Below are 72,089 nucleotides of genomic sequence, written 5' to 3'. Positions count from 1 at the left end.
GCTAGAAAATCTGTAAAAGGAACCTCAAAGGCTAAATCTAGATACATTGAGGTCAGCGAAGCAAACTGGAAAGAAGATAAAAATTCTGGGCAGACGTTTAACATAAGAAGCAGTGGAAAATAGTGTAACAGTTATAGGATTCGTTATGAATAGAAAGGTAGAGCAGGGAGAAAGCTAATGTGAAGAGTTCAGTGATATGGTTGCTTCATCAGAATTGACAGGAAACTAACGTCAACAACAAAGCTCAGTTATACATGTCGACGTTACAGTTAGAATATGAAGAGGTAGGAAAAGTGTGTGAGGATGCTGAACGAGTAATTCAGTATGTAAAGGGAGATAACGATATAGAACTACACTCCTGAAAATTGAAATAAGAACACCGTGAATTCATTGTCCCAGGAAGGGGAAACTTTATTGACACATTCCTGGGGTCAGATACATCACATGATCACACTGACAGAACCACAGGCACATAGACACAGGCAACAGAGCATGCACAATGTCGGCACTAGTACAGTGTATATCCACCTTTCGCAGCAATGCAGGCTGCTATTCTCCCATGGAGACGATCGTAGAGATGCTGGATGTAGTCCTGTGGAACGGCTTGCCATGCCATTTCCACCTGGCGCCTCAGTTGGACCAGCGTTCGTGCTGGACGTGCAGACCGCGTGAGACGACGCTTCATCCAGTCCCAAACATGCTCAATGGGGGACAGATCCGGAGATCTTGCTGGCCAGGATAGTTGACTTACACCTTCTAGAGCACGTTGGGTGGCACGGGATACATGCGGACGTGCATTGTCCTGTTGGAACAGCAAGTTCCCTTGCCGGTCTAGGAATGGTAGAACGATGGGTTCGATGACGGTTTGGATGTACCGTGCACTATTCAGTGTCCCCTCGACGATCACCAGTGGTGTACGGCCAGTGTAGGAGATCGCTCCCCACACCATGATGCCGGGTGTTGGCCCTGTGTGCCTCGGTCGTATGCAGTCCTGATTGTGGCGCTCACCTGCACGGCGTCAAACACGCATACGACCATCATTGGCACCAAGGCAGAAGCGACTCTCATCGCTGAAGACGACACGTCTCCATTCGTCCCTCCATCCCAGCCTGTCGCGACAGCACTGGAGGCGGGCTGCACGATGTTGGGGCGTGAGCGGAAGACGGCCTAACGGTGTGCGGGACCGTAGCCCAGCTTCATGGAGACGGTTGCGAATGGTCCTCGCCGATACCCCAGGAGCAACAGTGTCCCTAATTTGCTGGGAAGTGGCGGTGCGGTCCCCTACGGCACTGCGTAGGATCCTACGGTCTTGGCGTGCATCCGTGCGTCGCTGCTGTCCGGTCCCAGGTCGACGGGCACGTGCACCTTCCGCCGACCACTGGCGACAACATCGATGTACTGTGGAGACCTCACGCCCCACGTGTTGACCAATTCGGCGGTACGTCCACCCGGCCTCCCGCATGCCCACTATACGCCCTCGCTCAAAGTCCGTCAACTGCACATACGGTTCACGTCCACGCTGTCGCGGCATGCTACCAGTGTTAAAGACTGCGATGGAGCTCCGTATGCCACGGCAAACTGGCTGACACTGACGGCGGCGGTGCACAAATGCTGCGCAGCTAGCGCCATTCGACGGCCAACACCGCGGTTCCTGGTGTGTCCGCTGTGCCGTGCGTGTGATCATTGCTTGTACAGCCCTCTCGCAGTGTCCGGAGCAAGTATGGTGGGTCTGACACATTTCCAGGAGTGTAATAAGCATGAGGAATGGGAACGTGGTGATAGAGAAAGGAACAGGATTGGTAGAGCGGGACGGGGAAAAAATAACACCATTGGGACATGTCTTGAAGGCCCAACAGTACTGACTGGCCGCCGTGTCATCCTCAGCTCTTAGGCGTCACCGGATGAGGATAGGTAAGGGCATGTGGCAAGCACACTGTTCTCCCGGCCATTGTCAGTTTTCGTGACCTGTGTCGCTACTTCTCAGTCAAGTAGCTCCTGAACTGGCCTGACAAACAGCACTTGACAGACGCGGGCAGTGACCTATCCAGTCCTAACCAAGCCTGACAGAAATGCAGCAAGGCCGTTGACTGGATTACATGATGGTCTCACAGACATATTGAAGTCAGATATGTGATTGGATGCCGTACCTAGGTGCAGTTATACACTCAGATCACTATCTGGTAACGATGAAGAGCAACTGACATTTAAGAGAATTGTTCAGAAGAATCGATGTGGAAAGAGGAAAGATACTGAAGACTGGGAATAATGAGATACATTCGAAATTCTTCAAGTCTGTAAATACTGGGATAATGTATGCGACAGTGAGCTGTTTGCTTGAAGAGAAATGTACATCTCTAGAAAGGACAATCACAGAAGCTTCGCAGACAAACATGGTTATAAGAAAGATAACGTAAAAAAATCTTGCTTGGCAGACGTAATACTTCTGCTGATCGACGAAAGAAGGCAGTACAAAAATGTTCCGGGAAAGATAGACTTTCACTTATGAATAGTAAAAATAAGAAGGATATTGAAGCCAAGACAAAATAGCTGTAAGAACTGATCATCGGAAAGACTGATTCCGCATGTAGACAAGCCAAATTAACCTTCGGTGAAAGTAAAATCAAATGAAACAACTTTCAGTGAGCACGAGCAATTTCTCTGTTAAACGCAGAGGAGAGAGCGGGTAAATATAAAAAGTATATTTGAGAATCTGTTATATGACGATCAGTTTGGTGTTAGGAAAGGTAAAGGCAAAATGGAGACGTTTCTGATGTTGTGGTTGATAAAGAAACGAAACTTAAGAAAAATCAAGACGCGTCAACATAGGAAAAGCTTTGGATATTGTACAACTCTTCGACATGTTAGAAATTCTGAGAAAACTTGGAGTAATCTATTGTGAAAGATGAGTAATATAGTCTACAATATGTATAAGATCCAGGAACGAAGAACAAAAATGGAAAACCAAGAACGAAGTGCTGAATTAAACAGAATGTGAGACAAGGTTGCAGTCATTCGCAACTACTGTTCAAACTGCACATAAAAGAAGCAAAGATGGAAATACAAGCAAAGTTCAAGAGTGGGATTAAAATCCTGGCTGAAAGAATGTCAACGATGTGATCCGCTGACGAGACTGCTATCGTCAGTGGAAACTTGACAAAATGAGCACAGAATATGGACTGAAAATAAACTGGAGACATACAAAAGTGATGAGGAGTAGGAAAAAGGAAAGCAGTGAAAAAATTAACATTGAAATTGGGAACCACGAAGTAGACGAAGTGAAGGAATTCTGCTTCCTTGGAAACACCGTAACATATGATAGACGATGCAAGAGCAGACTTGAACTGGAAAAGATGGCATTCCTGACCAAAAGAAGTCTACCAGTGTGAAACACTGGCCTTAATTTGAGTAAGAAGTTTTTGAATTTCTGGTAACGCACGTCTGGAGCACAGCATTGTATGGAAGTGAATCATGAACTATTTGGAAGACTGAGAAGAAGATACTCGAATCGATTGAGAAGTGGTGATATAGAGGGTTGCTGAAAATTTGATCGACTGATCAAATAAGAAATAAGGGGGTTATCCGTAGAATCGGCGAGGACAAGAAGAAGGATATGTGTTAAGGTCTTTAACGTCCACTGTATTACAGGGAGCTGTAGGGGGTAAAAATTATAGCGGACGACCGTGACTGGAATATATCCAACAAATAGAAGGGGGCATAGGGTGCAAGTGCTACTGTGAGATGAAGAGCTGGAGACAGGAGGGGAAGTCGTGGTGGGCCGCATCAAACCAGTTAGATGGCTGATGACGTGATAGAACTATGGACGCTTTGTCTTGTGGTAATGAATTGAGCAAATTCAACCAACTTAAATCTGCATAAGGGTGAGTTGTTTGCTGCCTCATACGATTGCGCTGATTTTGCATGGTTCCATGTTACGAGATTTTCAGATTGTACAGCAACTGATTACTTCCAGCCGTATTTTTTTTCCGCAATGGTGACGTGGTAAATGTAAGGTCTTCGTTAGTCCACTCATCTATTCAGAGCACATGGATTTAATATCCAATTTTTTACAGTCATCCAATGTTTCAAGGTACTTAGCTTATTGCTCGTTCACTCATCAAATAATATCTCCGCCATTAATGGTAATATATGCTGATTTTCTTTCGTCAGTTTATGTTGATGGTTGTGTAAAGACTCATTGCCAGTTGAGTTGCTTTTGTATAAGAAATATGTAACCATGTATTCAGTTACTGAACATTATATGAAGAGTGCACACAATTTGGGGTTCTTAGGAGCTTAATTTTATTCCCTTTGGTCTGTGTCTAAGTTAATCTTACACGTGTTCCGTACCTTCACGCGTGACCACGTAATAACTGTTTATCAAATTTACTACATTCAGCGTAACTGCATTTAATGCCCAGAGAGAAAGAGCTGCCTTATGAAGAGATGAAAGTTTTATCAAACGGACACGTGGAGATGATTTTTGCTATCACACTAGCTCAATTTACTGGATGTTCTAGGATACAGAGACCAATATCATTTGCTACGCCCAACTGATATACGTGTATAGTCAGTAGGTCTGTTGTAAGGATTATAGCTTTAGGTTTGTCTTTTTTAGTTCTTGATAAACATATTTTTCATTATTTCGTTGTGCTTTACGAAAGTTGTTGCCACTAAGAAGCTCATCATATCGCGTTTCTGCACAAATTGGTTTGATATTATATAATGTGGTAAAGTTTCAGGGCATAAAAACCGGGCTGACAGTCTCTTTTGAACTCATAACTGAAAGTAAAATGTGTTAGAAGCCTCTCAGCGTGAGTAACTCTTACTCGTCTAAATTAAGAGTTGGTTTTGCTTGATTTAGCAGTAAAAGGCATTACTCAAAATCGGGTAAACTATAAGCAAGACACAAAAATTTTCAGAATCTGAGAAGGTATTCAGCTGGATCAATGGTTAAATAACATCTGTCCATCCATCTCATTAAGGGCATTATACCAAAATAGAGGTTAAAAGGATTTAGTAATGTAGTTAGGATTGAACGATGCCCATATCGTCTGACTACATAAAGAAACGAGCACTGTACAAATGTAGAAAGATTATATATATATATATATATATATATATATATATATATATGTGTGTGTGTGTGTGTGTGTGTGTGTGTGTGTGTGTGTGAATGGGGACTTTGTGCTTTGTGATAGAGACTTCCTTGAAATGTATCCTGCAGCAAAATTATAATGTGGGCTCATCAACTTTACCAGGGTCAGTAGGCTTTTCACAGTCGGGACCTGCAGAGGAGCTACGTATAATCAACGTTATAAGTTGCATGTTTTAGAAAAGCAGCTGCTCTGGAGTTGTTTAATAGTATGTGACACTGGTAATGACCTACCAGTAATGTGGAAAATTATTTTTGCCTTATTAAGGTTTATAAGTATCCATGCAGAAAGATTGAAAAAATGAAGGCTTTTCAATTCAATAGAGATAATGCTCAGTTTTCGTTTTGGAACGGGATGCTAGGAAAAAAAGCTGTCCATCACTGTTAAGCAAAGTGAGCTCTTCTTTTGATTAAATTTCTGTTGCAGTTCTGATTGTTGCAAGTTGCGATGTATCTGTATTTTTAATATGAGCTAAAAGTCTCAACTGGAAATCCATGAAAACCGATAATAATGCGGAACTTGTCAAACGTTGGCGTATCTTGGAACCATCTCAAAATCAATACGTCCCCCCATTACTTATTACCCACTCTTTGTTGAAGTCTTCACATAACCACTAAGCATTGCTTCAAGTTTAATAATTTAGCTTAACTGTCCCATTCACTATTGCTAACAGTACAACTGGTGCTGTGGGATTAAGACTGTATACTTTGGATAGGAATTGAAAAGGGAGTTTTCATTTTGAACCGATGTTGTTAGAAAGGGTACATTTCAGTAAGTAAGTGAAATGCGTTAAGTAAATGAATTTGGCACCAGAAAAAGTAGTTAATATTAACGATAGAAGTACATATAAATGTGAACCACCTTGGTAACATCACTGCAGTAGACAGAAAAGAATAGGTGATTTGAAATGTGGTAAAAACAGCAACGACAACCCTTGCAAGTAGTGTGAAGTTTTCAACTTTAGGACATAATGATGAAAATTCTCACAGAGACAAAAAAGTTTGGTATGTACCTATTCTGCGGCAAGGATGTGCAAACATTTCGTTATGTTTTAGTTCCAGTGTATAAATTATGGTTAATTTTGGGACTAGTGCCAATGGAAGACGACGCCGCGGCATTGAAATGCTGCAACAATGAACAAGGTAGTTTATGGAAGATGGCAATATCACCTTCTGCGTTCTGGTTTTTTCTAACAATTCTGAAATGCGGGATGTACTGGTACTTTGACGTAAAACGGTTGATCAGTTGTCCGGCTCTGATATCAGCCATATATTTCACACTGAAGGCCATAGGAGACGTAAAGTTGTTGTTAACATTTGGGATATGCGCTGTAACTGGGCTTGGGCATGTACGTGCATTCATGAAGGAGCTCAAGTTCGTCGACAATCATATTCCAGCAACGCAGGGAGAAAAGAGCAAATTACTGGATGGTTTTATTATTATCTTTTACGTTGCTGTGTTATTCGGAGCCAGTTTCAATCTGAGTTCTGGAAGAATAACGGACTTTTTTGATTTCGTATTCGGCTGTTTTATAAATGCAATGCTGCATCTTCATTTCGTTATGCTGGTTCTGGAACTGTGGACGAGGTTACGTAGTATCAACGCGTACCTTCTGGACGACATGTACCATGCTCCACTTCCATTTCAACAAGTGGCTCCACTATATGGTTCACCAGTCGGAAGACTGGATCACCTTCAGGAGGCCTTCGTAGCCTTGCGACGAGCGGTTGAGGAAATGGAGGAACACTTTGGGCTACCCATCGCTGTCGACATCGCCCAGTGTGTGCTCGGTGCCACCTGTAGTGCTTACGAGCTGCTTGTCATCTTCGTGAAGCCACAACTTAAGGATTACCTGCCGTACAGTAAGTCATGGAGCACGGCGATGCTGTGGCTCGCTTTCCACAGCCTCAAGCTGGTGGCGATGGCGCTGTCGTGTGCGGCAGCTGAGAACGCGGCCAGACGCACCACAGTGCTTCTCAGGAGGTCGCCGGTGCTGCCATCTGGACACTGGGCAGCAGCGGACGCTTTCCTGCAGTGTCCGCCACTGCGCTTTACCGCCGCTGGATTCGTAAATATTGACCGCCGTTTGCTGGTGTCTGTCCTCGGGATTGTCATTACATACCTTGTAATTATTGGTCAGTTCACTGTTAACAACTGACGGTGTACGGTTTAAGTATTTGGAACCGAAATATTCAACAAAGAAAGCTTCTTCTTTACTCAAGCCTGTTGGATCTATAGTTTAAGAAGTATTCGTGCATAGATATGCCAAAACTTCACCGTGGCACCTACCCTTCCTTCCAACTATAACCTTGCCTTGTTGCCCCCCTCTCCAGGGCCCCCTTTTTCCTCTCCCCTCCTTCTCCCAGAGCGGATTTTCCTCCTTCCCCCCCCCACCCCCTCCATGAGACCGTGCACCCCATACTTGCCTCTTTCCTTCACACATCCCTCCCTACCTGGCCCACTTCAGCACGCCCCCCGGCCATCTCCCCCCTCTCTTCCCCTCCCTCCCTTCTTCTGGTCTCCCTCATCTCCTTGCGCCTGGCAGATCCCCCGTTTTGATCATCGTCAGTGTGCCACGTCAGTGTTGTGTTTAGTGCTGTTTCTCCTGCGCGTCAAGAGGTATGATTTTAATTGTGTACTGCCTTGAGGCTCGCCGTCAGTGTTTCTTATGTGCTACGCCATCCGTTGATACTTTTTATGCTCTGGTCATACTGTGCCTTGTGTTCTTTTAATTGTCAAAGTGTATGGCTTTTTGTGTGCGCTACTTTTTTACAGTTTTTTATCTCCATTTTACAGTCGCCCCTTTTTTTGTCTATTGCCTTCCATGATGTTCCCTCTTTTTTATATCTATGTTCACCATATTCTCTCCTTTGTATATTTTTCACTGTCTTCTATTGTTTGTTCTATGTCTTTCGGCTGAAGAGCAGCGCATATGCTGCTGCCAGCCAGCCCCGATGGGGAATTGAAATACAATAAAGAAAAAAAAGGTATGGCAATATGTCCTTGAGTATGGACATATAGACTTACCCAAATCTATTGTTTTAGTTTGTTCTTCGGAAGTTCTATCATTGTTGATTTATTTTGGATAAATTAGTGTGGAGAGGACATCAAAGCAGTCTTTATATTCAAGACCAGAGCAACAAAAACTACGGAGATGGCGTGCAATTACTCACATCCAGTTCATAGTAAAACTGCCCCCACGATGAATCAGAAATTAAAAAAAAAATCGAGATCTCAGCAGTACTGAATACAAACCCAAGATTGGGATATTACTTTTGCCAACAGCGAGTACCGAAAGTGAATGGAACAGTTTTGTTTTAAAACGTAACGGCGAACTTGTGCCGTCAACATATGTACTGTTTTGCAGATATTTTCAGTGCAATACTATTCAAAGACAAATGTGTCTGTAACGAGCCACCGAAAACCATGTGTTCCTTACGCCAGAATGCTCAGCAAAGATTCCTGACGAACCTTCATAATTTGGAAATCAGGTTCATCCAGTAGAAAGTAGTCTTATGAAAGCCAGTTTTATGGAGGAAATGGATCGATATATCGACAATAAAAGATCGATGTGTGAATGTTAATATTACTTCCACAAAATACCATCATTTGTCATATATCGATGCTGTATTTGGTAGCTTATTCTGCATACTTGTACATGCCGATGTGATGCTGATGTAGTAACGAGTCATTTGATTTCTTACATACGTGGCAATTTCCTTGGCTTCTTTAGAAGTTACTCTGTAGCTTTTAATGTAATAATAGAATGATGTTTTGCTGACATGACCTCTTCAAAAGTCCACAGAAGTATAAATTAAACGTCACCAAAACTCGTCTAGATATTGCAAAGAAAATACATTCTATGAGCCACGCATTTCCCCTTTACGCTTATGGGATATGTTGATGAAAAGACGACTTTGTCTTCACAGTTTTTCTATGATGGATCTTAACAATGCCACTATAGGAAGAAAATTAATCATTTAGGTTTTTTTGTTCTGTCTTTATACTGAAATGTGAAGTATTACTGACGTACTAACGTAAAACTTCGGGTATTTGTGTAACGTCCAAATACAATGTTCGAAAGTGCAGTCTAAGTGTAAGTTAAGTATTTGACTGTTTATCCTCGCCACTCTTCGACAAAACTCGGATTACACTAATAAGAAACCCACAGCAAATTTTGTGGTAAGTACTCGTAGTTCTTTGTGCTTCGGCACATGTGCTCTGCAATTATCCTTGAAATGATTCCTGTCAATTTTCACTTCAGGTAAATCATTTTATTCTGTGGTCCATCAAGGTGAAAGACTAGGACTGGCAGAAGCGTATTTGATGTTTAAATTACATGACTGTTACACATGATCTGCTATGTTAAGAACGTAGTTTATTAAGAGCTTCATCGGATATTACAGATGCGCAGTTTGCAGCTGAATATCTTTTGTGACCCGTGGAGGGTCTGATTCATGACCGAAACCGATCGCCTCTAACAATAATTAACAAATGTACCTGTGTATTAGGCGACGCAGTTTTTAACCTTTATCGAAGCTGTCCAACACCGCTACACAAAAATTTAAAAAAAATGAATATACAACGGTACTACTTCTATACTGAAGCTACTGAAGAAAAGAAATTGCACAGTGATGCCTCTTCGCTGCGGTGCAATCGCGAATGTAAATTGCCAGGAGAGACCATCCACTTACGCCGATAGTGTCAAATAACACCCAAGCACACAGGTTTGTTAGGATGCTCAAATACGTAGCTTAGCACTAATCGACGACGTATGCGGGAGACGAACAGCAGACGCGCCACGTATCCCATCTTCAGATAAACAAGAATCCAGATTCAAATGTTTCCATCGATGAGGTAGAATTTCTTTTCACTTGAGAGAATTCCCAACCATAAAACTGTGAAATTAATAAATGGTTCTGAGTTGTTCATAAAATATACATACTTCACACTCAAAGATCAGTTTTACATCAAAGGAAGTGAACAAACCTCCGGTACACGTGTAAATATTATTATTATTCTTGCTGAAGAAAGACATTAAAGCTTTCACAGCCCACAATGATTAGAATTTTAAGCGTTTATTGCATGGTGTTGGCATCTGCCAGTAAACTATATATTTACGTATAATGTTAAAGAAGTCATTCGTGTGTGCTTGATATTGCCGTCTGGCTGCATCGACATAGACTATGTTTAGCGTTATTACGTTGGCAGAAACAGTTCATTATCGATAATCTTTGTTGAAAGTCGAGTATACGTGAGCACATGCGAAAGCAGATGAAAGCGGTAATTATTTCTGCAACTTAGATTACATCTAGGTAGATTTTTTTAAGCTATGTATAATGATGTTTAATGATAACGCAGATTATATCTCCATGTCTCTGAGGCTGATCGATTATCAATTAATCAATGTTTTGGCAACAAATCTAACAGGTTGAATAAATCAAAATTTCTATGTTCTACCTGTAACATAGTATTTTGTGTGTCAGACTTACCCCAGACAGTATTTTAACTGAAATTAGTTTCCTAAAGAAAATCACGCAACATTTTAAATGGGATCTACGATCATATTAGAAAATGGAAATGAATGCTATGCAAACAATTTAGTACATAGATCCAATGATTTACATTATAAAACGGAACACGAGGACATTGACAGCATCTAAATCCTTGACCTCAGTCTTGAAAGGCTTGATGGAACATATACTTTTACGTACAGAGGAAACAAGTTACCAGGATCAATATATAATGAGTCACGCTATCCAAAAGCACAGAATGAAAACCACTTTTTATTGTTTGCTTGACAATGTGAACGATGTTCATATCAATGAAGAGGACAGGTATCAATTAAGTATGGCCTTGGATAGTAGCCAAAACGAGTGGTATCCTTTCAGAACGTGTTCTATATCTTTAAGATTAATACGATTACCGCTATCCCGTACTATTGTGGAGACCCAGGAAGCGGTAGTCTCTAGGAGTACAGGATGCTGAGCCCAGAGTGCAGGAGTGTGATCCAGTAAAACGCCGAAAGAGTGTCAGTGATACAGAGTTGGGTGTAAATACACTTATTTTCAGTATTAATACAATACAAATAGCTTCTATGTGGTGTTGATCAACGGTGCCAGGGTGGCACACACAGCCAAGAATTGCTGGCTCGTCCGACTAAGCAGTGTCTTTGTCGCATGACAGAGGTCGAAAACCGCACCTTCAGCAGAGGCTGCGTCGTGCAAGACCCAGAGGTCTGCAGACGTTGTCAGCCCAGCCGAGATGCTGGCAGTGAGATGCGCTGCTTTAGGGGTCACTCTTAAAGAAATCGTAGTTCGTTCCTAGGTCAACAGCGAACAGCTCTGCAGGGGATGACGGCAGTCATGCAGAAGTATGCCTGCCCTCCCAAGAAACGCCCAAGACTCTGGTAGCCATTTGCGCAGCGTGAATACACCTCTCCTGTAAAGCATGTGTCGCCGGCAGCTAGTGTATCACCCTCGTTTGACCCCGAGTGGGACGCTGGTCGAAGACGCTCGGGTCCTCTGACGGCCACATCTTCACGACAGTGGCAGCAGCAATCCACGTCAAAGGAGCGAATCAGGTGGTCTGGTGTCTCGTAGTTGAAGTCACCAGGTGAATATTAGGCAGTACATCACAGAACAGCCTCAAAGTGGGTTTGCTGTAAGTCACAAGACTGTCACATTCACTGACTGCTTGCAGTGAAACACTGTAAAGCAGAATAGTCCATGTGCTTCAGAAGTCCCAGTATTTACCCTGGAAGGCTCGTACTGATTATGAGCAAATTTGGCCCCATTTTCTAAGGTTGTCAACTCTTTACACTGTACTACAGCATAACAAATGTGGATTCCAGTTCTTCAGCTTGGCGCTTTGTGCCATATCAATGGGCTGATAGCTTGCACATGATTTTTTGCGTTATTATGGCACCTTGAGTGTTGTCAGAATGACGTTACGACGCGATAATTTTTAGCACTCTGCCCGAGAGTGTTGTGGCAGTCACCTAGTTGTATGCCTTACTAACTGCAACACTTGTGTTTCTTCTTGATTAAGTTGTGATTGCCACACTGCGCTTGGGCCTGTCTTGGACCGGCTTTGCGCCTGCTAGGGATAAGACCAAAAGTTTCGTGTCCGCCCAGAGTTCCTTTCTGCGCTGCAACACGCCGCTTCCCTTTAGGAAATTCTCCGTCGATTTTTGTCTACTTGCTTGTGAAACAATCTCGTTACATATATTTCACGTTGACAATTTATACACTGTACAGATTATATTATTTAGATGTTCGTGAAAGCTGATTCACAAGGTCCAGGTTTTGCTTCTTAGTTCTGTACTGCCTGTATAGACCCCTTCGAATGCGCCAACATAAATCAAAAATTTTTTTATATTACGGTACACTTTCTGTTCCTTTTTCATACAAGTAGGCCACTGGACAGGTTTCCGATGTACCGGTAACTCAAGGCGGCGTGTAGTTTACATTTAAAGCAAAAATAGAATACACAAACTACTAGTAGAACCATGGCAACGCTGGTAGTTGCAATGTTTGTAGTCGTCATGTTCCGCGAAAATTCGTCCTCTCTGCTATGCTTTAAATTCTTCCAATGTGCAATAAATCGGGACTTAAATTTGTTTAGGAAATTCAGGATTTTCACTGGCAACACTTGTTACACTTTTTCCGCCCAATGTAAACCAGAAGCATGGTGTGATAATTGATTGTGGCCGTACTGATTTTAGCTGAAACATAAAACTGCGCTCTTGATATCACAAGATACAACGTTTATCAATATACCATTGTTTCATAATTCTAGTTTTGTGATGCCAACGTATTTGCCGTTCTCCTAACATTTCATGATCACGATTTCCAGTGAGAAAACTGAATAAATTCAATATGCTATCACTCTCTGGAAATGAGGTTCTCTCCATCACTGTGTCGCTTCCGTTTTCTCAAACAACAAGTATGCTTCATCTGTCTGTTGGTTAGTTTGTACTATAATGGCTGAACGAATTGTAATGCTTTCTCTCAGTCAGTAATGCTTTCTCTCAGTCTTACAGTGCCATGAGAACGTAAGTTTCCCTCTCCTCCGAGTTTATAAATACTTTCTGAGTTCGTATTTGTATTCACTTGCCTATAGTTCCCCACTGTATTGGATTTGAGTGAACAGCAAAACACTGGTATTGTGCGTCCTTACCTACTATTGGAAATCGTTTTGAAACATGTAGGTTGGCTCTATGAATATTGGCTTTGTTAGTTGCCGTGTCACAAAAGTTGTGTTAAATGCTCCTCAGTTACTTCTATCACCTCGCAGTCCTATGGGAAATACTTTTGTGCCTACTATAGTCCTGCTAAGTACTGTTGCTGAAGCGTTCCAAGAACAATTTGTTTTTAATATCAAATCGTTTTTGTGGGGACCCGTTAGTAAGGAAGCAAATTTTTGAAGAGACTCATTCTGCACGTTACAATACAAATTGTCAAGAAATGGAAATCGATAATCGGCGCTAAATTGCAGTGGGCTCTTTAGGAGATTAAAGTATTGTTCTTGATAAATTAAAAGCGATTAGCCTTGGCTTCTTGAAGACACGCCTTCTCCGTGCCTAATGAACATAATAAGACAACAAGAACGCAGAAACGTTGCTAAAACTTTGTTGAAGATACTGTCTCCTGATAACAGGAAAGACAGACTAGCTATGTGACAGGAAAGGAACTGCAAGCCGTTGATTTAAAATTCCCTCTTTAAAACAAGGAACACAGTGCTATTAGGAAAATAAGCTCCCTAAATTAATGGAGATGCTTCTGGAAGGGTGATATTAATGACGCACCACCAACGAATGCCAGTCAACACCGACACTCTTCAAGCGCTCATGTAGCTGGATTTTAAATAATGTACTAAAAGAGTAACGGCTGTTAACAGGTCTAGGCATCAGAATTTGTCGCTTTTGGTACTGTTCGTAAGAAGACTCAACGGAACTGTAATAGATACAAACGTAACCGCCATGCAGACATCATACCACAAGCCTACGGTAAATTTCCGTTTCGTATTGTTGCCACTATACAAATTGTGGCTAGTATTAGGATTAGCTCCTGTGGAAGAAGACACCATTTCTCCCATCCACTGCAAGAAAATTAATGGTGTCTTACGCAGGAGTGTACGGCACCTTTCTGGTTCCTGGCTGTGTGTTGCTGTGTTGATGTCAGTAATGTGTTGGTTTCAAAATTTCAGAATATACGTTAGTTTGCCTTTCATATCATCAATAATTTACTTCATCATATTAATTTTAACACACGCGAAACTGACATTGATTTTTCTGATGTGCACTATAACTAGGCTTGAACACATACGCTCCTTCATTGAAAAACTCAAGTTTGCAGACGACCACATTTCTGTAAAGGAGGCAACTTGTAGTAAATTGATATCCTACTTCCTGATCATCGTTAAAGTTGCGCTGTTGAGTGGCGCTGTACTAAGTCTACATCCAAGCTCCATGAGAGTGTCCCTGCACATTATGTTGTCGTCGTTTATAGACTCAGTTGTGGCTTTGCAATTCGTATTGCTGGTCCTGGAGCTGTGGGAAAGACTGAGGAGTCTTAACGAGTGCCTCTTGGAGGAGCTGTATCATCCCATGTCTGGAATTTTGCAAGTAGCGCCACAGTCGGCTACGTCGGCAGGAAGGCTGGGCCATCTGCGAGAGGCGTTCGTCGCCTTGATACGAGCGGCCGAGAACCTGGAGAGGCACTTTGGGCTGCCGGCGGCTGCCGACATCGCATATACCGTTACTGGTGCAATTTGCAGCTCATATGAAATATTTAGCATCATAAAGAGCGCACACGCTTCAGATTTCTTGCCGTACGGCGAGTTATTGAGTACACCGATATTGTGGCTCGGTTACCACTGCTTCAAGATAGTATGTCTGGCACTGTCCTGCGGGGCAGCTAAGGACGCGGCGAGACGTACCGGTGTGATCCTGCGGAGGTTGCCGGTGCTGCCATCTTCACTCTCTGGCGAAGTGGACGCGTTTCTCCGTGTGACGTCGCAGGAACCAGTACTGAATTTCGCAGCTGCAGGATTCGTCGAAATCGACCGCCGTCTTCTGGTTTCAGCACTCGCTGTAGTCACCACGTACCTCGTTATTGTTGCTCAATCCCTGCCTAACTAATGAAAACGCATACCTTTGCGTGGTTTTTTGCTCTCAGCAGGTTTCATGAGTTTTAGATCGCCAAAAATAAATGGAGATTTGTTGCAGGGAGGGCAGAATAGCAGGCTACATCGTTAGTCCCAATCTTCATGCACTTCACCAAATAATAATAGTAATAATAATAAAAACTGGCTGTGGTTTAACGATGTCTGATTCTTCACGCTGGGCTGCTTGTTAGGTATTTACTATGTAACAGTTCTGCGAATTTTTCTTTTTCTTTTTTCTTTTTGCAAATTTATAAAGACGATTCGTATACAGAGACAGTTTATTTCCTGTCCCATCTTCGTCTCGTCTAAAACTGAGTTGCAGCTCTAGTGACAATAGCATATTTAACACTAATAAATAAAATTTATACTCAAAGGAGCAGATGGAATGGATATAAAATCTAACAAGGAATCCCTTGAGTACAAGGCCTCAACTTCATTCTTTTGAAAGTATTGCGTTAACAATTACGACAGGAACAATGTTAGCTGCTAATGACTCACCATGTGCGACAGAAAATGTGTGTCCGGGAGGTGGAGAGCTCAACCTCCTATGGGATTAGTGTATTACACCTCACAAAACTGACATCGTCAACAGTAGCGAAATGTTCAAAACAAACCATTAATTTACACCATGAAGAGAATGAAAAGTAGCGCACCACAGTGATGACAAAGGTCCGCACCAACAAGATCTAAGGCGAACCCTTTCTGAGTTACAAACTGTGCAGGACATTCAGCTAGGTATCACTTTAAAAGAATGCATTTAGAATCGCATTGCTGTAACGGGGTGACGAGAACTGATGGAATGTGATGACATGCAACCGAATGTGAAACAGCCTGTCGTGGAACTTATCATGAAACTGGCTACCCTTTAAGGCGTAAATACAGATAGTGCGACAATATGTTTTATAGGTACGTGGCTGAAATCACTCATTTAGAGGCTGAATTTGTCCAGTGGTTCCAGGTGCTGTGAATTCCAGGTACAGTCTGTTCTAGACGACTGTGATTTTTATACACAGACAAGGAGTCAAGCAAAAGCAAGTTTTTTGACACTCTATGGGTCAAAAGCAGTGCTCTTACTCCCATTTTTCCTCTCTTGCTTTGACTCAAATATTCCCTATGCCCTAACATGATCACACACAAGAGAAAGAATCATAGGAGGCAGAGCACCTCCAACTTCTTGCAGCACAAGAAATAAATTTCCAGCCAATTTACCGTCTAGATTAACAGCTATTCGAATGCGTTAAGGGGACATTGTACTTGAAATTCGTTGAAATTTGACATTTTCTGTTTTCTACTCCATAATGTACTTTGGACATTCATGAACATTTTGGTGTATAATACATTAAAATAAATTGTGGGATCTTCACATAATATTCTGAATATTGACGTGTGACTGTCAAATTTCGTAGCTACGCAATTACTGCCACAGTCATATCTTGAACTACACAGTCTAGAAGGCTGTGAATTGCTTTGTTTTGTGTTGAGTGTAAAGGAAATGTCAAGAAAAGGATGGAAACTCGTCTGTGTAACCTAAAACCCAAGCTCAGTACCACAAAAATGTCTGACGGCAAGACAATAAAATGTGCTGGAAGACTAACAGACGAAGTAATTGATGAATTACAAGAATATTATGGGCAGGCCATTAGAGATAACTGTGACAATTTAGAGAAGATGAAAAGAGCTGTGTGGAGCACTTTCTTTCATTGAACATCAACCAATGAAAAACCATATCATGCTTTGTGTCCGCCTCCATCAAACACTTGGTGTAAATATAGGCAAGCTGAATTTTCTGGCACCCTGCATGAATTTACACATAAACATTGTCTTCCTTTGGCAGTAATGGAGGCAATAAACCTGTTTAGAGAGATTTGGCAAATCCTGAGTACTGAAGAAGGGTTTACATGGGAAGACCCAGAATGTGAATGAGTCCTTCAATAACGTTGTGTGGTGCCGTGTACCTAAAAATGTATTTGTTGGCCTTATGACTCTAAAGTTAGCAGTGTCTGATGCTGTAATAACTTTTAATGGTGGGAAATTTCTGGAGAAATTAGGGGTCATATTTCGATAGAACACAGGAAAAGGACTACGTGAACTGGATGAGCTTAGTGTATGTGAAGTAGAGTTAGCTGCTCAGCAAGTGACAAAAAAAGCAAGAAAGAAAAGTAGGAGACATCCACTGGGCTGTTGTGACACTGAAGAAGACACAGACTATGAGCCAGGGCAATTCTAGTGCATAAAAGACGCAGAAATGTAAGTCTGTAAAAGAATTTGTAATAAAAAAGTTTTAAACCTCAATATCTCTTAACTACATTTTTTGCAATAAATGACCTGTTTTCTAAAAAGGTACTGATGGTACAGACACGAAATTTTCACAGCATGCCAAGAGTGATATTCAACACATATGGAACTAGAATAACTAAAATATCCTGAGTTATTTTGTTTTTATGTTCATTTATTTACAAAATTTTGTCAAAAAAATGAGTGTTTAAAAAAAAGATAACATGTCCCACAATACAATTTTAGTAATAATTCTAAAATCAGTGTATCTAGAAATATGCATTCAATAATTATGGAAAATTTTAAGTTGGTGTCTTAAAACATTTCCAAAATAATGGGTCACAAAATTCGATAATTTATTATTAGCGGCATAGGACATGCAATGTCCGCTAAGGCAATGCTGTTAATTCATATTGATACAGCTCTTTCGGTATCTATAAATTCCGAACTTCTTTCATATATATTTCCTTTTCGAATCCCTATTGATCGGAGTTGAAAACAAATTCCTTACTGAATCATGGGATAAGTTTATCTTATGTACAATTTTTCAGGCCGATTCCACAGTTTTCTCTGCGCTGTCAAATTGACGCTTTGCCTGAAATTTCGTTATCTTACATAAGCTTCAAGTTATGCAACCTTGAAATCAGTGCAATCTATGGCCCGCGCAGCCTGATGTGCATAACGTAGTAGATCACTATAATGCACATCTTGTAAATTGTATCGAGCATCCTTGAAACGCGCAAACACCAGTTTTTGTAACAAGTGTGCCTTGCCCTCCCTTGATTATCGGTTGTTTTTATTTTGCACTGCGTGGTTCTACTGCTGTGAAATCGTTCGAAATCTGTTCATAATTTCTAACTATGCTGTACATAATTATGTTTATTACCCGCTCCTTGTCGTGTATTACATGTTACTGGAGACGAGATTTGTGGCTCGTTGTCCGACAATGATGATGAATTAAATGACTCGACACCTGTTTCAGCGTAACTTTCATTTGTTAGACACGTGCCATCGTCATTGTGCTCGTCTTGTACATTGTCGATACATTCGAGCGTACACGATACCATACATTCCACTGACTCATTTGGCACTGCGAAATTCCTTGGGTTTCTTCCTGACGAAATATCAACTTCAGTTACTATTGTTGTACTGCTATGTTTGCTTTGTTTATCGTTTCCATTGTTCCGCTTTGTCTCAACACCAATAGCACTGTAGCACTGTTGTGAGCTACTCATCCACTAAGCTCTGTAGCCTCATCCTGCGCTCACCAATCCCACCCCCCGTGCCATTAACAGCCAATGTTGTGGTTGTACGGTAGAAAATATGTGGGGCTTCGAATGCTGTGCGACCTCACACTCATGGCGTACCTTGTTAGGAGCTCACCTCATTAATTTCTTTTGTAACACAAAAATGAATGGCAAATTGTGCTTAAACTGTCAGCGTGTATGGGCTACCAGTTAAGCAGTCACTGCTTGTTCAACAGGACAGCGTCAGAACACGATAAATGCTCACATTTACGAGGAAGTGTACTCGAACAGGAGAGAGGTGTTGTCAAATGGAGCAGTGGCAGCCGAAGAACATTTAGCAGCGTGGATGAGTCTGACGTCAGATATTGGTCGTACTAACGAGCTGTCTTCTTAGTAATTATTAATAGACTTATCATGAGCAACAAAATTCTTAAACCGTTTTCTCGTCATACACTGATGGCTGTCCTTTATGAGCTTTAGGATTCAGGTATAGTGCAACAACATGGTGTCTAATCTGTTGGTCCTTGTTGCCTAGAGATTGCCTGTATTAATCTGGAAAACGCATGTTGACTTCCTCACCGATATCCAAACAGTGGGAAACTTAACACAAGAGCTTACTTTGGGCGCTGTTTAAAACCTGGACTCCCAAAGAATACAATAAACGCACGAAAGACACAGTAGTTTATTCGACCAATGTGTGTCCTTTGTGGCAGTTCTGAAAAGGCCTTCCTGGGACATTAATTTCTTCATGTCTGGCAGCTACTAATGGCTAACTTCACCGAAGTGGTATATCCCTGCATGGTGAATCCTACAAAGACTTCGTTAATTGAAATCGTCGTCTTAGCGATAAATAGTAAATTGTAATGCACATGAGTAAAGATTCGAAAAAAGAAGGGAAAAACACCTCTATGCTTATATATTATCATTATGAGTTTATTATCGACCACGATGGAATCACCCATGAAACTGCTATGTGTATTTTCACACTAATTAATTATCGCAGTTTATAAACAAATGTTTGACCCCTTGTGCTTTTCTTTGTTAGTCTGACTAACTATGTAGTTTTATCGCCATCCCATGAAAGTCTAACTTCGCAATGGCACTAAAGACATTCCTCCAGAACAGAAAATTTCCCAACAGCTATCTTTATCCAGCCAAATTTTCACTGACGTTGATCAACAGAAATACCACACGTGCTCTTCACACAATATATTGTTCAAATCATTCAAAGTAACGAAGAAAGGCGGTTATGTAGTCCCTGACATATGAAGTGCTCTACGTTTTACTCGGTGAGTAGAAAATTTGTATCACCTTTTGGGAGTAGTTAAGCAAATTAACTCCGGAAGTGAGGGTTCCATGGCAGTCAGATTAACACAGGGTTCTGGAGCAAGAGATATTTATGGGTGTCATCAGTGGCACGAACAGGTGTATTTATTTATGGTTTGTGCAGCACACTGCATGAATGTTTGACGTTATTGGGAACTGCTGGCCCTCATTCTTACAAAATCTCCTGAACTTACGTTTTGGCTTTCTTGCTGATGCCTTCTGGGAAAATGTTGCACAGTGTACAATTAAATTAGCGAAAGCAGAAAATGCAACTTGAGCTGCAATTTATTTACTGGCCTATTATTAGTAACGTCATCTTGATGATACCCATTCTCTTAATCTTCTGTTTTATTAGTGTACATAATTTACAATCTTAAAGCAATTTTAGCGCTACCATTACACTGTGGAACGTAATGGGTGTTCCAGAGTGCTCTTTTCAAGGCTAATATTCATTATGTCAGATGATAAATGTTTAAAATGTTTTTGATAATGGCATTATTTGATGTACCATAAATGTCTGAGCACAACTATAGCCTCTTGTTACCAATGATACCACTTACATTGATTTTTTCGTCATAAAGATGTTTAACTAGACATTAATGCAAACTGAAATTGAAGAGTATTATCTTAAAATCAAAATTTATGATTTTGAGAATTGTAAATGGTATTGAAATACTGGATTAATGTGTGACTTTTTTGCAGTTCTCAATTTATCATCTTTACATTATTGCTTTACAATATTTGCTGTCTACGTTATTCATGGTTAAAATGTTTCTGTTCATCATAATGTAATGATACAGATATGGTTCAGGCAGTTTAACAAATCTTTGTCTTCACTGAGGCAGTTTAAAATGAAAATACTTGTAAATATGATATCTACAAATAACTATTTTTAAATTTTCAAACATCGACATTTGTGTCCTCAGTTCCAATGTCAATTATTTTTATGGTGTGAGAATATTGAAATAAGCTTTCTTACTATAGGCATCAGAAAAACAGAGGGAAAAATTTTTTGTTTCATCTGAGTTTTCGGATGAGGTTATCTCGAAAACTATACATCGGGTAAAAATAGTGGGTAAGACAAGTTCGTAAGTTCAAAGGGGGACATCAAATGATACTACACATGACCCCCAGCCTCCGCTCCCTTGGGTGGGGCGGGAGGCAACTTTTAAATCTTTAAATGGAAACACCCATTTTTATTGCAGATTCAGATTCTCCATAAAGAAGTAATGAAGTTTTGCCTGAAAATTTTTAAAACCATTGACAGATGGCGCTGAAATCAGAAAATTAAAACTGGGGAAGAACTCCGATTTATTTAGAATTATCGGAGAAAGACGCATAAAATCGATAAAAAATGTGCGCCAATTCTTTCGTTACGCCAAATTAAGCTATTTTTGTACAAAATATACTGTATCCTACTTTTAGCGTTACCCAGGAACAACGACATGGACGTAGTAGAATGATGTTCCCATGGGGTGCTTCATTAGTGTGAGTCTTCTTGCTCCTCACAATTTGGGGTGCTTAATTAATGAAATTAGCCACGAAAAAATTGTTCAAAATTATCCTCATTTGCTTCAATGCGTAAGCGCCTAGAACCGCTCGGGCACTACGGCCGGCGGTTAGTTAGGTTTAAGTAGTTCTAAGTTCTAGGGGATTGATGACCTCAGATGTTGAGTCCCATAGTGCTCTGAGCCATTTGAACCATTTTTGAACCTGCATGTTTAAGGGTGCCTCGTTCAAATGAAGTGTCATTGATTGTTACTTCGAAGGCTTTCCCGGCGTAATAAATCTTGAAACCTTTTCGGGTTGCTGCCGAATCTTAAAATCAAATCGACTCGATATTTCGGCGATCCAGCTGTTCGCCATCTTCAGGAGAACGCTGCTTCTGCTGCTGAGTCCCGTTGAGAACTGATGCCAAGGGTCCAGATCGACGTCCTGTATAGGCCTCCGTACCGTAAACAGCGCATGCGCCGCCTATCACAGTTCCTGCCTCCAAGACTGGGCAGGTGGCACCGCCCTTAGTGGAACACCGGCGGCAACGATATATCGCACTCAGGGGCGATTTTCGAACACTCGGAATGGCTGCACCGAAGAACGTTCTGTTTTGATGCGGGATACTACAGGGTTCCACGTCCTATTACGAGGAAACCCATTATCTCTGTTAATCAAACCATTCGCCAACCTAATTTCAATTGCCTCTTTATAAAGACTGTTCCAAAAACCAGTAGATTTGACAACTGTGAGAGTTATGTCAAATTTCACCCGAGGTGCATGAAAAGGAGCATAGATCGGTGGCCTTTATTCCTTATGCTAGGGGCATATCGTTTAAGATCGGAAGAATTTTAAGGAGTTTTAACATTAAGAGTGTGTTCCGCCCACCTTGCAAGATTAGGGCACTACTCGGCTCAGCGAAAGATGATTTGGGGCTTAATAAGCCTGGTATATACGAAATTCTGTGTCAATGTTGGAAGGCTTACATCTGCCTCTCGATTCGTACTGTTCATGACGGGTGTGTCGAACATCGCCGTCATACGAGGCTGCAACAGCCGGAAAAATCGGGTGTAGCAGAACATTTCTTAAACGAGGGCACCGTGTGAAATTTGATTAAACTGTGAGAGATGTCAACACAACCGGTTTTTGGAACAGTGTTTATAAAGGGGCAATTGAAATTAGGTTGGCGGATACTTTGATTAATAGAGACAATGTGTTTTCTCTTAGCAGGACGTGGATCCTGTACTAAACAGCATCAAAACAGAACGTTCTTCGGTGCTGCCAGTCAGCCGTGCGGTTTAGGAACCGATGACCTCAGCAGTTTGCTCCAATAAGACCTTAGCAAAAATTTTCAATTTTTCGATTTGTAGCCTTGGCCTCAGCGAGACTCAGCAGCAGAATCAGCGTTCTCCTGAAGATGGCGAACAGCTGGATCGCCGAAATATTGAATCGAGTTGATTTTAGGATCCCTTAGCCGAGGATACCTCACTGGAATCTTCTGATTTTTTTTCTTATAGTTTGAGTAATTAGTGTAGTTATCGTTTTTTGCCAGGGCGTAATTGTAGAGAGAAATTTCTTTGTAGTTGTAGTTTTTCATTGTTGTAGTGTAAAACAGTTGTGGCAAGCATGTAGATTTCCACCAAGTATTTTGCAGCCGCGCTTCCAATTAATTGGATACTATTTTCAGTGCTATTTTAATGTGTTTTCTCTTTTTGCTCTTCAAATTGTGCTTTTCTGTGTTATCGTGTGAAATATTGTGACAATTATGGCGTGTGAAAAACGTAACACTAGGCTGCAAAGTAAGTTGAGAAATGACAGTGTAGACGAGAGTAGTGTGTTAGCGCCACCGTGTAATGAATTAACAAATATTCAGAATAATAATTTGGTAATTGTGCATAGGGAAATGGACCAGGTAATAAATAATGGTGTAGACAGTGAAACAATTAGTGAACAGGGAAGCATTGTCGATCGATCGGTCGGCAACAGCTCACCTCAGGAATCCGAAATGACAGGACAAAATTTTGCAAATACCGTAGATTCAGGTTTTGCGTCCTCACCTTTTTCTCAATTAAATCAAGACACATTTTCTGCTTTTCAAAATACGAATGCTGCCGGTGCAAATGCACTGCCGATAGGCACAAAGGAACATGTTCCAGACACTAACACATTATTATTGCAATTATTGCAACAAATGGAACAAAATAAAAAACAATCACAGCAACAAATGGAACAAAACCAGAAACAAATTAAAGAAACACTTCAACAAACACGTGAAGGTTTAACTGCTGAGTTACTTAAAATCGAATCGAAATGTCAAAAAATCTGTAATGACGCAAAAACACAAATTCGTGAGCATTTTCAACCTATTTCTTCGCGGCATGAAAATGCATTACAGAATAACGAAGAAGCCATAAAAGAACTGCAAACTATTGTTCGTGAAAATCACGAGATCGTGTGGGCCAAAAATTGACTCAGTTGCATCTACCAATTCGGTTGCGCAACTTGCAAAAACTCAGGAAAACTTAAAGGACACAGTAGATACTCTGAAAATTGGTTCAGAAAGACACCTGGAGGAAATTAGTTCATTATCAGAGAATGTAGTCGAACTTTCGGATCAGCTAAATAAATTATCTACGAAGATAGATGATAATCTGAATGACACAAGACTGGTAGTCTAAATGACACAGAAGAGTACGAACAAATTAGGAAATTCAAACAAAACCAGAATCAAATTAATACACAGTACAAGAGAGAACTTACGGGAAGTTCAAGATCGGTTGGCACAAGTAATACAAGAATTACATATTTCAGAGGAGACTCGCGCTCCAACACGGGAAGTCGGATTCAGAAATAAGGAAAAGTCACAAAGTAACAGCACAGGGTATTTTGGAAATTATGAAATAAATTGGCAAGGTGCACCGAATTTTGAGATGGAACCGTCGACACGACGCAACAATGACTGATATGCGACTCGCCGTCACGATGACTTTGACTATAAGCTGTTCATTACTACACGTAAATTCAAGACATTTAAGAACTCTGGCAACGACATTCATCCACAAGCGTGGCTTCATCAATTCTCTCATTGTCTCCCTCCCAAATGGTCATTGGAGATTAGAATTTATGTGTGGCTACTTAGAGAATGAACCATCTGTAAGATTGCGGTCGGTCATTAACGATTGTCACAGTCAAGGAGAATTTTATCATGTCTTCCTCTCAGCATATTAGTCTCTAGCTACTCAAGATCGCGTAAAACATAGCATCATGATGATGAAACACTTTGAACAATCTGAATTTTCCAGTCTTGTCAAGTATTGTGAAGACATGTTGCACAAGAATCAGTACTTGTCAAACCCATACAGCCCCTCAGAACTCATCCGCATCTGATTAATCAAATTGGCTGAACATTTACGACATACAGGGCGTTTCAAAAAGAAAGAGCAGATTTCAAACATTTATTTCTCAAAAACTACAAATGATAGAAACACAATTCAAACGTTTCTTGTCAGAGAAAGGTTCAAAGTTTTTCAATGGTCCGCGCAGAAGTTCCATGCAAATCCGCAGTGGCGCTGGCGTTTGTTTGTAGGAAAATGGCGACGACACCACAGGAACGATCATTTTGTGTGCTGCAATTTGCAAAGTTAGAGTCCATTGTTGGTGTGCAACGTGCATTCCGCCGTCAATTCAACAAACAGCCGCCTCGTCATAAGCAAATTTATGAGTGGCATCACAGATTCGTAGAAGATGGTTGCATCTGCAAGCGAAAAAGCACGGGTCGTCCACGCACATCGGATGAAAATGTCGAGCGTGTCCGTGCAGCTTACGAAAGGAGCCCTAGAAAATCCACGACACGGGCAAGTCACGAACTAAACATGTCTAAAACAACGGTATGGCGCGTTCTGAGTAACCGTCTGCACATGAAGCCGTACAAACTGCAGTTATTGCAAGCATTGCGTCCTGACGACCACAACAAAAGGTTCGAATTTTCAACTGCAATTCTACAGGACATGGAAGAGGACAATTTTGCCGAACGATTAATTTTTTCAGATGAATCAACGTTTCACATTTCTGGTAAAGTTAATCGGCATAACGTACGAATTTGGGCGAGTGAAACTCCGAGGGACGTTATTCAACATGAAAGAGACTCACCAAAGGTTAACGTCTTTTGTGCAATTTCGGTAAACAAAGTTTATGGACCTTTCTTTTTCATGGAGAAAACTATCACAGGAACCATTTACCTGGACATGTTAGAAAACTGGCTATTTCCTCAACTTCAGGAAGATTCAAATCACTTCATCTTCATGCAAGATGGCGCCCCACCACACTTCTCTGAACCTGTACGACGGTACCTAAATAACACCATTCCAGGACGGTGGATTGGAAGAGCAGGAGCACAAGATCAATGTCATCGTCTGTGGCCTCCCCGGTCACCAGACCTTACTCCCTGCGATTTTTATTTGTGGGGGTACATAAAGGACTGTGTTTATGTCCCACCTATGCCCGCTACTCTTCAAGAGGTACGACATCGAATTGTTGCGGCCGTGAATTCGGTAACTAAAGACCAGTTGCGTCGTGTGTGGCAAGAAATGAGATACCGGTTTGATATTTGTCGTGTAACAAATGGTGCTCATATTGAGGTACAGTTTTGATATTTGTTGTGTAACATTTGGTACTCATATTGAGTGAAGGACCGTTGGAATTGTGTTTCTATCATTTGTAGTTTTTGAGAAATAAATGTTTGAAATCTGCTCTTTCTTTTTGAAACGCCCTGTATTATTTTGGCAGGGCGTCGCAAAGACGACACTGAAGCTTTTCAGGGACTGTTACCATAATTGGAAATTGACACTGACAATCGCGGGACGCGAAAACAGGAAAACAATCATTACAGGTCACATCTGTCACAATTCCGTGACGACAGAAACAATACCTGGACACGCCAAGGCTATTCTTACAACGCAAATCGTGACCAAAACAGACACCACCCATATGACAACCACTGGCAGAGTAATAATAATCACAGGGAAAGATCACCTCTCCGTGGTAATGACTATGACAGAGGCATTCAGAGAAATAGACAATATGGGAACCAAAATAATTCTTATCAAGGGAGACAGAACAATTTCAGACGCAACGGTCCACCACGCAGTTACGATTCCGGGAGAAATTCTCCACCACATGACCGCCAAAAAAGAAACCATGGAAACTACCGACATAAATACAGACCTGAATTTCATCAGAACTGTCGGGATTCAAACAGGGCAGGGCCCTCTCGGCAAGGTGAATTTATAGAAGTTAGGTCTCCTAATCCCAATAACGTCGCGCGCAAACAAAGAGACAGTAGGCAATGACTCACACCGCTGGCATCCACAGTACGTACTTATGAAGCTGACAACGTAGCTGCCGTGGCTAGTAATTACGTAAAAATGGAAGACATTAGGGACATCATACTCCAGGAACACGACGTAAAACAGAACAACATTGCATATCCTGTAATTCACATTACAGTAAATAACATAAAATTTACGGCAGTACTTGACTCTGGCAGTCCCATTTCAGTAATTAGTGGAACAGCCTTTAGCAAACGCAACAAATCAAACGATTGCCCCGCACTTCCGTTACGTAAGATTAAATTACAAGATGCAATCGTTGGAAAAAGTGTAGATGTACACTAACAAACCAAGTTATAATTCTTTTTTCAAAGCCACAGTTTCTCTATGAACTTCCTTATCGTTCCATTATTGTCAACAGAAATTATATTTGGAGTAGACTTTTTGAATGAATACAAAGCAATCTTAAACTTTCACGATGTTGAAATAAGTTTAGAGAAAGAAGGTAAGTCAATAGCTTTGAAATTTGAAGATTGGCTCTCAAAACCAGGATGAGGAAATTAATCGGCTTTACCTTCTGTTTGACAACAGTTCGGAATTTTCGACGGAACTTGACACTAACAATCACTCTGCAAGTACTGACAGGGATGATATCGACGGCGTATTTGATACTAACGAGTTAATTCAGAATAAAATTCAAACAATTGAGAATTGTAATGACACTGATAGGCAGGACCTTATTGAGATTTTACAAGCACATTCCACAGTTTTTACTCACAAAACAGGAACAATCAAGGGATTTCAATAGCAATTTCGTGTTCGTGAGCATACTATATTTTGTGTTAGACCATACGTAATTCCGGCACATTATAGGGACCGTTTTAGAACAGAAATACAATCTATGCCTAACGAGGGCATTATTGAGCCTGCAGTAACCTCATACAACAATCCATTACATGTTGTTGAGAAGAAAAATGGATCTATCAGGCTTGTCTTAGATTCGAGACAAATCAATACTATCATAAATCCTGAAGCAGACTGGCTGCAAACGTTGGAAGAACGTCTTCAAAATTTTAATGGTGTGAAAGTGTTGTCTTCTGTTGATCTCAGATCCAGCTTTTATCAGATCGAACTTCATCCAGAATGTAGAAAATACACAGCTTTTCTTTGTTTCGGCGTTTGCTATCAATTTCGGAAACTTCCTTTTGGTTTTTTCGGCAGCATTCATTCGCGGGCTAAATGCCATATTATTTGAGTTCTTAGAACGTCACATCACCTTAAATGTGGACGATATTCTGATAGCAGAAGCCTCATGGGAACAACGTAATCGCATCCTTAACAGTTTGTTACGTATTTTTGCAGAATCTGGAATTACAGTTAACTTGAAAAAGTCTGAATTCGGTAGGACAAAGGTGAAGTTTTTGGGACACATTATTTCTACTGAAGGCATTCAGCCGGATCCTGAAAAGTTAGAAGCAATCAGAGCCATTCCAGTTCCACTCACAAAAAAACAAGTCCACAGTTTTCTAGGTCTCGTAAATTTTTACCGTCGTTTTCTGAACATGCAAATTCTAGTTACACCAAAACTTTGTTCTCTTACTGGAAAAAATACTATTTGGAACTGGGATTAACAGCCACAGTTGGAATTCAATTCTTTGAGAGAAGCGCTGCTTAACGCGCCGATACCAGCTCACCCAGATCTACACAAGATTTCTGCCTTAGCACGGAATCTTCTAAAGTCGGTCTTGATGCTCATTTATTTCAAGAAGCCATAGAAAATGACACTACTGTTCAGAAAATCATTGCTTTTGCTAGCCGAGTGCTAACAAAACCTGAAAAAAAATTCCGTTACTGAATTAGAAGCTTTAGCTATCGTTTGGGCATTTAACAAGTTCCGTTTCTTTCTTACTGGTAACCACGTAAAAGCATACAGTGTTCATCGTGCATTACAATTTCTAATGTCTTCAAAATTAAATCATGACGGGTTAAAACGTTGGGCATTGTTTCTGCAAGAATTCCACTTCACAATAGTCTACATTCTCGGCAAGGGGAACATTGTTGCGGACGCACTGTCACGCGCACTGGCTGGGCGTGAGAGAAGTAACATAGAAGGCAACCTCGAGCAAAATTTCAGTATTCTTTACATTCAGAAAGTCACCTTTGAAAACTTCATCACCACATCTTTAAAGGATATTGCTCATGAACAAGATAAAGATCCGATTTGGAAAGACATTAAAAATAAATGGCACACACACACATTTAATAGCCAGATCAATTATGTCTTTGTGTCGAAGTATACGTGTATTCAGAAAGGTACAAGCTCTCTGATTCTGTTTGGTGGTTCTTCATTCTTCAGTACAAGAATAGGTGGTAGAGCAGTGGAGTCATGAGGCATTTCATTCAGCACATTTTGAAATTAGTGTAAATATCTGCCTAATGCTGATGCTTTCTGTGACAATGCACACACACATATTCGGCGTTATTATCTGGTTAGAAACGACATACTCTTCAAACGCTGCACTGTTGATGACAAGCTATGGGTACTTTGCATTCCAGATGATTTTGTTAATAAGGTCAATTGGTACATTCATTTCAGCTACGCAAATTTTCGTCTACGAAAATGTTATTGTATTCTTCAGACGACTTGTTATTTTAACAATATGAAAAAGAGAATTCGAAGAGTCTTGTCAATTTGTAAACTTTGTCAAAAAGCTAAACCATCCACCATCTCACATCGTGCTCCTTTGTTTCCTATCACTCCTTCTAAATTAAGAGAATTAATCTCTTGGGACCCCTTGTTAGAACATCGAATGGATTTTGGTACGTTCTAGTAGCCGTTGAACTTAGTTCAAAATTTGTTTCATTGTTTACGTAAAGCCACTGGACGGTCTGTATCCAACGCCTTTGTTAAAAATTTCTGCCGTGAAGTTGGACACGTTAGTAAAGTCATTTCAGATAACGGACCGCAATTCAGATCTGCTGTTTGGTCACGCATGCTTCAGAATCATAAAATCAAACCTGTTTTTATTTCATTATTCTCACCACATTGTAACCCGTCTGAACGGATTACGAAAGAAATCAATAAGCTTTGCAGACTTTATTGTCACAGAAAGCATCAGCATTGGGCAGATATTTACACTAATTTCAAAATGTGCTGAATGAAATGCCTCATGACTCCACTGCTCTACCACCTATTCTTGTACTGAAGAATGAAGAACCACCAAACAGAATCAGAGAGCTTGTACCTTTCCGAATACACGTATACTTCGACACAAAGACATAATTGATCTGGCTATTAAAAATATAAATTTTGCTGCAGACAAAAGGAGAAAACTACACGGTAGAGAAAATGCAAAGAAAATATATATTGATCAGAAAGTTCTCATTAAAGCTCATTCATTGTCACATAAGAAGAAACACCTAAGTCACAAATTCTTTCTGGTTTACAATGGACCTTACAGAATCCGACGTATACGACATGATAATTGCTTTGAAGTTGAAACTCTGCGTACTAGGAAGAGTAAAGGTTCACTCCACATTTCACATGTAAAACCGTTTATTGAAAGATAATCGGCTTTTTAACTTAGTCTTTGCCATAAAACTTTTCACTTCACGTTACTAGTATGCTTTATCAGACTTAGGAACTGTTAACATGCAACAATCTTTGAAGTTAAATATGCAGTCAAGAACCAAGAGAACTTATTTAAACAGTAATTACGAATGCATTGTTATAGTGAACAGACGAGACAGTGTTGTTATTTCTACATTCTTGCTTTATGTTGCACGATTACGTAACGAATATACGGCTTACATACTTAGAACATTAGTGCTAATGAGATTTTAATACAACATTTTGGTTTACTTGAAAAGACACTTCATTTGTAGTGCATTCTGTGAGATTAACGATGACTTAGAATTTGGTTTCTTTGACACCTTCAAGATTATATCACGACGCTACTAATGTGTGACAATTTACAATGTTGCTTTTCCGGTGTATCTGTTTTATATCTGCACAGATTTTCTGTATTATTCTGGAAAATAAAACATGTTTTAGTAGTAACTTTGTGGTATAGCTACAATGAGACAGCCTTTTCCGTAGCACAACAATCACTTACAGTACAGTACTTACTTCATCACGGCAATAAGCGTAATAACTACTATATCTATACGCAAAGCATTTCACTTTTGTTTCTTACGAGGTAAGTACATTGACTTCTACATAACTTTACTTACGGACGATGATAATTACGACACTTGGCACATTTTTTACCCTTAACTAATGACAGAGATTATCTTACAACAAGACGCTCAGTTTAGCGCTACAGTACACGTATTTGAGTGATTAATTTTGTACTTAAAACATTTATTTTTGAAGATTTTTGAATTACAATGATACAAAGGTTTTCCGTGATAAATTTCATTCCATTGCTGTAATCTGTAATACCTGAGGGTATAATTACATTAATCCTCAGGGGGGTACGCGCCTACTTGTGTACCATGTGTGTGGCGAGCGCTAGGAGCCCTAGCTAATATGTTATTTGCTTATACAACTTTACACATCGGTACCACATTTCTCTAACACAGAATTGCAAAGCTATCTGATTATTTAACTGAGAGAGACAAACATTTTTTTTACTACGTCAGTGACACATGTTTACGCAATTACACAGTTGGAGGTGGGCCGCCAGCAGTGGTGGATGTGGGGAGTGAGATGGCGGAGTTTTGAGAGCGGATGATCGGATGTGTGTGCATCAGAGAGAGTAAATTTGTAAGTCTGGATGTCATGAACTGATATATATATAATGACTTTTGAACACTATTAAGGTAAATACATTGTTTGTTCTCTATCAAAATCTTTCATTTGTTAACTATGCCTATCAGTAGTTAGTGCCTTCAGTAGTTAGAATCTTTTATTCAGCTGGCAGTATTGGTGCACGCTGTATTGCAGTAGTTCGGGTAACGAAGATTTTTGTGAGGCAAGTGATTCATGAATGGTATAGGTTATTGTTAGTCAGGGCCATTCTTTTGTAGGGATTATTGAAAGTCAGATTGCGTTGCGCCAAAAATATTGTATGTCAGTTTAGTGTTGATCAAAATAAGTAAAGAGAGAAATGTCTGAGTACGTTCAGTTCTGCACAGCTGTTAAATCAAATAACGTAAGAGGTTTATCAGCACAGTAATTCAATAAATTTTTCTAAGGGGACGTTTCAACTCTTACAATGGAGATCTTAAACATACCTGCAATCTAAGGTTCATCATCATCATGTCAGATACTATAATCGTAACATTCTGTTAAGGATGTCATTAAATGGAGAAGAAATGTCGCAACTCGGATGTAATGTTTCTTTTAACAATGCTGCCATGTGAATTACACACCTGATCCAGTTTTATAAATTTTCCTACGTTATTGATAATCGTTCTCTTATACAGTTGCACTCCCTCGGCCATCACAAAAACATCATTTTTAGTGCGACGTCGTTATCATTAAAATGTAATAACTATTACTCTATATTGTATTAAATTATGGCATTGAATTTGTGATGACTTTTGTAGTTTTCAGTTTGCTGTTTTTATAGCATTACCATCCACAGCGCCACTAGATCCAACCTTATGAATGCGATATTGCATTGCCTGTGCTATTCCGAATTCCGATGTAAAGTTCCACTCTGGCGGCTATAGCCGTCATGAACTACATGAAATGTATTCGCAGTTGCGAATATGGACTACCATCAACTGTGTAATGGAATGAGAACGATGAAAATTTGTGCCAGACTGGGACTCAAATTTTCATTTTCGTCATTCCATTATACAGGCGATGGTAGTCCATATTCGCAACTGTGAATACATTTCATGTACAACGTAATTAATGTCTACTCCCTGTGTCATTTCTTCTTATAAAGCCCATGTGTGTCTTTATGTTGTGATGAAGTTAAATTATAATATTCTAACAACATATTTGTAATCATTCTTGCAGCTTAAGTTAAAAGCAAAACTAACGAATTTTATCAAAATTTGAAAGAAACCATCATCTACCATTTTCAGTATCTATATAGTAAATTTTTTATTTCGTTTTTAATTTCGTTATTTTTATATATCCTAGACACATAAATATTTTTTGAGTTGTTGCCTTATGCCTCAGTATCTACAAACTAAATTATTTATTTCATTTTTAATTTCACTACTTTTACTTACCTTAGACACACAACAGAAACCAGATGGCAGTTATAAGAGTCGAGGGGCACGGAAGGGAAGCAGTGGTTGGGAAAGGAGTGAGACAGAGTTGTAGCCTCTCCCCGATGTTATTCAATCTGTATATTGAGCAAGTAGTAAAGAAAACAAAAGAAAAATTCGGAATGGGTATTAAAATCCATGGAGAAGAAATAAAAACTTTGAGGTTCGCCGATGACATTGTAATTCTGTCAGAGACAGCAAAGGACTTGGAAGAGCAGTTGAACAGAATGGACAGTGTCTTGAAGGGAGGATTTAAGATGAGCATCAACAAAAGCAAAACGAGTATCATGGAATGTAGTCGAATTAAATCTTGTGATGCTGAGGGAATTAGATTAGGAAATGAGACACATAAAGTAGTAAAGGAGTTTTGCTATTTGGGGAGCAAAATAACTGATGACGATCGAAGTAGAGAGGATATAAAATGTAGACTGGCAATGGCAAGGAAAGCGTTTCTGAAGAAGAGAAATTTGTTAACATCGAGTATACATTTAAGTGTCAGTAAGTCGTTTCCGAAAGTATTTGTATGGAGTGTAGACACGTATGGAAGTGAAACATGGATGATAAATAGTTTGGACAAGAAGAGAATAGAAGCTTTCGAAATATGGTGCTACAGAAGAATGCTAAAGATTAGATGCTTAGATCGCATAGCTAATGAGGAAGTATTGAATAGAATTGGGAAGAAGAGGAGTTTGTGGCACAACTTGACAAGAAGAAGGGACTGGTTGGTAGGACACGTCCGAATTTTAGCATTGGAGGGCAACGTGGAGGGTAAAAATCGTAGAGGGAGACCAAGAGATGAATACACTAAGCAGATTTAGAAGGATGTAGGCTGCAGTAAGTACTGGGAGATGAAGAAGCTTGCACAGGATAGAGTAGCATGGAGAGTTGCATCAAACCAGTCTCAGGACTGAAGACCACAACAACAACAACAGACAGACAAATATCACACAAATAGTTCCTATACTGTTTAAAGTATGAATTATTTCATATCTTAATGTGCGACAATTCCCCTATTTATATTCCCTAGCTACATTCGTGGTTTTGTGTATGATATTTTCGTAAATGTCTGACTGTAATAGTTGTTTTGTAAATAAAACTGCCTTTTTCTGCTGCTAGTTACTTTATTTATCCCATATGCGTATCGCCTTCTCCTATTCTAAGGCGCCGTCAGTGGGACCTATAACGATACAGTTTTGTTAGTTATAGATTATCAAACAGTTCACTTCGCGATTTTTTGTAAAAAAAATTAATTACTTACGATTTGCTGATCTGCGTTTCCTCACATCTGGTCTGGAGGTCGCACTACCATTTTTATCACTACCACACAATCATATATTTGTGTTCTAGCCTTCCCCACACTATTCACCATGTTTCTCACTCTTTTTTGTGGTGGAATATTTTTCTTTTGTCACTCGATACAACTATTTCGTCGTACACTACTTTTCTCGGCGACTCCATTACGTGTTTCATTACGCTGTGAAAAGTAGTGCACGACGAAATAGTTGTACCGAGTGACAAAAGAAAAATAGTCCACCACAAAAAAGAGTGATAAACATGGTGAACAGTGTGGTAGTGATAAAAATGGTAATGCGACCTCCAGACAAGATGTGAGGAAACGCAGATCAGCAAATCGTAAATAATTAATTTTTTTACATAAAATCGCGAAGTGAACTGTTTGATGATCTGTAACTAACAAAACTGTATCGTTATTGATCCCACTGATGATGCCTTAGAACAGGAGAAGGTGAAACGCGTATGGGATAAATAAAGTAACTAGCAGCAGGAAAAAGCAGTTTTATTTGAAAAATAAGTATTTATATGCCTGCTGCGGAGGATGGCGACACAAACAAATTTGTGTGACTGTAATCTTATAGACACAACGCAACACTTTGAATACTCGTCTTACTGCGTTTCCTCAATGTTTTTTAGTAATTCGGAGGGAATGTTATTTAACCCTTTTGCCTAATGTTATTACAAGTATTTCAAAGCTCTTTTAAATTCTGATTCTATTACTGGATCCTCTAAGTCTTCCATATCGACTCCCATTTCTTATCCTACCATGTATCAAACAACTGCTCCCTATTGTAGTGGTCTTCAGTGCAGGTGAGATTGTTGTATCTAAAGGGTAGTGCACCTAGGAGCACACGATATTTTTACTCGGTACTTTAGTTTAGTGACTGATTTAAGAATCACGTGAAGGAACGGCCACTACAGACTGCCACATGCGGTTTCCCCATTTTTTACTGTTTTTACTGTCGTTAGATATGAGGTTACGTTTTGTGCAGTATTTGTAAATACTTAGCATTCTACGCATTTAAGCCCTGTATAATATATTAAAGCAATTAGGAATAAATTGTTAACTCTTCAGGTATGGAATTATATGGTGAATTAAATAATTTGCAGTTTTAGAACTATTTATGTAACTTGTGGACAATTGAGCCACATTTTATCAGTCGTGCCTCGTCTTGTGGCTTGAAATGGAAGGTGTTTTACCACAGATTGTATAATACTTGCAAATTAAATGAATTTCTTTAATTCCTTAATAATTCTATGTATTTGAAAATGGAAATTTGTGTTAATTTCATTAGTTTGCATTCGAAAACGTTTTTAACTTGTAACCGACTTTTGATAATACTTCTGCTTGATTTAATTTCACTTCCTGATTATTGATGTGTTGTAGAGTAACATGTACAGAATTAAAAACAGTACTGACAGGCGTTTCTCGATAACACGCTTTTAAATTTTGACTGAATATGTGCTCGTAGGTACAGGGCCATGATCTATCTTCGAACATGCTCTCATATTTTGGAAAACGTTAATCTTCTGTAGCAAATTCAAAAAAATTCTGCAACATAAAAAAAGTGAATGCTATCATTTAAAAATGGATAATAAAATCTAGACCTATCCAACTTTATATGAAATAGTTTGTTCAGTAAAACTTAAAGAGCATAATAAAGAATAGTTTGAGGTTGATGACTACCGGTTGTTTATTACACTACAAACAGCTAGTCCAAATAGAAAAAAATTGAAATAAGGAAGAAGTACCCAAAAAGTCAAATAAATTATCAAATTAAAAACAGTGGAAAAATAAAAAAGTAAATAATTTAATAAAACTGGAATAGGATGTTATCCACAAAATTCGTAAGGTATCACTACTATCTGTAGAAAAATCTTAGTAAATGAATTGTAAATTCTAAATAATATTTCTAATACGTTCTTGAATGTACTATGAGGGGCAGTTAAATGAAAATTGGACACCCGTCATAATGGGATTGCGGGATGATTCCCTCCAAAAGTAATCTTCCAATATGTTAAAAAATTTCTTTCACAGTAGACGAGACGACCAGTTTCTGTTTTTTAGAACGTGGTCGGTGCTTGACAGATTCACAACCATACCCTCTCTTGCAGTTCCCCGTCCGACTGAAACTGACGCCGACACACAGACGTCTTCTTGGCCGTCAAAGATGCGAGAATCACACGTTGGCAGATCGGTGCTGTACGCAGAATGTTGCAGTGTCTCCCAACCAAACTACTGAGGCGTGTCCTTCGTCCAATTTTCAGTGTGGGTGCTGACGTTCTACAGCTTTTCGACAGCGCAAGGCAAACGGCGTAGTCAACAGTGGCTATATCCCAAGCCTTTCCCGTCAGAGATGTCCAAAGCTATTCACTCGAGTTCCATTAAGGTTATTATCACCATCTTCGATTGCAGCGGCCTTCTGCTCGTTGTGTTCCTCGAGCGTGGAGCCACAATCAATGCGCATTGCTTTGAAGACACTTCGCGGAAACTGCGATGCGTCATAAAATCTAAGCGCCTAGAAATGCTGTAGGACGGAATCATCCTACTGCACGATAACGCCCCGCCCCAACACTGCCGATCGGGTGAAGGCACACTTCGGCGATTTGTAAGGGAAACACTGTTGAAATGCTAAGTATAACTTAGCTGCAGATGAAACAGAAATTCTGGATTAAGATCTATAATTCAGTATAACGTCGGTAATAAATGAAAAAGTGTCAGAAGGACTGGATGTAAGATAAAATGTCAGCTGACGTGTTCAAATAGTATTCTAATGAAATGGGACATGCCTGTTACAAATTATAAAATCAGTTTATACGAAAACGACAAAGTAATTCAACAACGACTGTCAAAGGAAAAAAGTTCAGATGGGAATGATTCAATCAGCGAGGGTCTAAGGCTATCATTGTCCAAGCAGGTAGCGAGAATACTATTCTGACAGTGAAAGCAATAAATCGGTAGTATTTAGCGTTTTTCTCAGAAAAAGGATTACTATGATTTATAGTAGCCCGACGAAAAAGTTATAGCTGGAATAAAAAATAATAATTTTAGAAAGGTACTATGTTTCTGTTGAAATAACCGGACAAAAGAAACTGCACAGCGATGCATCTACATTACATTTACGATCACGAATGAAACTTACCAAGATAAATTATCCATTTAGGCCAGTAGCGTCAAACAACAGCCCGGCGCATAGGTTTATTAGGATGGTCAATTAAAACAACAACGTTCGACCAGGAATCTACGAAGGAAACGGAAGACCAACAACAAACACGTCGCGTGTCGTATCCTTAGACAAACAAAAGTCCGCATTCAGTGAGGTACAATTTTCTTTAAATTGAACCATTTCCCATCCAGGAGGGTGTCAAACTCATTAAAGTTTTCTCAATTAATCATAAAATATAAGTAAATTTAAAATCTTCCAGGGTGTTGGGCCGAGTCATATTTCCTCTAAAATAACCGACGTTTCGACCCCTCTGCTGGGATTTTCTTTAGGATCTTTCCGTGTCCACTATTGGAAGAACACTGTCAGAGTATAAAAAAAAAATGGCTCTGAGCACTATGCGACTTAACATCTATGGGCATCAGTCCCCTAGAACTTAGAACTACTTAAACCTAACTAACCTAAGGACAGCACACAAACACCCAGTCATCACGAGGCAGAGAAAATCCCTGATCCCGCCGGGAATCGAACCCGGGAACCCGGGCGTGGGAAGCGAGAACGCTACCGCACGACCACGAGCTGCGGACCGCTGTCAGAGACCAGTGTCGCGTTCTCTTATGGAGGGGAGATCTTCTGATAACACTCTAGGTCACAGAGTGTATAGAAAGCCGACTAACACAAACAGGTATTTAGATACCACTTCGCACCACCACCCAGCCAAGAAGCAAGTAGTTCTGAACACTGTTTTCACGTGCCTTTCGTGTCAGCGATGACGGAAACTTGGTATCGGAGCTGAATTTTTTAAAGAGGACATTGAAGGCAAATGGCTATGATAGTTGTTCAATCGACAGGGATTTTAGGCGGAATATTAATCACGCTAATAAGAATGACGAGGAGCCGCCTTCTCACTCTGTTAGGTTACCGTTCGTTTCTGGTGTCACTGACCACATTGGCAGAATTCTAAAGAAAAATGATATCCAGAATCTTTCTTTAGTCAAAACAAAATAAAAGATTTTTTCCCACGAAAAACGGATGCACCTGATTGCTTCCACAAGGCGGGCGTCTACGAAGTGCCTTGTAGCTGCGGCAAAGTGTATATAGGCGAAACGGGAGAACTGTTAAGGAACGCATTAAGGAGCACGATCAGCAAACCTGGCTAAAACAAAGTATAAAATCGGCAGGTTCGGAACGTCATGAGAACTGTGGCTCTGACATAGATTTTAATAACGTACATGTGCTGGCTAAGGAAACAAACATTTGTACAAGAAAGGTCCGAGAAGCGGTTGAAATGTCCAAGAATGCATGTAATTTCAATAGAGAGGACGGCTATAGGCTTCCGGCATCGTGGCTCCCCGCCATCACGGCAATGAATATGAGGCCTCGGTATGCGAACAACATAAACAACGCGCTGCAAGTCACCTAGATGAACAATAATATTTTGGGCAAACATTCCCCCTCTCTTGCTCTGTCCGTTTCGCATCTAGCCAATGATGACGGCCAACAATTGCAGTAGGAGGAATTTCAACGAATAACCCTTCTCCAGCGTAAGTGTAGAATAGTGCCTTTCTATCTAATGACGATGGGCCACCAACAATATCCACAAGAGTTCAGCCAGTAACACCCCTCGTTCTGCATCAGCGCGGGAATATTAGCCTATGACATTGGCCAACCAATGGTAGTCACAAGAGTTTTAATCAATGCTCCCACTTCTCCAGCACAAACGTGGAAAAACTCCCCTTTATAAGAGAAGGAGACACTGGTCTCTGACAGTGTTCTAGCGATAATGGACACTGGAAGATCCCAGCAGAGGGGTCGAAACGTCGATTATTTTAGATGAAATATGACGCGACCTAACACCCCAGAAGATTTTGACTTTAGTGACAACGGACACGAAAGCCTGCAGACTTACATAAAATATAACTACTTCACATTCAACGACAAATTTTACGTCGAAGAAATTGGACCAACCAAGGGTTCTGTAATCTCCAGCACCCTAGCAGATATGTTTGATATTCTTCTTTCAGGAACCTTTGAGGTATTCATAGTTCACAAAGATTAAAATTTTAAACTGGAGCCATGCTGTTACTAGTAAATGGAAACGAAGGGGTAATGTAAACAAATTTAGGACCCAGATTCAGCCAACGCTAACTCCTTTAGTTCCGGTATAAGTTACATGCCGACGTACTAAGCAGACGATGACTTGTATATATCGAGAAAGAGAAGTCTAATTCGTAAGTGAATAAAACAGAAATATAATAATAAGGGGGAACTAGATATGATAGTAGCGAAAGGAATGGAGATAGATTTACGGGAGAAATAAAGCTCGGCAGTACCTATGTCACAAAACAAAGACTCCTTGTATTCCAAAATAAATTTCTGATGATAATTGCAAATAAGTGCGACGAAAACCACAGGAGGAGGGACTGTAGTAGGAACAGGCCATCAGACGCAGGAAAATACGTGCTGGGTTATATCACAGTGAGACAGAGATTTCAAAATGAGACGTTAGAGTGTAAGGCGTACCCAGAACCGGATACGAAATCAGATCATAATTTAGTAAAGATGATGAAAAGAGTGAAGTTTAGGAGGATCATCAGGAAAAATGAGCGTGCAGCCAATTTGCATACTAAAGTACTGAGGAGCAATAATGAGCAGTCGAAGTTGTGGCTGTCGCATCAAGAGCTGTAAGGCTGGTGAAACTAAACTGCTGCAGGAGAAAAGGGGAGGAAATTGAGCAGTTAATGGTAATCGGAAAGAGAGATTCATCATATCAACCAGTTGAAATAACTTTAGGAGACTTCAAGGTGAAACTCTTCGGCATGAAGAGTCCAAAAAGAAGTCCACTGTCTAACGCGGAGTGGAAAGTGATGAGTGGAAATAATAAACACCGCGTCAGCGTGTAGTGAAAGAACTGTCTCCCATTGAGACGAAGAAGAGAAAACTGACGGTATGAAGATCGTAGTGGACCCAAAGTGAGAGTCTGACAGAGCTTTGGAAGACTTGCGAGCCATCAAGGCAGAGGGGACACATAATGTTCCTTAGCATCACTAGGAGAAGTGGTGAAACATATCATGTTGCACTTATACTATGGGTCACTGCTTCCCCCTACCTTGGGGTAGCGCTACACGAGGTGGACGCAGTGTGTTGTTTTAAAGTCCAAGGTACGTTGTGAGTTCGTGTTGGTACTGCACAAGTAATGTAGTGCAGGATGACAGAGAGTGCTCCTGCAATAATGTTTCAGTTACTTCGGAATACATGTATCTTTGAATTTTACACAGTGTTAATATCTGTTGATCCCTTATGGACCTGGGACAGCGGTTGGTCAATAATTTATCAATGACGCTCGCCAAACAGCCGTATGAGGTTATTTCATTTTATTTTGGCTACCAGTTTCGGCATTTCAGTATGCCATCTTCAGACCCTATACGCACTTCATGTATACATTGAAATGTATCGATATTGGCGTACTGGAGCCATCAGTGTCTGAACATCGTGAAGTTGTTATTCGAGTGCTTCCTGCGAAGGCTCGACAAAAAATAAAATAAACTTCTCAAACATGTATGGCTATTTGACGATCTTCCTTGATAAATAATTATACAGTGTTAACTTTTATCCTACAATGTGGGGTATGACTGAAAGTGAGAGCTGAATTACAGTCGAGTGGTAGGTGAGTTTTTACGGATACCGAACGAAAAATGGCAGGGGACAAAATTGACTTTAGAAAGATGTTAACTAGGGCACGAGAGAACAGTAATGACAGCTACTTTGTTCACGGTGGAAAACCGGTCAATTACATTGGAAACTGAATGAATCGCTGCTCATAAAGCCATGCTCTGTGAAAGTGAGTAAGGATTTAAGGTCTGTTTAATGGAAGGAACGAAATAATGGTTAGAACTGCAAGACTTGTTAAATGGAGGAATCAATATAATGAGACCGGTACGCCAAGGAAATACGAAATACTCATGGAGAAGGAGCATTCTTCGCTTAAATAGGACTGCTAGCGTCAAGCGTACGCCTTGATTTCAGAAAGAAATTTCTGGGAATATCCATTGGAGTACGGAATTGTGGGAAAACAAGACGAGATAGTCGAAACATTTGAGAAACATTCTGAAAGATAAGTAGGCTGACAGGATACAAAATGCGGCGTTTGTCTTAAACACCGGCGAGGAAAGGAGGAGAAGGACCTGGATGATAGTTCAAGTGTTAAAGGTCACAGAATAGCTTCCGTGGCAGTCGGAAGAGCGGTAGTAGTTACAACTGACGGAGAATATAAGCAAGAAATAACTGAGGACGTTCGATGTAAGCGTCTCTCTGAGATGGAGTGATAAGCTCTGGAGAGGTAATTGTGGTAGGCAGCATCAGTCTATTCAGAAGACTGATGAAAGGAGGTGGCACAAATTGTCACTGATCTCATGTAAACCGCATTTTATATTTGGTGCAGGAAAAAGGGTTGTAAGTGGTCTGGCTCTCCTGTAAATGGAGCAGTATTTTTAATAAGAAGCTTACTCTGCGTGAAAATTACCGTTTACAAGCAGTATGTGTCACCAATTTTGGCTTATGACCGTGTGAGATGGACTGTTATCGTGATATCACTCATAACATATCACGGTCCATCGAGAAATGCAGGGGTGCATGTTGGCACAGACAGGACCAGAGACCAGAGTGCAGTGGGTAACCTAGTTAAAGCTATAATTGACTGCAGAGAAGGCTAGCAGGACTTATAGCCAGGTGAGCGGGAAGTAAGTGGACCAAGGAAATTCTTTGCTGGATTCCAAGAGAAAAGAAACACCAAGACGATGATTAAGTGGAATGTGAGTACCTAGCATCAGATAATATGGGGAAACTATATGAATGTATTTACCTTATGACAGTACTACATGCAGAACTATGGAGGTTATCTGATAATGTTTCAGATTAGTAATGATGATGCTGAGGGTAAAGAACGAATGAATGAAGGATTTGTCGTTTCTCAAACACTCTCACAAGGAACGCCTTGAGTGCGACGTCGCCAGGTCATTATTTAGAAAGGCTGATTTGTAAGTGTTGTGCTAACAAATACGAGAGGAAAAATATTGGCTGCTAATGACTCACCATGTGTATCTCGAGGGCGACAGACAGCTCAGGAGGTGCTGAGCTTAACCTTCTATGGCACGTGGGCATTCCACTTAACAAAGTGGGCATCGTCGACATTCCAGAAGTGTTCAAAACGAACACTAACTTGCACCTTGAACACCGAATGAAAAATGGAGTTCCATAGCGATCACAACGATTCGCATTATCAAGATCTAAAACAAACTCCTTGGGAGTTACAAACCGTGCAGAACATTCAGCTAGGTATCCACCCTTAAAGAATGCATATAGAATCATGGTGGTGTAATGGGACGATGAGAACTAACGGAATACATCCCAACGCGAAACGGTCTGTCGTGGGGTTTATCGTAAAATTGGCTAAACTTTAAGGCAAAGCTGCAGATGGTGCGGTAATGTGTTTTACAGAGATGAAAGAAAGAAAAATTCCAGAGGCTGACTTTATCCAGTGGTTCCAGTTGGTATGAACTGCAGTGTCACACACTTTTCAGGATGGGCAGTTTGCTCTAAACGAAAATGATTTTTATATACAGGCCATAAATCAAGCAAAAGGAGGTTATGGTGACCAGACATTGGCCAAAAGCAGTGCTTCCTTGCAAGTTCATGCAGAGGAGAAAAGCACATTTGGGGGGGCGGGGGGGGGGGGGGAGGCAGAGCACAACCGGTTTCTCGCAGCATAACGAAGAAAGAGTCGACGAAAATAAAAATTCCCGTGACCTCACCTCGATGGTACATGGCAGAAATGGGGTCATACCTCCAACAATGGCGTTTCTAGAGCTACAAATGTCGACACTGGAAAGATGATTGCCGTGGTTATTATGTTAAAATACTGTCATTGTGCTAATAAACTAAATAACGAACATAGTAGTAAGTGTACAGCATATTACTCAGGCAACAGTGGTGGTACGTAGTTTGCTGGAGTAAAGACAATATTTGATCACTCTTCTCAGTGGTATAATGTACCTTATTTACATTATTTGGGGGATGGTGATTAAAAAGCCTTCGAACGTGTTAGGGAAACCAAACCATATGGAAACAATGTTCAGATATAGAACCTCGAGTGTACGGGGCACGTTCAGAAAAGAGTGGGAGCTAGACGTAGACGTCTGAAGACGACAACGAAAAGAAAAATTGTAAGTAAAGGGAAAAAAATTACATGGTAAATGGAGGCTGACTGACGCTTCAATAGACTTTTTTTTCAGAACTGTTATGGTCTAGCAATCAGACAAAATACAAGTGATGTGCAAGCTATGAGAAAAGCTGTATAGACAATGTTTTTCCACATTGCCTATACAAATGAGCACCCTAGTCACGGATTATGTCTTGATGATCGGAACAGTTGGTGTAAATATAGTAGGGGAAAAAGAACTGGAGAGAATTACAGTCATCAACACAGTTTACCAGCAGTGATCTGCTGATGTTAGACCTCCTGAAGAAGTATCTTCACGGGAGAACACAGAACCCAAATGAAAGTGTGAACATTGCAATATGGCATCGTCTCCTAAAAACTGTTTGTGGGCATTAACACGGTTCATTTTGGTGTATATGATGCTGTGTCATCATTTAACCAGTGTAAGATCACAAAATTCCAGGTTCTTGACCTAATAGCCTGTTGCCTCCCAGACGGTGAACGCCATGTTTGCCTTAGATCAGGTTAGAACACGAAATACAGACAACTCTCGCAAAAGATCATTAAAGAAAGCACGGAAGATGAAAAGAGGAGCTGCGAGAAGACTTTAGGGTGCATTGGAAGATGAAATTGAAGACTATAGATATGCACCAGGGCTGTTTTAACTTCGAAGCCATTTTCCCGAAAGCTTCATTTTTCCACCTTTAATGCACCTTTTCTAGACTTTTCTGAAATTAGAACCATCAAATTTTCTGTGAGTGATTAAACACTAATGTATATTTACCGAAACAGTATTATGTCCATTACCAGCAAAATAAAAGAAAATTACAGGCAATAATATGAAGAATTCTTTGAAAGTATAGCTCATAGAGAAAAAAGTTAGTATTCGAGTCGTGGAATAAGATTTTACAATATCGTTGTTTCAGCAGGATGCATATGAACAGAAACTATAAAAAAAGTAACTCGCTAGCTAATATAAATTCTGCGGAAAGGTACTTTATATCACCAACAATTTTAAATTGTGAAGCTGTCGACTCCACGTCACCTTCAAAACCCTTCTCTTGTCGGAGTTGAAACAATTTCCTTAATGAAAGAGAGGATAAAATTTTTTATCTCATTCACAAATTTTTGGGCCGATTCCGCAGTTTCCTCAGCATCGTTAAATTGACATTTTGTTTGAAATTTCGTTATCTTACCACTTTCTATTCTGCAGTACTGTTTAAACTCATGCAACCATCTAATGCTTCACTTGAAATCACAGTAGTCTAGGTCACCAGTACTTTGATTTGCATAACGGAGCAGGTTACTATCATGCACGTCCTGTAAATTGTATCGAGCATCCTTAATCATGCAAACACAAGTTTTTGTAACAAATGCACTTTGTCCTCTGTTGAATATCCGTGGATTTTCATAAGCACTGTATAGTTATGTTGCTGCGACCTTATTCGAAATTTGTTCACAACTGTTTTTTTTTCCTATTCTGCGGATGATCTTCCACGTACGTAATAGTACTTGTTATGTATTATAGGAGACGGAATTTGTGTCTTCCTGTCTGACAAGGTGATGAACTATATGGCTCGGCACCTGTTCATTGTCACTTTCATTTATGAAGAACATATCTTTATTATTGCACTCCTCATGTACAGGGTGATTATAACTAAAGTTAAACTTTCAAACCGCTACAGAAATAACACCACTAATCAGAATGACGTTAAACTGCAACGGAATACTATCGGAGAAAGGGGAAAACGTGTGACAGAAGAAAAATAAATAGTTACAAAATGAAGCAATAGATTGCGCGGTAATAGTAGTCGACTACAAATAACAAATGAATCATACAAGAATGCCTAAAGTGTACATTTGCAGTCAAACAAACTGTACTACTCAAATGGCTCTGAGCACTATGGGACTTAACTTCTGAGGTCATCAGTACTCTAGAACTTAGACCTACTTCAACCTAACTAACCTAAGGACATCACACACATCCATGCCCGAGGCAGGATTCGAATCTGCGACGGAAGTGGTCTCGAGGTTCCAGACTGTAGCGCCTAGAAGCGCTCGGCCACTCCGGCCGGCTGTACTACTCAGTGTGCATGGGTGTACAGGTGTGATACTGTTAGTTACGTAAGCCCATCCACCACGGCAAGATAATATCACATCGGTTGGGAAGAATCGGATTTTAATTGTCCTGAGGCGAAAAACCGCATAAAAAGCATCACTCACGTCGGTTTTTAATTGTGCTGAGGCCAAAAACCGCATAAAAAGCATCAATCAAAATCAAATCGGATTATTAAACAGAAATCAAAATCAAAGCGGAAAAGCCGTGTACCCGGCGTGTTTATAGCAACTTGAGTGGGTCGTACGCATGACAGATGTTTCCATTTACGTATTCTAACAAATACAGCGCCATCTGTTGATCAATTTTCACACTGTTTTTTTATCTTCTGCCATACGTTTTCCCCCTCCTCCGATAATATTCCGTTGCGATTTGACGTCATTCTGACCAGTGGTGTTATATCTACAACGTTTTGAAAGTTTAACTTTAATTGTATTCAGCCTGTACATTGTCCGTAAAGTCGAGCGTATACGACACCAAACATTCCACTGACTCATCTTGCAGAAAAGCTAACATTTCATCTGCCACCTCTTCCTCACTCTGCGAAATTCCTTGGGTTCCTTTCTGAAGAAATGTTTGCTTCGGCAACTGTGGCTGGAGATATAATGCAATGTTTGCTTTGTTTATCATTACTTTTGCCTGTTGCCATTGTTCTGCTTTGTATCAACACCACGATCACTGTGGCACTGTTGTGAGTTACCCGTCGATTAAGCAGTTCAGATACGCTGCGTAGAATCATGCTTTGCTCACCATTCGATACATCGAAAGCCTCCCCCTGGAGCCATTAGCTGGCAATATTATGGTTGCACGGCAGACAACATTTGGGGCGTCGAACGCCGCAAACGTCACTGCCCTTTTGCGACTTCACAATTTTATCCACACAACCTAGCTCACACAGTTTGCACACTAGAAGTGAATTTAAAATACAATACCTTTCTTTAAACGAATATCTAGACTACCTGAAATATTTCCCATTTTGCAGTTCATACTTGTCTATAGTAGTTAGAAATCTTACGCACTGCGTCGTGAGAGATTGCAGAATATTGTAATTTAAGCCTCTGCTACCAAAAACCACTAAAAATTTTGAAATTTTATTGGCTAAATTTGAAAATTTATCTCTGTTTATGTTTTTCTATCTAATTTCCTGTTTGATTTCGCAATTGTTTGTGTGATACTTTTGTTAACTTACTGAATGGTATGTCAAAGAAAGTAAATTTGTAAAATATCGTGTGAAGTTTCATCCGATCAATGATGACTGTATCATATCTGTGAAAATAAAATACTGAGGACCGTGAACGCAGCAAAGCTTAGCGCGCGATCCACTGTGCAGAAAGGAACGAGGACACAGTCTGTGTCACGTCGTAGAGTGAGTCATAACACGAGGGAGTGCTCCCATTTAAAATTCTTAACTGTGACCAGTTAGCAGTTGGATTATGATGGAAGTGCTCCATACATACTCAGTAAAAGAACGAGCATTGTCAAGTAAACTTATTTTGTGGAAAAAGCATAAATTACATGTCTTAAGTTTAGTAAGGTGTTTTATCGTAAATGTGTGGCTTGTCAAAGTCGTGAGTCGAGAAGAAATTACGGTAGAGCATTCAAGAAGATTGCTCTGACCCAAAAATTATCTGCCAGACAATAATAAAACTTTCAGAGCCTCATATAAAAAGTAACCACTACTGAGCAGACTTACTAAGGCAAGGTGAAACATAATACTACTTTGTTTGCAGTCATAAACGAATCAATGTTCGTCTGAATAATGTTCGTCTGTTTCAGAAAAGCAACCTATTAATCTAGATAACTATGTGCTTGCATACAGGGTGTTACAAAAAGGTACGGCCAAACTTTCAGGAAACATTCCTCACACACAAATAAAGAAAAGATGATATGTGGACATGTGTCCGGAAACGCTTAATTTCCATGTTAGAGCTCATTTTAGTTTCGTCAGTATGTACTGTACTTCCTCGATTCACCGCCAGTTGTCCCAATTGAAGGAAGGTAATGTTGACTTCGGTGCTTGTGTTGACATGCGACTCATTGCTCTACAGTACTAGCATTAAGCACATCAGTACGTACCATCAACAGGTTAGTGTTCATCACGAACGTGGTTTTGCAGTCAGTGCAATGTTTACAAATGCGGAGTTGGCAGATGCTCATTTGATGTATGGATTAGCACGGGGCAATAGCCGTGGCGCGGTACGTTTGTATCGAGACGGATTTCCAGAACGAAGGTGTCCCGACAGGAAGACGTTCGAAGCAATTGATCGGCGTCTTAGGGAACACGGAACATTCCAGCCTATGACTCGCGACTGGAGAAGACCTAGAACGACGAGGACATCTGCAATGGACGAGGCAATTCTTCATACAGTTGACGATAACCCTAATGTCAGCGTCAGAGAAGTTGCTGCTGTACAAGGTAACATTGACCACGTCACTGTATGGAGAGTGCTACGGGAGAACCAGTTGTTTCCGTACCATGTACAGCGTGTGCAGGCACTATTAGCAGCTGATTGGCCTCCACGGGTACCCTTCTGCGAATGGTTCATCCAACAATGTGTCAATCCTCATTTCAGTGCAAATGCTCTCTTTACGGATGAGGCTTCATTCCATCGTGATCAAATTGTAAATTTTCACAATCAGCATGTGTGGACTAACGAGAATCCGCACGCAATTGTGCAATCACGTCATCAACACAGATTTTCTGTGAACGTTTGGGCAGGCATTGTTGGTGATGTCTTGATTGGACCCCTTGTTCTTCCACCTACGCTCAATGGAGCACGTTATCATGATTTCTTACGGGATACTCTACCTGTGCTGCTAGAAAATGTGCCTTTACAAGTACGATGGAGCTCCTGCACATTTCAGTCGAAGTGTTCGCACGCTTATCAACAACAGATTCGGTGACCGATGGATTGGTAGAGGCGGACCAATTCCATGGCCTCCACGCTCTCCTGACCTCAACCCTCTTGACTTTCATTTATGGGGGCATTTGAAAGCTCTTGTCTACGCAACCCCGGTACCAAATGTAGAGACTCTTCGTGCTCGTATTGTGGATGGCTGTGATACAATACGCCATTCTCCAGGGCTGCATCAGCGCATCAGGGATTCCATGCGACGGAGGATGGATGCATGTATCCTCGCTAACGGAGGACATTTTGAACATTTGATGTAAGAAAGTGTTTGAAGTCACGCTGGTACGTTCTGTTGCTGTGTGTTTCCATTCCATGATTAATGTGATTTGAAGAGAAGTAATACAATGAACTCTAACATGGAAAGCTAGCGTTTCCGGACCCATGTCCACATAACATATTTTCTTTCTTTGTGTGTGAGGAAATGGAAATGGAAATGAGCGTTTGGCGTCATTGGCCGGGAGGCCCCTCGCGGGGCAGGTCCGGCCGCCTTGGCGCAGGTCTTATTACATTCGGCGCCACATTGGGCGACCTGCACGCCGGATGGGGATGAAATGATGATGAACACAACACAACACCCAGTCCCTGAGCGGAGAAAATCTCCGACCCAGCCGGGAATCGAACCCGGGCCCGGAGGACGGCAATCCGTCACGCTGACCACTCAGCTACTGGGGCGGACTGTGTGTGAGGAATGTTTCCTGAAAGTTTGGCCGTACCTTTTTGTAACACCCTGTATAATGAACTTTATTTGCCTGCTTATAAAAGTGAAATTAGTACCACTTCAAACTACTTGGTAACAGTGAACTTTTACAGATTGGTTGTCTTTCAAAGCTGTGCAAACCTTTCATACATCAACCACACAGTACAGTAATTTGTTTATGGCATCAGTCAAGTCAGAAGAAGATTTTTTGCTTTCGTTAGGTAAACATTTAGCTAGTTAACAAAGTAAGAAAATGATTACTGCAGCATTTGTCAAGAAAAATGTTCTTGCTGATTTGAAGCTATCGCAGTAAAAGTAGTTAAGCACTGTCGATAGGAATTTATGAAAGCAAAACTATTTCAGAATAAAAAAGTAAGCAGAATTTGCATTAGTTGTTAAGTTTTTAGTGTTAAAAGAATTACTCACTGACTAACAGTGAAGTTTAACAAAACAATTTTATGTCAATAAATAGTTGTAAATTTCACACAGTTTTACAGTAAGTGAAAATTTCTATGTTAAAGACAAGGTGTGATCATCCATTTGCCTACACTGCTCAAGTAATAGTAATAATGAAACAGTCTCTTCAGTTTAACTATCTGTAGCTTCACCGTTCTAGTTGCCAATAAATACACATTTATAGTAATCTGTTAAATGTGTACAGAAAAGTTCTGTAAAGTACATAAAACCTTGGTGAACGATTAAAGCTCAGTTAGAGTATAATGACACTATATTTCCATCTCTCAGGACATAACAGACTTTAACTAAAGCATTCAGAGTTTGTGCTTGTTTATACTGTTTTAAAAGTCACTTTCAAAATTACACCTAACTTCATTAAAGAAATTCTGAAACAGCTAAGCTTTTCAAATCAAAGAACACACTTAAGTCGTTAGCTACGCTAAAGTTTAGGTGGATCATGTAATGCTAAGTAGCAGCTTTTAACTTCGCTAGATACGCATATACTACAATGCCCCAAACGTGGATATTGGAGAAGAAGGTAGGAAGTGACGACCAATTTACAGTTGTAGGGCGTCTGGATTCAGAATGCTTATGTTAGGGCTATGTCACGGTCTAGGCACATTCAGATATTTCAGTGATTAGATGGTTAGAACTGTGTACAAATAAAAATGTCTCCTGCTTTTCGTTATTCAAGAATGAGAAATAGTTTATTCTACAAATTTTCCATTTGTAGGATATTGTGTCAACGAAACTAATTAATAAGAGGCAACCGTAATTTATAGATAAATGACAACGAATACTTAATTAATAGACGCACAAAATGTTTTAGTTTGTTAATTACATTCAAATTTCTTAACCAGCAGTGAGCAGTGAGCGAAGCTGATTAGAAACTATTTTCAGTGATCGAGGTCAGTATAGCTGATACTATGAAATTGAATAGCTATACCTTTACAGATAGACCAAGGAATACAAGCTACACCGCACTTTTACGACACCATAGTGGATGTTCAATAAATGACAACACCAAAAACCTGACGGTTGCTGGAACAGCAGCGATTAATGAGACCCGTATGTAACGTTCCGGTTCTTCGCAGTTGGTTCCTTTCCAGTAGACAGTTTGTGTTCTTTCAGTACAGCTGAGGCCGCACATGAAGGCAATAAAATCTCACGATGACTGTAGTCTAACGCAGGTCAGATGGTTTTGTGTTCCTCATCTAAGAACCTCTGACAGCCCATAAAACCACTGAGGGGACCGTAAACTGCAATGGTGCTACCTAGATGCAGTCTTGTCTCCGAGCTTGCCGCTATTTTTAATGTGCTTACCCTTCTCACTATCTGTCTTATCCGAGAAGATTACCAAAATTTTACCATACGATACGATGTTGCAGTGACTGTGGTATTATTATTTACGATGCGAGGGAACCAGCACTGGGCCGATTACTGTCATTATGAAATACATGAAATGTATCCGCAGCTACTGTGTAATGGAAGGACGACATTGAAAATATGTGGCGGGCAGGGACTCGAAACCCGATTTCCGGCTTATCACGTGCTGTCGTCTTACCATTTGGATGTCCGAACACCACGCACGGTCAGACCGAAACTTGCTTGTGTCGTCTACCACGTGTCCACGACGTCTCCGAAGAAACTTTGCATCGAAAATCGGAATAACACGGGCACTGCAATACCCTACTTATCCGCCGACATCGTGGAACTCTCAAGTGAAACGACTCGCCCATACGGGAATGAACGTAATGAATGTACGAGTAGATGTTGTGGATACATGATTGACGACATTGGCCGTTCACGTCTAACCGTGAATCGTGCTCAGACAGCCAAACGGCAAGGCGAGCGCACGCGTTAATCGGGATATCTAGGTCCGATTCTCGGTCCAGCTCAAATTCTTACTGTCGTCATTCCATTATGCAGTCTATGGTGGATCAATGACGAAACAGCGAATACATTTCATGCTCAAAAAGATATTGGTTCAAACGATAGTTTTATCGGACCAAACTTTCGGAGATGTCTCCTTGAACCGCTGAATAATATCTGCAAATGTTCATTACCGGAGAATTATTGTTTACATGCTAGTTCGTGTTTGGACTGAGCAGGAAAATACCAACATATTAGCTCTCTTGGCCATCCAAAACCTGACTGGTTCCTGGAACGCGTCACACTAGCACTGCAGTCTAAAGGCTGCAACTGAATAATCGCCACGTTTTCTTAGGGTAATGATTAGAATCACAAATCAAATCCCTGCTGCAGTCATGGCTAACACTGATGTACAAAGACGCGCCCTAACTCACCAGGTAGCCGACAGTGAACACCGATAACATTATTATTCTCTATGGAGGACCACTGTTTCAATGGAGCTGACCACCTGTCTTTTTTCATGAGAAACTTTATCTGAAAAGCGGCGACAGCGGAGTATTTTACGCCATTGGTTCTTAGTTTCTTGTGGCAGCACATGCGCATCTCAAGATTTTTGGGAGAATACTTTGATTATGAAGTCGATGTTTGGATACCTAAAAACATAAATGGACCGAAAAAAAAACAAAGGAGGAAGAAGTGCTTCTACCAAAGCAAGTATCAACTTCGTGGTGAATTTGTTAAAGCACTTAAGAATAAACTACAAAATACAGTTTAAATGAGAACATTTTACCTTAGGCTTTACTGTGACTGTTATTGACAATAAATGAAACAAGAAGTTTACTTTTACCAGTCTCTGTTTATTTACCTCTACAACGCGTTTCAAAGGCTTAAACCTACATCATCAGGTGGATTTACATTTGTTACTACGATATGCGTGTGTGTGTTGTGCTACAATTTTTGGGAGGATAAGTAAAAAGTGATTGGCAACAGTAAACTTGTTGTTTCATTTAATACTAAATATAGGATGACAAAATAAAGCAGAAAAATATTGTTGGCAGGCAAGATAAAGAAAATGACAGCATGCAATGTTGAGTTGTGATTGGTACATAGATGGGAAAGTAGCCTTGGGCATTTTGAAAAAACGGGCATCTTCAAGAACAGTTCATTAAGGATATTTGTTAGTTGTATGAGAACGTGTTACTGTACTGTAGGTTGAAAGGGTTAGCAGCTACGAATTGAGTGCGTTATAGTACGAACTGTTAAGCAAAGAAAATCTATATTTGTCGGTACATGGCAGCTGCCTATTTGTGTTATTGAATTCCGTTCATGAATTATTAAGCGCAGCTAGGAAGGATTTTGAAGACATGTCAGGGCCTTCTCTATACTGAATGCACATACTATCGCTGCTCCAAAGTAATTTTCTAATAGTTTCATAAATTGGTTATTTACTGCGACGAACCATTTTGCTGTTTCAAACATCACGAGAGTTAACGGGCGCCACTTATTATTTTAGCTTGATTAATGGTGTAAGAAAGTCATATTCAGCAGTATTGATAGGTAAACACGAAGTGCGGGTTGGTAGCGTTGAAAACACTAAAGTCGTAAAGCCTTATTTTGATATTCACGAGATGATTGAGGACATGATGCTATTAGCAAATTAATTCAGCTTTATGAGTCAAAATGATTGCGGAAGCGCACGATTAATAAAGCAACCCTCTACAGAAGTGAATCATCCCAGTAACATTGTTGCGGTGCAGAGAAACAAGTTGTATGATTCGCAGTGTTTTAGTAAATGGGGAAGGACAGTTAACAACTCAACATTTCAAAGTTGTGTTCTTGTCGCGTTTGTTTGTAAGAGGACTGAGTCAAACTGAAATAAAACACAGCCGCGATGCAGATACCATGCCACAAGTCCGTGATAAATTTTCATTTAGTCATGCCACCATTATATAAACTGTGGGTATTATTGGGTTTAGCGCCCAGAGAAGAAGATGATACTACAGCCGTCCGCTGCAAGAAATGTCATAGTGGTATATGGAAGAGTGTAATACATCCTTCCGCCTTCTGGTTGTTAGCAACTGCTCTGGCGTCAGTGTTTTATTGGTATCGAAAGATAAGATTACACGTTACTTTACCTAGTTTACCGTCGATTGTTTACTTTATCCTGTTAACCTTGACAGACGGAGAGCTAGTGTTGATTTTCTGGAAATGCAATGTTACTAAACTAGCACATGTACGATCCTTTATCACAAAGCTCACGTTTGTAGATGATGAAATTCCTGTAAAGAAGGCAATTCATGGTAAAGCCATTTGTGCTTTCGTATTCGTCACCAACGTTGCACTGATGACTGGTTCTATCTATTGTCCAGGTTCAGTCTCCGAAGGAATAACTCTGCTGCTTCATGTGGTGTTCAGATGGTTTATAGACTCAGTTGTAATCCTCCAGTTCGTATTGATGGTCATGGAACTGTGGATGAGATTGAAGAGTCTTAACACATGTCTCTTGGAAGAGATGTTCCAATCCGACCTTCGTGTTTTGCCAGTAGCGCCGCTGTCTGCTGGGTCAGCTGCTAGGATGAGCCACCTGCGGGAGGCGTTCGTGGCATTAGGACGTGCCAACGAGTTGCTGGAGGAACACTTTGGGTTACCAGTGGCCATTGACATCGCGCAGTGTATGGTCGGTGCCACATGTAGCGCATATGAGTTACTTATTGTCATTGTGAGAGTACAGTCTACGGATATCCTACCACACAGCAAATCAGTAACCACTTCGGTGCTGTGGCTCGCCTACCACTGCCTCAAGCTTGTAGCTTTGGCCTTGTCCTGTGCTGCATTCGAGAATGCAGCAAGACGTACCGGTGTGATCCTCAGGAGATCATCTGTGCTGCACTCTCCATTCGCTGATGAAGTGGAAGCCTTCCTGCGTGTGACGTCGCAGGACTCGCTATTGCGTTTCACAGCTGCAGGATTCGTTGACGTCGATCGCCGACTGCTGGTTTCAACTCTCGCCGTCGTCATCACATACCTTGTCATCATTGGTCAGTCGGTGATTAACTAAAGAAAGCTTTTATCTTTCCTCTGTTTTTGTACTTTAGATTGTCAAACACAACCAATACTCAGGATTCTTGTTTGCATGTAACTGAATGTGATTTTATGAGTTTCAGAGAGCCAAAAAGAGAAAGAGTATTTAGATTTTAGTGTGTTCGTGTTTAGTGGAGTGAAACACTCTAGCTTTACATTAAGCTATTGTTTAGTTTTCATTAATTGCTAAGTATTTGCAATAAAACTCCAACTGTGCACTTCAGAAGCACAGTAAACAGTCAAAGTGATGTCCTGCCTTAGATACTAAAAGCAGTTTCTAAATTCCAGTCAGACATATTGTTTGAAGTTCTCTGTGGTTTTATTTAAAGAACTAAGACGAATTGTGGGATGCATCCTTCACTTTCCAAGCACATCATCATTCCATTTGAGACTTACTGCTATTTTAAGAAATATTCAGTAACCTGTCCATCGAGATCTGAGGATGGTAACATTGACTGCCAAAACCGGTTGTCAAGAATAAAGGTTATTATTATCGATCTTGGCAAAGAAGTTCGTCTCCTATAATCCATTTGAAATTGTTATAACTTTATCGGCGCTAGGGCGTTGAAGTCTAATCTTTCGTATTCTATAGAAGCGCATTCTGAATTTTTTAATCAGTACATGACTTACTGGGGGTCAAAAAATTACCATATTCCTCCCATAGAAAAGAGTGCTAACATGTATGAACTGAATGACAGCAGAACTGACCCTCAGCCCCATGTGCAGATTAATTAACTCTGGAATGTTTTTCAAACACATTCACGTCTGAAACACAACAGTTTTTCTCGAACCAAATGCTCCATCATATCTTAGACCACTCGTCAAGAAGCAGTTGATAAAGTTTGAAGTGTCAAAATCTGGGGTCTGTATATTTAGCATTTAACTTTTTTATGTACAAAATGAAATTTGCTATCTGTAGATGTTTAAGTAGATGGGTGTGGAATGAAAATACAATTGTAGCTGAATTAGCGCAGTATTCTGGATCTATCGTCAGCCATGGAAATCAGAAATGGCATCTATGGCAATAGTGACATGAAAGACTATGCTGCGCCTAGTTTGAATAAGCATTAATTTTTTTGTATAGAACATTTAAATCAAACAACTGACCATTTCTCACCGTTTGTCCTTGCAACACACCTCAGCAGTTTATTTGAATGTATTTTCATTATTGCATTCATGATAATTTTTGTGGTGTCTGATACCCTTCTCTTCCCTGCAGCATTGTACCACGAATTTCCGATTCTTACTGAGGGTCTTACCTTACTTATTCGAATTCTTATGACTCTTGGTTTTATTTGTATGCAGCATTTACATCGTGGCTCAATTCTGGTAGCACATTTACACTGTAGAACTTATGTAGTCTTATCTGACTGCTGTTTCAAAGCATTGCATTTATTGTGTAAAAATGGGATTGTTAAAATTACTGGCATTACTGGGTGTACTAATTATGTCACAAAATGATATAATGTGTATTTTAACCATAGTACCACTTGACATGATTTTTATATCATATAGCCATTTCAATTGCAAATATTTCCAAATTTAATATCTCTGTTCACTACATTGTACATAGTCCTCTTATTTAGGTACAACTAATTATGATTTACACAAAGCATCGCATTTACTGTGATACAATTAACATTAAAATATTCTTATACTTTCTTATATTATTATACCATGAAGTTATTATAGGTGCAACACAGTTAGTTTCTGCTGTCAGCCCCACTCATTGTTTAAATGTTTGGGTATGTTATATTATTGGTGTCCATTTATGTCTCAGAAAACATAATAAAACATTTTTGTTATTATTGAAGCAGTTTAATTTAACTTACACTATTAAATGTTAAACTAGTAGATTTTATTTCATTTTGAGAATATATGTGTTCTTACTTTCGTTAGCAGTGCACTAAGTCTATACTAATAATGAATCTGTAAAAATGTCATTTCTGTCTCTTTGGCTGTTAGTACATGCTTCTCCAAAACTAGTAGACGAATTTCCGTGGGCTTTAACAGGTAACTTGAGGATAGCTCGAGGCACCCTCCTACCTCTCTGGCTAATTAGGCTTTTCTATATGATCGTGTACCTAAAGTCCCTAATGTGTGGGGAAAAGGCATCTACTCCGAAGAATAATGCAAAACCGAGACAAGTAGTTGAAGTTATAACCGAATCGCCACTGCTCAGTACTTTAGCAATGACGATCAGAAACAAAGTTCTCTTAACTTTATATATTTTTATTACGTAAACTAGTTTTTAATTAAGAGTAGTTAGTGGAAAATTTGGAAAAAGTTTTTCATTGTATGTCATAATGAAAAGAACCAACGGTAGCCAGTTCCTCACCGGAACAAGAATAATTAAATTTAAACTGAACTTTATACTCATAAGCAATCTTACACAAGAGTAGTTATTGGCGTCATAACATAGGAACAGTACCTAATCCACACTTTCAAGTACTTCACATACAGTCACAGTAATCAAATAATAATCAAATAGCAAACACATACTACATATTATATTAATTTTCAGAGATCAATTAAAGTAAGATTGTATACTGGCTATGGACAGAAACTTTTTGTTGCGTTACTCACCGTAATACTGACTGTCGTAATTGTAGCAAGCAGAAAGACTGTTTGAATTTACTGACTGGTAAGGTGTCTCGTTTACCTAGCAGTTAATCTGATATTTCTTTGTAATAAAAGTTATAAATTATGCCACAAACTATAAACTAGAACTGTGCTTTGACAATGAAGTTCAGTGGCCAAGTTACGTAAAGTTTAACTACCAATTTTTTTATTATGAAAGTTACTCTATTTTTCGCAACACTGGCTTTTGCATCAGTCTATTTCTGGCCCTATTCATACTACAGCCAAAGATTTCATTATTACGTAACTGTCCAAAAGTTGTAAAAGAATGTTTTGAATGTGGTGCTACAGAAGAATGCTGAAGATTAGATGGGTAGATCACATAACTAATGAGGAGGAGTTGAATAGAATTGGGGAGAAGAGGAGCTTGTGGCACAACTTGACTAGAAGAAGGGATCGGTTGGTAGGACATGTTCTGAGGCATCAAGGGATCACCAATTTAGTATTGGAGAGCAGCGTGGAGGGTAAAAATCGTAGATGGAGACCAAGAGATGAATACGCTAAGCAGATTCAGAAGGATGTAGGTTGCGGTAGGTACTGGGAGATGAAGAAGCTTGCACAGGATAGAGTAGCATGGAGACCTGCATCAAACCAGTCTCAGGACTGAAGACCACAACAACAACAACCTAATAAATTAATGTTCCCTTCATTTTCAGTTCATTTTCTGATTATCTCGGTTCATATAAAGGGACAGGATGGATACTACTTGGATGACGACTTAGGAAAATTATTTACGTAACAAAATGCACGAAAACAATTTAAGGAATAAAATTCCAACTACGCTGATCAGGGTATTACATTTTTAGTTAAAAAAGTGTAGATCTTACTTCACTTTATGATACCGTTGGTTTTTGTCGAGTGGCTTCATTTAGCAGTAAAATAGGGCACCGGTTGATCTTCTTGCCATACCATAACCAATAACTAGGACACACAGTACTCTTGATGTCATGTGAATTACTCTTGCTGAATTTGTACTGAGGCCAATAAATGGCATAGCTTGCCCATATTAAACATCCGACAAACCAACCATTTCACTTTTCACTGCTCCGCACTTCGGAAACAGACTTTTTATCTCCGCACATTTGCATAGCCACACCGCCGAATACACGCTACCTACGACACCTATCGTCTCCTGGCGTCTCCGAACTACTACTTTTTGGCGACCTCGAACGCCCAGTGATAATGCATTACACTCTTTGACAAGGCCAGCGTGTCTACTTCCAAAATGTCAACATTTCATGCGCATTCTCTTTCTTAAATACCAAATAGCATTTGTAACTTGATAACATATTTACGAGAATAATGTTCAGCACAACTAAAAAAACAAACTTTGCAAAACCCGTAGAAAACGTATGATCATCCACAGAGTTGGGTGTTATACACTGTGCTGTATTCATTTCATCAAAACTCACTTCACGAAAAAAAAGTTATATTGATCTGAAGTTTTACTGAATCAATATTATCCTACTCTCAAATACTACTAGTTGACTTTATGTAATGTTTTCGCAGGTATCTTAATCGTAGCTTGGGACACAGTATAAGCTTTATTTCATCAAAATTGTATCATGGGAGAAAAGATACCCACACATTTTATGAAAATGCGAATATGTTTGTATGTGTGTGTTTATGTGTGAACTTATATATTTTCCACATCTCCTCCGAAACCAATGGACCGATTTAAACAAAAGCTGCATACATATTAGTTACTGACTGCAAAGAATCGATGTGGGGGAAAGAAGTACCAATCTATCAATGAGGTGAGGGTGCAGGTAGGCCACGACAAGTGAATACCCAGATTTTATTCATCCATTATTCATTTTATTCATCACTTGTAACAAACTCAACACATAATTTCAAACCTTTACGATACTTTTATGGCTTACAACCTCCGCAAAATGATGAAAGAAAAAATGTTTATCGGATACAACATTTTCTCTGTTCATGCAGTAAAACTGTCGCATCAAGCATCTGCATTCGCCACACATAGTGCAGATAGTGTTCAGATGTACCAATGAATATACCTGCAAAATTTTATCATCTTACGACTCATAGTGCAGGATATATGACGTCATGAACACCGAGCTGCGTGTAAACGAAACTGCAGGGCGAAATTCGCTAGAGGTACAGGTGAAATAAGTGTACTAATATTTATTTCGATGATGTTTGGCACAGAGGAGCTTGAAGTTCGAGGAAGAACGTAGGATACATTAGAAAGTGTGTAGTACAAGATAATTTTTTGATCTGTAGAATATTACGGAATTACAGAAATATATTTACTCTTTGAAAACCTGTTTACAATTTGACTTTTGAACTTCATAATACTTGTGAAAATGCTTTTATTGTTTGATATGTGCTACATGATACGATTAAAAATATTGCGTACAATGCTTGTACACTCTTCAGTGTATTTAATCCACATTTCATCACTTTTTGTTGCATAATGTCAAGCTGTACACTGCTTGACACTTTATAAGGAACAGAGACATTGTTGGACAGCAATAATCACAGGCAGTGATGGACGACATGAAGCACAGCACGTAATATTGGTAGAGGTACATTTATAGGAATAAATGAAACAATAGAACGAAAAACCAGCCAAGTTGCAAATATTTTATTTTTCATTCGATGTATACACTGCGTATGCGCATTACCCATTTCTTCACATTTTCAGAAATGTCATTTTCGACATTGGTATGTTGATTTGAAAATAGGTTCGGCCCGGAGCTAGTCATAGAGTGAAACATAAAATATTTGCAGCTTGGACTGGTTTTTCATTCTACTGATTAACAGAAGTTGCTGTCCCAAGTTACTCCAGCATGCTGGAAGTTCGTAAGTGATACAGATTTCTCCACATGGGAAAGCAGGGAAACAGATATAAATAATCTTTATGTTTGACACAGGTCAGGTTCCCAAAGCAAATGTAGTTATCGGACTTTCATTAAGGAGTATTCCCTCTTCTGTCTCTAATGCACATTTTGCACCAGTTATGCGTGATACCTACCAAACTGTAGGAGGGTCCTTGGGATGATATTGTCCACTCTTCTTTCAAGGCTGTTTCAAGTTCTTGCACGGTTCGAGGAGAGGGTGTTCGTTGAGAAATCCGTCTGCCAAGAACATTCCACGGATGGTCTAAAGGTCTGGGGTGTAGGCAGCACGTTCCTTGTTATCTGTATCTCCACTTTCCTGTGTGCCCGACACTTCAGCGCTCCGATGTAGACGGGCAGTATCGTCCATAAACAGAACGGAGGTAACCTCCTGCACCTCCAAACAGACGGACGTCATCCAGAATAATCTGCCTGCAATATCGCTGCGATGTAATGGTACATGGTGCAAAAATGTGCAGCTATGTCCGGTCATTGCGAATAATGCCTGTCCACACCATAACGCCAAGGCCATACAGATGACGTTCATGAACGGTCTGTGGTGTGTAATGTGTTACTCTCTCCCTCCAAACTAACTGGTAGCCAGAGTCCTTGCCACAGTGAAGCGGGATTCATCGGAGAACATCACTCTGGACCACTGTTGCTGATCCCAAACAACATACGCTCTTCTCCATCGAGCGCTTTCTCGACGATGGTATGGTTGAAGTGTGAAGAATTTAACAGGCTTCCGAGCGCACAGACGAGACTGATTAATCGACGCGAAATGTGTCTGGCAGAGACGCCTACCGGTAGCGGTTGCAAGGTCTGCGGCGACATGCCTAGGAGTGAGACGTCGGTTCCTTTTTGCCGCTAGAGCTACGTATCGGGACCCCTGCTGTGTCGTGGTCCATCTACGCACACCGGCATTCTTACGTATAGCATTTCCACCTCCAGCGACCTTGTTTCATCTCGAAGTGATACTTTTGGACACACCCATTACTGTGACGACGGTAGTGACATTAGGACTGACTTCGAACCGTTCAACTACTCTTTCATGATCATAAACACTCAATGACGTCTTTTAGGCATGCTGGTACATCACAACTAATGAAGTATTAATCGGTTCCACAACAACATTAGTCAAGCACCATACTGCATACCCAGTAAGAGCGAAAGACTAAATTCCTATCTTGCCCTCTTTTTTAATGCGAGGACTTCGGTCTTAGTGTTCCAGTCTTATTTTTCCTCTTGATCCTTGTACATATTGTATTTACCTCGGTTCTGTCTAGCTTACCACTATTTTTCTCAGAATTTCGAACATCTTGCACCATTTTACATTGCCGAAAACTTTTTCCAGGTCGATCAATGCTATGAAAGGGGCCGGTTTTTCTTCACTCTTGCTTCCATTATCAACCGCAACGTCAGTACATCCTCTCTTGTGCCTTCATCTTTCCTCAAGCCAAGCTAATCGTCATGTAACCGATCCCCATTTTTCTTTTACGTTCTTCTGTATATAATTGTTTTCAGGAAGTCGAGTGCTTGACCTGTAAAGCTGATTGTGCTGTAATTCTCGCGCTTGTCGGCTTTTGCAATTTTCGGAAGAGTTTCGATGATGTTTCTCTGAACGGCTGATGGTATATCGCCAGCCTCACACACCAATGTTAAAGGTCGTTTTGTTGCCACCTGTCCCAATGATTTTAGAAAATCCTATCGAATGGTATGTGTCCTTTTTTCCTAGTTTGATCCTAAGTCTTCGAAAGCTCTTTTAAATTCTGATTCTAATACTAGACCTCTAACATTTTGCGTGGTGTCTGTTTGTTCTATATCGTGTCTGCCTACCACTTTCGCGCAACGACGCTCTGAGCGTGTTTTTTAGGGAATTGACTAGTTTGAACCTGGGACCTGTTGCTGGTAAGGAGACGTCAGACCACACATGACATATAGAGTTCAGAGGAGTTCAGTGAGACTAGCGATGATATAACCAAATACTTAATGATTTCAGCGTCAGCTCTACTGCACTCCCTGTGAAAGGATCTTAATACTAACTAAATTTAGTGGAAGGGGTTCAAGGATTTCCTATTTTTACTTAGCTGGTGAAGTAACGTCAAAAAAGCAGTTAAGTTGACCGTTGGAAATTTTATTCTACTCACAAAACATTGTTTATAAATTGCACTATTGATAAAAGGAAGTATTTTAATACAGGATGATAAAAACCAACTGCATTCAACAAAAATGTGAACGAATATTCCCTGAGTGGGTTTCCAAGTTCTACAATGGATCGAAGGATGACCTATGCCATATCACATCTATAATCTAGGTTTAAATTAAGTTTCACAAAAGAGAAAACCATCAAAATGGTCTACAGTGACCCTCAATTATCTTTAATTACTTATCTAACTTGTCGTAAATTACAGTGGCTGATGTGGCTTCTCAATAATTATATAACAGAAAAATCATCATGTTTCAGATTTTAACTTACGTAGCAGATGTGAATACCATGAGCTTTAATTGACGATCGACACTAGTATTACGCAAAAAGGGGGTGCAACAGATGAGACTTCTGCAGTTCTGAGTGAAGCTTTATGCGCTGTTATGCGGCATCGCGTGCGTTCATTACCTTGTCGGTGTTCGTCAGGGGGCGGCGGACAGCACAGCTCCACTCACCTCGCCGTCTCGGAAGCAACTCTCTCCTAACTTCTCCTTACTACAATTTACCGAAGTTGGTTTAAAAAAACTATCTGGTTGTGTTTTCATCTGACCAATCAGGGTCTCAATGTTAACCTTAAGCTCCGCCTACAAAATTCTGTCTATCCAATGAGAAACGTTATACTTATCGTGGTGGGGCATTGTTTTTAAAGTTTGCAACGTAACAGAGACGCGAAAAAGTCTCACGCTAAAACTTGCAGCTGGTGTGGTCCTTTTAGTGTTATCGTAAGATCTAGACTGTTCTTCTGGAGGGCTGTATCTTTTAACATGGGCTGGGGGGTGGTCCTGACGTAACAGAGACGCGAAAAAGTCTCACGCTAAAACTTGCGAGTGGTGTGGCCCTTTTTGTGTTATCGTAAGATCTATACTGTTCTTTGGAGGGCTCTAGCTTTTAACATGGGCTGGGGGTGGTCCTAGCGGTTAGCTGGCGACGTGGGTGTCCATCCCTTATCGTAGGGCCTTCCAGCTTAACACGGTTCTGCTCTCGGCTTCTGTTCTCGTTTCTCCCCTCGGAACTGCGTCTGTCTCACGGTGGGAAGGTATGACATGCATTTAGGCATTCTTGTGTTAGTCTGTGGTATTCCATTTGCTGACTCGTTACTCGTATTACTTTGGTTCATTTAATGTCACGATTTATTCGGAGCTATGTGACATACTACTCGATTTGCTTATCATGTCAGGGTTTTCATGGAAGGTGTTGGATTTGCCTGACACCTTACAGACCCCCTATCTCTTCCCTGTCGACTCTTATTTATTCGTCTATCACGTTTTCAGATAGGTCTTCCCAATCGCGTAAAGCTTCAGTATCCTCTTTCCACATACCCGCTCTCTCCTCTGCATTTAACAGTCGAATTCCCATTGAACTCTTAATGTTACTGGCCTTGCTTTTAATTTCACTGAAGGTTGTTTTGACTTTTTTATATGGTGATTCCGTCCTTTCGACAATCATTTCTTTTTCGATATCTCCACATTTTTCATGCAGTCATTTGGTCTTACCTCCCCTGCACTTCCTGTTTATTTCGTCCCAAAGTGAATTTTATTTCCATAGTCCTGAATTTCCCTTAACATTTTTTACTTCCTTCTCTTGTCATTTAAGTAAAGTATTTCACCTTTCTTCAAAGTTGCCTTCCTTGTAGCTACTGTTTTCTTTCCAACTTCGGTGATTGTCCTCTTTATAGATATCCACTCCTCTTCAGCTGTAGAGCTTATGAGCAGTGATATTATAGCAGTGCCTGAAATATATCTCTCTGCTCTAGTTATCATCAGAACTCCAACAGTTGAAGAACAAGTTCCTGAACAGCAAAAAAAAGTTGAAAAAAACTTTTTATATAAAACTTACACTGTGCTATTGATGTACTGTTATTAAGGAATCTATTGGTATGTAGGGGCTCGTATTGTTAGCCAATGAACAGAGTGCAATAATACTTAGAAACTGTACTTTTTGTGCAAACATTGACTTTTTTTAAAATGGAACATTGTTTGTTGACATTAACGAACTAAAAGTAGGGCAAATTAGAATGTCAGTGGTGTTTGTTCCACGATTCTAGTGCGAGTAGTTTAAGGGACGCTGTACTTTGAAAAGTTTCCACACCGACGCTTCTTTGTGCCATTCAGCCTGCGCAGTTGCGAGGTACGTTGATGTTATGTTTGCTTATAGTGTGCTTATATATTCATTGAGTGCACTGCGACTTGCTAGTCAGTTAGTGTGTGACAGATCCTGAGCGAATGGGATTTACGAATGCAGAAGTAGCCGACATGCTCATTGTGTATGGAGAGTGTAGGAAGAGTGCAATTCATTCTTGTGCGGTAAGATATCCCAACTAACGTCAACCATCTCAGCAATTATTTATCAATCTCTTCAACCAGTTACATAAATGGTGGTGTGACACTTAGACAACTTAGACAACAGAAGGAAACATGTGATGACAAAAGAGGGGGAATTTGATGTTCTTATTGCTGTTGCAGTTGACTGCACATCAGCTCCCTCACAACCGCACGAGAAAGTGGCATAATTCAGGCAAATGTCCTACCCGCTATACTTCGACATAGGTTTCATTCCTATCACATCTCTCTCCATCAAGAGCTGCATGGAAACGATTATGAAAATCGTGTTAACTTCTCTAGAAGGGCATTGATGTATCTTGTTTAGTGGTGAAACAACATGTACTAGTCATGGCCAGGCAAACCGCCGAAACGTGCACTACTGGTCTGTTGACGATCCCCGTTGGTTTCGTCAGGTGGTACATCAGCGTCAGTGGATTGTAAACGTGTGGTGTGGGATAGTGGGCCATCGGATCATACACCTGTTTTTCATAGATGGGACACTGAACGCAAAACAAATAACGCAGCCTCCTACATTATAGCTGTCGAGCCCGTAATGGACGTATTACTACAGTATATTTCCACGAATTGTTTACACGTCGTTGGAATGGACAAAGAGGACCTGTACATTGGATATGACGCCTGTGGACTTTTTCTATGGGGAAAGCTGAAAGACGCTTCCTACAAGACATACTACCTCCACCCTATGATATGCAACGACGTATTACTGCAGTCTGTTCGGACATCTCCGCTGAAATGCCAGCACTTGTGAAGAAGTCGTTCCATAACAGACTGGAAGCGTATATTGTCGTTACCGGTGGTGGTTTTGAACACAACCTATAATGGTCAGTTACCTCGTTATTGGTCAGAATCCACGCTACTAGCGTATGCACCTGTTTGTTCTTTCGTGTGTCCTACCACAGGTATTGTACAACTATCGGTATGGGAACTTTTCAATGTACGATATCTCGTAAACGATTCGCACTAGAATTCCACCATTCTAATTTACCCTACTTTTAGTCTCTTAATATCAGTAGGCATTGTTACATTTAAAGATGTATACGGTTGCACAAAAAATACACTTTCTAAGTATTATTACAGTCTGCTGATTGGGTAACAATACGACACCCTAGCTACCAATCCATTCTGGGAAAAGCGCAAATCAATAGCATGACTCGAATTGCAAGTAGCAAAAATCATATTGCAACTATCTGCAGAAGCCACAGAGAAAATACACTGGCGAATAACTGCTTGCATCAGGTCAAGAGGTGGACTAACGCGTTCTTGACTTGTTCAATCTATGAAGCTCTTTCTCTTGAATATGTCATGCAGTTTTTCTGAATTTTAAATAATTTCTTTGTCTGTAAATGTACGTACCATCTATCAGTTTCTGTCCCATTTGGATCATTCCTTCATGCTGCGTCGATATTCAGTTTTACATTACATTCATTCCCGAAACATTATAGTCCCACTTTCATGTACAGTGGACGCAGCTGTGGAAATGTCTTTGAATGGAGTGATTGCAGATTGGATCAATCACACTGAATAATACACCGATTTCCCATCAATATAAAGACTTTAACACAGCTGCAATAAATTTAATGAAGATAATTCATTAATATGAAAAAAAATTCTAAAATATGATGTAAACAATATCATAACTGCATACAAGTGTGTATATTTTACTGCAAGTAAATGGATGAATGAATGACTGAATATATAATAAGCAGCCAGCTCATGATCCATGTGATGTCTCCATCAAATGGATCATATGTTGTCTGTAGTAGGTATAAGTACTGAAAATACATGGTTCATTTGGTTACGAATGCCAGATATGTACTCCTTCACCAGAAATACAGGCCACAGTATATTACTCAAACGTGATTGTAGGCCCAAAATCATTCCGAGTTGCAAAGAAGTTGGAGTAAAGAGGAAGCCTTCAATATGTTGAAGTGCCACGCAAAAGGGTAACAGGATGTTAGGAGAAAATGTGCTTAGGAGACACTTAGATTCAGATCTGTATGAGAACAACTGTCACTATCCAATCTTCAGTACCGGTGACATACAATTTCTCTTAGAGCGTACGTAGACAGTTTAACTACTTCGAAGTCACCATTCACCTCGATGTTCACGCTGGGCAGCGAAATGCGTCGTCTTCAAGAGCCTCACTCGCTGTAACTATGGAAGAACGAAATGCGTTAATGTATAAATATTTACTATTAAAAACAGTCTTGATCACAATTTATTTAGTACGGTGATCGTTTTCGACCACTACTGTGGTCATCTTTAGATCAATGAGTAAAAACCTCCTTTTGCTAGAGAATAGAGGATTTGGGTTTGACATCATTAAAAGAAAGACGTTTTTCGTTGCGACGGAATCTTCTCACGAAATTCCAATCACCAACTTTCTCCTCCGACTGCGAAAATAGTTTGTTGACATCGACCTACATAGGGAGGAACGATCAGCACAATAAAATAAGGGAAATCAGAGCTCGTACAGAAAGATATAGGTGTTCATTCTTTCCACGCGCTATTTGAGATAGGAATAATAGAGAATTGTTGAAGGAGGTTCGATGAACCCTCTGCCAGGCACCTGAATGTGATTTGCAGACTATAGTAGATGTAGATGATACAGGGGCAGGCATCCCGCTACATATTAAAGACAATTCATTTTAGGAGCTTTAATGTTATTTGGTCCGACGGTAGAGTTCAACTTTTGCCCTTCTAACGGAAGGGCTCTAACTGTGTACAGTTTGAGTTAGGTTTCCTGTCGCATATTAGCTTCTAATGTTCAGTGCATTGTACTACAGAAACACAAAATTCTTCGTCTTATTTCATATACATACCCCAGATATTATATCACGCGAGCTGGCGCTGTGGTTATCACACTGACCTCGCATCGGGAGGACGACGCTTGAAATCCCCATCCGGCCACCCACTCTTACGGTTTCCGTGATTTCCCTAAATCGCTTCAGGCAAATGCTGGAATGATTGCTTTCAGAATGGCACGGCTCACTTCCTTCTCCATCCTTTCGTAATCGGAGCATACGCTTCGTCTGCAATGAGCACGCTGTTGACATTGACGTTAACCTTTCCTTTTTCCCGAGATACTAGTTATTTGTTCGTTTGTTTGTCAACACAGTTTAGTTTTTGCCCTGATTGGTTCCAGTCCTCGAATTGTTATCACTTGTGGAAACTGTCGTACGAATTGTAGCAATATAATGGCGCATTTACACTACTGGCCATAAAAAATTGCTACACCAAGAAGAAATGCAAACGATAAACGGGTGTTCATTGGACAAATATATTATACTAGAACTGACATGTGATTACATTTTCACGCAATTTGGGTGCATAGATCCTGGGAAATCAGTACCCAGAACAACCACTTCTGGCCGTAATAACGGCCTTGACACTCCTGGGCATTGAGTCAAACAGAGCTTGGATGGCGTGTACAGGTACATCTGCCCATGGAGCTTCAACACGATACCACAGTTTATCAAGAGTAGTGACTGGCGTATTGTGACGAGCCAGTTGCTCGGCCACCATTGACCAGACGTTTTCAATTGGTGAAAGATCTAGAGAATGTGCTGGCCAGGGCAGCAGTCGAACGTTTTCTGTATCCAGAAAGGCCCGTACTGAACCTGCAACATGCGGTCGTGCATTATCCTGCTGAGATGTAGGGTTTCGCAGGGTTCGCATGAAGGGTAGAGCCACGGGTCGTAACACATCTGAAATGTAACGTCCTCTGTTCAAAGAGCCGGCGAACAAGAGGGGACCGAGACGTGTAACCAATGGCACCCCATACCATCACGCTGGGTGATACGCCAGTATGGCGATGAGGAACACACGCTTACAATGTGAGTTCACCGCGAAGTCGCCAAACACGGATGCGAACATCATGATGCTGTAAACAGAACCTGGATTCATCCGAAAAAATGATGTTTTGCCATTCGTGCACCCAGGTTCGTCGTTGAGTACACCATCGCAGGTGCTCCTGTCTGTGATGCAGCGTCAAGGGTAACCGCAGCCATGGTCTCCGAGCTGATAGTCCATACTGCTGCAAACTTCGTCGAGTTGTTCATGCAGATTCTTGTTGTATTGCAAACGTCCCCATCTTTAGACTCAGGGATCGAGACGTGGCTGCACGATCCGTTACAGCCATGCGGATAAGATGCCTGTCGTCTCGACTGCTAGTAATACGAGGCCGTTGGGATCCAGCACGGCGTTCCGTATTACCCTCCTGAACCCACCGATTACATATTCTGCTAACAGTCATTGGATCTCGACCAACGCGAGCAGCAATGTCGCGATACGATAAACAGCAATCTGGATAGGCTATAATCCGACCTTTATCAAAGTCAGAAACGTGATGGTACGCATTTCTCCTCCTTACACGAAGCAACGCCGGTCAACTACCGTTTGTATATGAGAAATCGGTTGGAAAATTTCCTCATGTCAGGACGTTGTAGGTGTCGCCACCGGCGCCAACCTTGTGTGAATACTCTGAAAAGCTAATCATTTGCATATCACAGCATCTTCTTCCTGTCGGTAAATTTCACGTCTGTAGCACGTCACCTTGGTGGTGTAGCAATTTAAATGGCCAGTAGGGTATGTACCGCATGTGTAATTTATTTTGGAGATTGCATATTGCGACCAGGCCATCTGAAACCAGTTAAATTCTAAATTTTGCATTGTTAATAAGAAATGTGTCGATAACTTTTATAGTCTGATTTCATCGACTACGTCAATATAAACAGTAAAACGTTTCGGAGAAAGTAAACACTGCCATCTCACCCGTTGATCGCTGTTTGCTGAGAGTGGTTTTCGTTTCAGAGGATGAATCTTGATCTTATTGTTCACGTAGAGAGACTGAATAGGGGAAATTAAGGGATTACTGCATTTTGTAGTGCTTCCCGTAATAATTTCAACCTGTCGAGTGGACCGGGACCCGAACCCGAGTTTCTCACTTTACGCGTGATGTCGCCTTAAGCGCTTCGGCTATGTGTACACGGCCCACAGCCAGACTCAAACTTCCATATGTCGTCGTCTTTTGTCACGACCTGACCTCGTACTTTACGTGTGCTCTGATGAAGACAGGCTTGGTGGATGAGGGAACATGGGAAGGCGTGGGAGAGGGGGGAGGGGGAGATTCTGAGAGTGACATTCATCTGGGCATAGAATTACATCATTTATTACCATACTTTAAACGTAAGTTGAACTACTATACTTTAGCCACTTCAATCTTTAGTACTCCTGCTCTGTCAGCATCTTTAACGCAATCTTTATTGCTGTCAACCAACTTAAAATTGTGTATCTGATGATGCTCCCGTTCATTTGAAGAGCGAAATGGGTAAATAAAAAATACTAACTGGAGTTTTAAACATTGCTGTCTCTCAGAAACCGTGTATGAGTTTCAACGGAGAAATACCACTGCCAACCGGTTGCAAATAATTTTTAATATATTGACCTAGGTTTCGACATCTCTAAGGATGTCCTCATTCGCAAATGCGAATACATTTAGTATATTTCGTAAAGGCTGAAGTCGCCGCAGTGCCCGTACTTAGCACATGCGTTCATCTGCAAAAGAACTTTGGATCGTAATTCAGAATAACACAGGCACTGCATTACCGCAGGCATGGGGCAGCGCTATGCACATACACAGATGGCTGTACCATCACGTACAAAAGGTGTTAAAGGGCAATGCGTTGGCTGAGCTGTTATTTGAAGTAGGGTGATACATGTGAAAAGCTCCCGAGGTTATCACTGCCGCACGATGGGAATTAGCAGACTATGAACGCGGAATGGTAGTTGGAGCTAGTCGCGTGTGACGTTCCCTTTCGGAATTCGTCAGAGAATTCAATATTCCGAGACCCACAGTGCCAAGAATACCAAATTTCATGCGTTATCTCTCACCGAGGACAACACAGTGGCCGAAGGCCTTTGCTTAACGACCGAGCGCTTGCGTGTAGTTGTCACTGCTAACGAACAAGCAAGACATCGTGAAATAAGTGCAGAAATCAATGTGGGACCTATGACGATTGTGTCCGTTAGGACAGTCACAGTTCGGCGAAATTAGGCATTAAGGGGCTCCGGAACGCCCTATACTTGCAATGTTAAAATAACGCTTATAAATTACATCTTTCCTCACAAAGTATTTGAGGTAGTAAGTTGAACTTTTTACAGATTATTTATTGGAATATGGGCTACAACTTAACACAGGGATTTTACAAAATTTTAGTTCAGTTATTAAAGATGATTTTTTTTTCAATTGTAATGAAAATTCACAACATTTTTTTGCGATTTTTTATTTATATATTCAGAAATATACAGTTTTTTTTGGAAAAAGGCTGTGTTAAATTATGCAGAAGGTACTGTGTAACATTTACTGAAAGTTTGAAACAAATATGTTTGGAAGATCCTTAGAAAACATGTAATTAGTATGAGAAAATAAAAGTTTTGGGAATCGAGCGACAAAGATTGGATTAACTTTTTAGTGCATTCCAGGTCCATAGGATGGATTATCTTCATCCTCTGCAAACTCCTCCTCCAGCTTCCTCTTGTTCCTCCTCCTGTTTACTCTTGCTTGTATTTCTGGACTCTTTACAGCCCTGTCTGCAGCCCGAAGGCGTTCCTTGTCTAAAGCAAGCATCGCTCGTACCATGTTAGAACCTATCTTCATTGGCATATTTCTAAATACCTTGCACCTTACAATGTTGCCATCATTGAAAGTCGCAACAGCATCATACACACCAAAGTGAAGTGTTTCTATTCCAACAAATACAGTCTTGGGGATTCTCGACCATATAACACTATTTACACTTTCATTGGGGTTTTGAGATTTTCCGTGAATACACTTTTTCAACAGTTCAGGTGCTGGTAAGTCTCTGAAAATAGGTTAGCCACAACACATACTTTATCTCATATCACTAAAATGTACCTGATGAACGGGGACGTTAATAATTACACCATTTGACAGCAGTTTAACAGCGCCACAGTGGGTCACGCCCATGTAGAACACATTTCAAAAAAAA

The sequence above is a fragment of the Schistocerca cancellata genome, chromosome 2, assembly GCF_023864275.1.
Source record: "Schistocerca cancellata isolate TAMUIC-IGC-003103 chromosome 2, iqSchCanc2.1, whole genome shotgun sequence".
Taxonomy (NCBI): domain Eukaryota; kingdom Metazoa; phylum Arthropoda; class Insecta; order Orthoptera; family Acrididae; genus Schistocerca; species Schistocerca cancellata.
This window is presented reverse-complemented; position numbering follows the sequence as displayed.